The following is a 72,089-nucleotide window of genomic DNA, read 5'->3' as shown; positions in this document are numbered from 1 at the left end:
TGTTTTTTATACAGAACTTCCTATGTCAACAAAGTGAACGTCCTGACAAAAATATAAATTTGAGGTACAATGTACCGTGCACTACATTGTGTGCTGCATTGTTACAATTATTGTATCGCTGCAATTTTGCAATACATCACCCAAAACTAGAAATCAACAGTTCGCAAACCTGAAGATGGAGCTGCAAGTGCTCGCGGCAGAGAGCGATGTGAACTACATCGGACTGCTAGTGCTTTTAAGTGAGATCACCGAGTGAACTCCAGATCAAGTGCACCAACTGCCTAAAATAAACAAGTGTACCAGTGGCATTTTCCCCTCTCGTTTTTTACAGGTACGTGAACTCCCTTTCCCTTCTTTGCCCTAAAGAGAAGACCAAACTGAACTTCAGAAAAAGAAAAGAGTGAACTCCATCAGCCATACAGCAATAACAGCACAAAGCATAAAACATGCCCATAAATTTATAAATGAACTTCAGTTATGAATAGAGGGAACTACCGCGGGTCTGGTTGTGAGGTCGTTGGCGAGACCAAGTACCAGGAGCAACGGCTGCAGCTTTGTTTCTATATCTGAACTTCACATTTCTTCATTTGTGAGCTTCAAAATTCAGTTAACAAATAAAATCAAATTTGGAAAGACTAATTCACCTAGCAGGAATATCTAAACTAGCAGCCTATCACTTGCATCTAAAAAATGAATTCCCCGCACACACATTGTTAACTTGTGATAAAAAGTGAATTTATATGCAGGTTGTTCCCGCTGAAGACAACCTCTATTCTTACATTATAAAAAAATATTTCATCATCATAAGATAAAACTATTGTATATACAAGAATCATCCATTCCGCAGGCACAAACTTCACAAATATGCTATCTAGCAGGAATATATGAAATGAAAATAGCAGTAGATGTGATCTTCGCAAATTAAGAGAAGTGAGCTTCACAGATTAGGAGAAGTGAGCTTCACAGATTAGGAGAAATGAACTTATTAAACACCATATCTATCTTTAATCATGGACTTATAGAACTTCCCCGTAAATGAGTTCTATGTGCAGGAGGGGTGAATTTTGTGTTAAATAAGGTAGTATTTAACAAACAAAACAAACTTCTGTCTGGCAAGAGCCTCCAAACTGAACTTCAAGCACTCAAGATATGAACAATGCCAAGAAGTAAACTGAACTACACCTAGATACGTGCTAAAAAGATAAAACATGCTCAGCTGTTGATGTCAAGGGTCATCTGTGGTGGTAGCAAATTTAAGTATATATGTATTAAGTGCACTGCCTCTAATGAGCATGCTAACTTCCTATTCTGTGATTTTGTTGGCTGCTTGTTTTGACAAAAAACACAGAGAAGTAAACTTCACTTTTAGACCAACTCACTGTGATCCTTTAATTTGTTCCATAGGAGACTTTACTCACCTGCTTCACATCGCGGCACTGTCTTTAGCTGAGGACTCGACTGCCCGCCCGTATACTGCAGCTCTCCCGGCCATGAGCTTTTGTGCATAGCAAAGGACAAAAAAGTGCACACACCAGGTGCATCCAGATCAAGGCACTTAGACTCCATTGGATAGCCAAGGTCAGGCTTGTTATCTGTAATCCAAATGAAAACAGTCAGCTTTGCTGAAAATGCATAACCATAATTAAACTAATATAATCGCAAAGCACGATATTGTCAAACTCTTAAGCTACTCTAGCATACAAAAAAAATTCCATACAATTTCGTCTTGTAATTCTGAATGCTTCTGTGCAGTACTATGGCTGGACACATAGTAAACGTCTCGCAGTAGGTTGATTAAATTTAGAAAGAAAGAAAGAGGCATACTACTTACAGTTACAAAAGAACATATCGATCTGACATACTGGTGTGGTGCCATCCTTGCTCACGCATATCCCCAAGCCTTCAAAGGTTACAACAGACATATCCTCTGAACGGACGAAGGTAAACATGAATTCCTCAACAAAAAGGAGATGAACTTGCACATCAAACAAAGTGGACTTGCGCAGTCTACTTTTTGTAAATTAGGAGTGTCAACAGAGATATTCCTCTGGAAATTATTCATTTTAGGCATAAAAGCAAGTTTTTATGACAAGTGTACTTTCCTTTTCACAGTAAATTGTACTCCTTTTGAAAGTGAGGTCAAATTGTTTCTACCTAAAACCCGTTTACTCGAAAAAGATGAACTTACTTGTAATACGAAACTGAACTTTCAGATAGACAAATGTTCACAGAAACTGTGTACAAAATCCCAACATCAAACTGAACCACAGTGGAACAAATACAAAACACACCGAGATGATTGTTAACTATCACGTTGCAGTCAAGGAGGGGAGAAGTTAGACCATATAAAATACTCAAGTTCCAGCCCCAAACTCAACAAACTCGCTAAAATATAAAAGTGAACTCGCCAGGGTAATAAAGTGAACTTCTTAATTTATCTTATTGGCCACACATCAACAACGCATACATGACTATAATATGTTCCCAGATTTCTCTATTTTTTCATTTGAATGCACCAACAAGTGTACTTCTCCCAGTGCATAACAATGAACTTAGAAAATATTGAATATAAAGGACTAATCCATCCCACAGCCTCCAATATTAGAAATAAAATTCACGAATAATCCATCTACTATGAATAGTCTGAACTTAAATATCAGGGAGGTGTCAACTTCACGTATTCAAGAAGTGAACTTTCACGAATTGGAGAACTGAACTTTAAAAGAGAGAGATTTTGGGGAACTGTGGTCGGTGGAAAACTGAACTCACCTATTTTTGATCCTTCCAGTCAGAGCCGAGGGCTAGCTAGTTAGATAATCCAGCTGAACAAACAGTTGGTGCAGATTTAGAACAGGGAAAAACTCCTGGTAACAAGAATCTGATCATTTACATAGTCAAACAACGACAACGTGAACTCACAGAGAAAGATAGGTGAACTCAGTTCAGATGCATTGCAAAACTATTTTTTACAGTACTCCCTCTGTTCTTATAACTATAATTTTGTATTTAACTAAAAGCATCGCCAAGACGAAGCTAACTTTCCAGAAAATATAGACGTGAACCTTGATCCATGACAAAGCGAATTCTTTTCTTTTTTAGCAACCACACATCAACACATACATCCAGGACAGAAACATTATTTTCATAAAAAGTAACTACTGGAGCTTTTAAGAGTGAAGTACTGGAGCTAGCCATGTATGCATCATCCATGTACGCAAGATCCCAAATTGCAGATATCAAAATTACAGATTTTCTCATAGCATTGATAATATATGTTACCCATCATGTCATTTTAACACAACATTTTAGTACGTTGGAAGGAAGCAATAATAAAGGAATAAAAAGGAGGACTAGCACGTAGTTCAGTTGGATCTTCAGTAGCAGTTTAGAGGCAGCATTTAATAGCATCAAGTGAACTTTACCCGATAAAAAGGTGAACTTTTCAACACAAGATATGACACTGTTTTTAGGTAAGTTTTTACCAGAGCATTATCAGGTGGAAAGTTCCATACATAAGACGAAAGCTATGATGCTTTGCAGTATCAGGTGCAAAGTTTGTAGGCTCGCAGAACTGAACTGCAAGAAAATGTAAGTTGAACCTTCACCTTTTCATTATCCGAACTTCGTAGTATATCACAATCTCGACGGCACTAGCAAAGCAGAACTTCCAACGCGTTTAAACTGATGTCCGCACGGTTTAAGGTGAACTTCCACTTAATAGATGAACTGTTGAGCTTTAATCAGTGAACTTCCCTTTTTTAATCTACAAGGTGAATTTTCAGTTTATTTTCATAGATTAGTATGGAGTGAACTTCAGTAGTTCACTGAGTGAATTCCTTGTTTATTAGCAAATGAACTTTTGTGAAATTAAAATGTGAATTTTCCAGGAACGGATTGAACTTTTTTATAGACAAAAAACACAACCCCAACGTTGGACGAAATGAACTTTTCAAAAGAAATAACTGAACTTCGCAACCACCATGCTTTTCTATTTAGCTCCACATACATCTAGGAGAGAACCATTATTTTCATAAAAGGTAACAGCTGCAGCTTTTAAGAGTGAACTACTGGAGCTGGCCATCACAACCATGACAACTAACTGAGCTGTTTTTTGAAGTTCAGATATCATTGAAAAAGGATCAAATTTCTTTTCTAACCAGAAAAATACATACAAACTTTGTATTAGCTAAAGGACTAAGGGTAAGAAAAAACTAACAGTACCTGACTACTAAGTGCAGCGCTAGGTGAACTTCAGAGCCGGCCTGGGCAGAGTGTGCATTCCTGGTGAGTTCAGAGGTAGCCAGGGGAGAGTCCAGTGCAGCGCTAGGGGAATTCAGACAGGCTCCATGCCATCGCGGCCTAAAATCGCCCTCGTGTGTGCTCGGCATCAACAACGGGAGTTGGAGATGAGGCCTTACCGAAGGATTTGGCGGGCGCCGGCGACGCGTGCATGAGGAGGGGCCGCTGGTGATGCGCGCTGGAGGAGAAGGCCGCCCGCGAGTCGCGGAGGAGGAGGGGGCCGCCGGTGACGCGCGGAGGAGGAGGGGCCGCGGGCGACGCGCGCTGGAGGAGGGGGCCGCGGGCGATGCGCGCTGGAGGAGGGGACCGCGGGCGACAGCGGGCTGGAGGAGGGTGACGCCGCCTGGGTGGGAGGAGGTGGGCACCGCCGGGATTGGAGGAGGTGGGCGCCGCCGGGATTGGTGGAGGTGAGGCGCCGTCAGGGAGGGAGAAGGGGGCGCCGTCGGGTGGGAGGAGGTGGGCGGCGCCTGGGCGGGAGGAGGAGGGGCGACGCGGGCTGGAGGAGGACGCGGGGAGCCGCCAGGGAGGGAGGAGGTGGGGCGGTTGGTCGCCGGGATTGGAAGAGGTGGGGAGCCGTCGGGATTGGAGGAGGTGGGGCGGTTGGTCGCCGGGTAGGGAGGTATTTTCCTCAGGGGATTTCGCCGGACTCCGTCACCGGCTCCCTCGCGCCGGCTACCGCCGCCGCTCGCTCGCCGGCGCCGACAAGGTAGGAGGCGCGATCGGATTTGCGAGGCGCTGTCTCGCCTAGGGAATGGGCACGACGAGGGGGTGGGGGCGGTGCCGTGGCGGGGGGGGGGGGTTCGGTTCGGGGCTGTAGTTTTTTCGGTCGGGTCGGGTCGGGAGTAGAAGGTGGTTTGAGGGGGGTTCGAGAATAACTATTCTAGAACCACTCTTAAGGGGGGTTCGAGAATAGTTGGGCTCTATATATATATATATATATATATATATATATATATATAGAGCCGAACTATTCTCGAACCCCAGAATAGCTACTCTTGAACCCCTGCAAACAAACTGAACTATTCTTACCTAGCTATCCACCCGAACCGCCCCACCACACCCAGTGAACCGACCGAACCCCATCAGAACGACCTTCTTTGTCGTCGCTAGAAACAACCTCACGCCACGTTGCCTCCCACGGTCCCACCTCCACCGCGCGCTATAGGGAAGGCTCACCTCCTCCACCGCGTGCCACCGGCAGGCCCCCCGCCTACACCGCCCGCCGCCGGGAGGCCCCCTTCCTACACCACCCGCCGCCGGGAGGCCCCCCGCTATCGGGAAGGCTCCCATCTCCACCGCGTGCCACCGGCAGGCCCCCCGCCTACACCGCCTGTCGCCGGGAGGCCCCCCGCCTACACCGCCCGCCGCCGGGAGGCCCCCCGCCTACAACGCGTGCCACCGGGAGCCCCCCGCGCCTCCAACGCGTCCCGCCGGGAGGGCCCCCGCCTACACCGCGCACCGCCGGGAGGGCTCCCGCCTCCGACACGCTCCGCCGGGAAATCCTCTACCTCCGCGCCGCGCATCGGTGGTCCACCGCGTGCGCCGCCCCTAGAGCCCACATGTGTCGCGTCAAGAGTCCACCTGCGCTCACCTCGCTAACCTGGTAAATCGCGGTCGTCGCCTCTTCCTCCCCTCCCGCCTGGATCCCCGCGGCGCGCTACCCTGCTCACCGGAAAAACGCACCCTCAACTGTGGCCCTGCTCACTGGCCTTGGAAGCCACCGCCACTGATTTGCTGCTACTGGATATGTGTGTGTGAGATTTTTTTCACAGATTGTGTGTGTTTTGTTTGCAGAAAGGTTGGATGATCACAACACCAAAACAATACTTTCAGAAGTTTACTCTTTGAATTCGAGAAGTTGACTCATTGAATTTGGAGATGTAATCATCCAACCTCAGGAAATATAAATAGAAATTTCCATTGGGAATAACGTTAGCTGAATTTCGAAGTTCACAAATTAGAAAATGTGAAGTTCAGATATAGGCACAAAGATGCAACCATTGCTCCTAGTACATGGCCGCGGCAATGACCTCACAACCATGCCCTTGCCTCACTGCTGCTCTGAACTTCGGGCGGTGATGCTCGTAGTCGTAGATGATTTTGGCTAGTGGACCAAATCCAAGTTCCGTGATTCACTTTATTGCCTGTCATTCAATATATGAAGTTTCCAAATTTACTGTTATCAAAGTTCAGTTTGTACTAGTGCTAAGTTCACTATTTTCTTGGTAGAAAAATGTATTCTCTTGCAAGTTCGCTAGAGTTCTTTTGGTGCTTAACTTAGTAAGCGACAAAAAGTTCACTTCTGTTAATATTATCAGTTCATTATTCGTTGAATTTGTGCCTTACAAGTGTTTGCTTCCATGTGTACAAACATGAATTATGTTTCGAAAAATAATTTCCAGAAGAACTTGCTCCTAATTTACAATTATTTTGGCTTTGCAATAGCTAAGGATGTTCTCTCTTTGTTTTTAACCGTTTCACTACCTGGAAGTTCCTGTGTGGAAAAAGTATCCGTTATAAAAATTGCATCTATGGAGTTTGCACTTTGCTTCGATCTATAGTTGTCTGAAGTTCACTTCCTCCCTACCGCGGAGTTCGTTACAAGTACAGGGCAATTGCAGTTACTTATAAAGCACTGTGGGTCGTAGGTTCACTTTTTATTTGCTAAACGTTCACTTCCTCTATGAGGGGATTCTCACTTGTTTTTATCATGTGTTAAAACTCAAATATATCTTGTGAATCAACTTCTATAACAATGCTGTTATTCCATTGTTTTTGTAGGTCAATACAATGATGTTTGACTTTATTTTGCAGATTTGTTTGTTGTTTTCTTGTTGATGCAAAGAATTGAAAAACACAATAACTATTGGTTGTTTTTTTCATTACAGAATACTATTGTTGAGAGCTTCATCGAATTTTTTCCGGAATCTCAATTTGTATGTTAGGAGTTGCCTTTTTCTATCCAAAAAATTTCAATTAATCCTCATCCTATTTCTGTGAAGTTCAGGTCGTTCATTCATGGAAGTTTAGTCTTTCTTTTATGCTAACACTCCGGTGAGTTCAGTGTTGTTCATGGCAACAAGTTTGGCAGGCTGCTCCAGTCCTGCGGTGCAGCCACATCATTGCTGCCATGGAAGTTCACCTTTCTGGCTATTGTGATTCCTTGAAATGGCGCTTTCTCTCTTTTCTATTTCTCTTTTGTTTCATTACTGATGATTGTAAAATTGTGTAAAAAGTGTTGCAGTACATACTTGTATACGGGGCAGTATAGCAGATGCATACATGACTATCTAAAGTAGTTCACTCATACAAGCTGAAGTAGTTTCTTTTATGAAAAAAATCATTGCTAAATGCAACACTGGATCTTGTTGGGAAGATCATTTTGTTAGATTGGGAAGTTCTGCACAAAAGCCTGCTAGGTTTAGTTTAGAAAATCAGATAATTTGTCGCTCTTACGAAGCTCACTTTATTTATCTCAGGAAGTTCGTAGGGTCCCAAGCTCCTGGAGCATGTTGATGTCTCTGCTGTGGAGGATGGTCTGCGGAGCCTGTACAGCAACCACTGTTGTTTGGGAAAAACGCCGCTTTTTTTAATCAGGTAACTAGTTACAAATCAGTTCTTTAAGATTCTTAGTCAAGCTATAAATTCATACTTGAATAGAGTTGTAAACAACATCACTTGTACGCTCCTGTGAAAACAGAGAAATGAGTAGTTCACTCTTCCTACATTTGTGCTTCTTTGTACAAGAGTTAGAAGTTCAATCTGCTTATAAAAAAGGAATATGGACATTCTAGCTTTAAAAGAAAATATGGCAGGCAACAGGCGCGCAATGCACACCAAGCTCGTAAAGTTCGCCTCTATCCTGTTCTCAAGCGGGTTGTGAACTGCGCTGCACGTCGATATGAACTGCATTAGACACTGGTAATGAACTAATGCTATATGAATTTCCACTGTTTTGTTTTGGCAAAATCTTAGACAGTTGCAGCTCAGAACTCCACATTTCTGGTTTTGTTTTGAGTTAATTAAGTGCTGCATATAGTAGTTCTCAGAACAAGGAAAAAAAGAAGTTAACCTTTATAAAGTAGTGAAGTTGCGTTGTATAGAAGTCAGAAGACCAGTGATAAAAACTGCAATAACTATTCTAGAGGAAAAGAACACATGAGTGTGTTTTTCAGGTTACAGCAGTTCGCTATCTAATACGAAGCAGTCACATAAAGAACAGAAACTAACTATACAATTTGTAAAAAAATAAAAATAATCTGAAGTTCACTTTGGCTACATTTCAAGTTCACTCTAGAAATATTACTAAGTTCACTTTAATCCTTTTGGCAGTTAATTTTATATTCTACCCCAGAAGACCTCCAGGAGTTGAAGTTCGCTATCGGAAATTGGCAGTTCACTATCTCTATGGCGTTGAAGTTCAGTTTGACCGTGATAGAAATTCATCTAAAAAAGCTAGAAGAAGTTTACTCATTTTCGTATTTGAAGTGAGTACCTAGTTAATGTTTTATTTTGGGGAAGTTGGTGTCCATTGTGAACTACATGTCGGCGGCCATGCAGCTAATGCAGCGTTGTAGATTCCACCCGCACCAGCTCCCCAACAGTCTACTACGTGGGGTCAAGAAGTTCGTTGCGCCTCCACCGACAGTCCAGTGCGTGGTGCCGGACAGCCAAAGTGGGGAGTTAACATTGCCGGCACTGGGAGTCCAGCCCGTCAACCCTCATCGCCCTACTGGTACGGTAATTTCTCTAATTATGAATTCAGCGGCAGTTTGCACATATTGAATAAAAAAAATTGGTATCCTATTTGTGTGATAATGAACTCGTCCATGTATGTTTCTGAATTGTTGTTAGATGAGAAATAATGATGGTCAAAGCAGTTTGATTCATCTGTACACTGAGTTTTCATCTATAATTTATTTTTTGACACACTGTGTTGCTAAAATGTGCATTATTTTAAAATGGCTCGCATCATACTGGCAGTTCATTTCAGTAACAACTGCAGTTCGTTTGAGCATAATGAGTACCTCTCGTTTCTCTTTTTTCCTTCCACAAGTAAGATTCTAATTTTTTGAATTTCCTTGCTCCACTCTATTTTGTCAGTTAATTGTTTTGTCTTCTTTCAAGTTGGTGCCCTTTATTTGTTTATTTTATGATCATGAGAAGATAAATTAGTTATTCATAATTCCACTATGAGTGTAAAATAGCTGCGAGTAAATTATTTTTTACTAGATTATTGTTTGGAATGACTATGGGTTTCCTTGCACTCTATCTCCATTCACATGGAAGTAGTAGTAAGACATGGAAGTAGTAGTAAGACAGAAATGCACATGGAAGTAGTAGTAAGACAGAAATGCATATGCAGTAAGACATGGAAGTAGTAGTAAGACAGAAATGCATATGCATATCGAGTAATTCACCCTTAAAAAACTCCAGTAGTTACTTGTATACAAAAAAAATCAGTTCATGCAGATGTATGTGTTGATGCGTGGCTGATAAAAACAAATAGAATTCACTTTGTTATTGGAGCAAAAGTTCACCTGTATATTGTGTGGAGTTCACTGTCGTTGTGTCTCTGTTCAGGAGAAGCGAAGATAGTTATTTTTTGACAGAAGAAATAAGTTGTTTGTTGACAAGAAGAATTTTGTGTTAATTTCCGGAAGAAAAACTCCTGTGAACTTTTGGAGATTTTATCATTGTATTTCTCGATGTAGTTGGTCAACTTCTTGAAATATTATATCATGTTCATTTTGTATTCACAATAAGACACACGTAGAGCACTGGACAGTTTTTATGCGACGTTGGATGCATAATATGAATCTATGGACTGCTAATCAACTATGTTCATTATAATCCAAAATATTTCAAGTGTTTTATTTACCTAGTTCTATCAGTTTGGTGTCAGGTAAATGAGAAGTCCACTCGAATTATCCGAGCATTACGTGCATATACAACAAGGACTCCTTGAGCGCCACCACCCTGACGAGGTGATGCCACATAAGACGAGGACAAAAACGTGGTGCCATCTCTGCACTACTTCCTGGTGGTGAACGCGGCTTGCCGGTCACTCCCTGTCCATGGCATCGTCAAGCCCAACTGTTGCGCCGCGGGGGCGTCCGTTGCAAGAGCATCGCGGCACGATGTAGGCTGACTGAAGTTTACTGATACTAATTCGTGAAGTTCATGTCTCCTGATACTTCATATTAGACTATTTATGCTGCTTGGATTTTATTTCAATCTGCTAGATGAATTATTCGTGATGTTCACTTCTGATGTTTGTGCTGTGGGGTGGATGATTTTTGTACATTAACTGTGTGAAGTTCACTCTTATGCATCTAGGGGAGCCGTACATTTCTTTGTGAAAAAGATGTTCAGTTACCATATAAACTTTTTGTATAAATTCACTTGTCTTCGTCAGTACACCTGGGCATGTGTAGTGCTTTGGCAAAAAAAAAGAAGCAAGCATATACAACTTTGATACTAGAAGGTTCACTCGTTTGGCTTTGGCATTAAACAAATAAATTTCATTTTTCATAGGGAAGTTCACAACAGCGGCGAAAAAAATAGTTGATACTGGAAGTTTTATTTTATTTGCCAGGCAGTTTGATTTGTTTGTATGCACCTGATTCATAGAAATAACTAGTAGCACACATTATTAAAAGGGGCATTTTACTCTATTTCGTGAGGGTTTGTTTAGTCTGTCCGAGAAGTTTATTCTTTCCTGTGAGAAAGTTATGTTCGTATATATGAAAAAAAATTCACTAAAACACACATGATGCCCTATAGTCATCCAGTAAACTTTTTAGTTTAACAATCTCAAAATTCCACTTTGAAAGACTATGCAAAAAACACATAGGAGTTTGAAAAATACATAGTTTCGTGTATATCATAATTCGCGACAGGAAGTTCACTAAAAGTGTCCGTGTAGTTCACGGGCATGTAGGATGACGTTCACATACTTTATTTTTACAGGCGGAAATCCTACGTACTAAATCCATCCATACGAGCTCTGATTAGCCAAATCGAGCTCCTCCTTGAGTAGTTGACACCAATATGACCTAATTTCACTCTAACATGTCGGTCCACTTCAACCGACTACTGAAGGCGTGTAAATTTCAAACCGTTGGCGTGCCGGCGACCATCACTAATTTTAGTATATATAAAATTACTTTCAAACTGTTAATAATTTGGAAAAGTGTTCACTGTGAAAAATTTGAGCAATCTCCACACGTTTCTAACGGTATATCACACACTCCAATCCGACTAATGGTTTGAAAATAGCGCAAAAAACAGCACCAACTTGGAGAAGTTCGCGAAAACGGATTTGAGTATTTTCAAATCTGCTCTTAAACCGTGAAAATTTTGGGAGAACAATCTGAACGAAAAAGATGCGCATTTTTCATACCTATGCAACGGTATAGTGCATGCATCCATCCGACAAACACTTCGAAAAAAGAAGTCAAAAAACAGTACGACAACCGTTAATTCCGCGAAATAGAGTTTTAGTATATTGGAATTTTTTCAAACCGTGAAGAATTTGGAAACAAAATATTAACGAGAAAGTTTCGAAATTTCCATATCTTTACAACGGTATATCATATGCATCATTTAGATAAACGGTTCACAAATCAGCCTCGAAACATTATCCAATGAAACATAGAATTCCAGTGTTCCGCCGAGAAGTTCACTTCTGTGTAGCGGGAAGTTCAGAAAGGGTATTCTCGAACCGGTTTGAGAATTTCGAGAATAGCAAACCTTACAACATTGAGGTCCGTCTGGAAGTTCAGATGCAGATAAGGGGAAGTTCAGATATGTGTCCAGGGAAGTTCAGATGCGATGAAAGTTCACTATATTTTCTGAAGTTCACTTCAAACTAGACTAAAGTTTCGGAAGTTCGCCATGTACAATATTGAAGTCCGTTGAGACGTTCAGATTCAGGGAAGAAGAAGTTCACATCCATGTACCAGGAAGTTCAGAAAGGGTTCCGGTTCGAGAATAGCAGATATATATATATATATATAGGATAAATACTTCCTACTCCTGGGTGTAACTACACCCATCTCTCGTATACGATCATACAAAAGTATATATGATACTTTATCAATTTGAGTATGTTCGTATGTTGTATCTAAGATACTCCATACCACCTTTGGTGAAAAAAAATTAAATACACCCATAGTTTGCACTATAAATACAAAATACATGTAAATTTTTACGTAAATAAATAGTGTACGTAAAAAGTGTACATACTACCTACAAAGTAGTATATATACTACCAAAATATTCTTATATACTTCATACTACATGTATATAATCTTCGGTATGATAGATACTACCTAGATTGTGTGAAACACACGTGGGAGTAACTACACCCGGGTGTAGCATGAATATGTCCTATATAGTTACTCCCACGTGTGTTTCACACAATCTTGGTAGTATCTATCATACCAAAGAGTATATACATGTAGTATGAAGTATATAAGAATATTTTAGTAGTATATATACTAATTTGTTGGTAGTATGTACATTTTTTTACGTACACTATTTATTTACGTATAAATATGCATGTATTTTGTATATATAGTGCAAACTATGGGTGTATTTAATTTTTTTTCACCAAAGTTGGTATGGAGTATCTTAGATATAATGTACGAACATACTCAAATCAATAAAGTATGTTATATACTTTCGTATGGTAGTATATGAGACGTGGGTGTAGTTACATCCAGGAGTAGATACTTCTTACCCCTGGGCGTAGTTACACCCATATCTAACATACTACCATACAGAAGTATATACGATACTTTATCGGTTTGAGTATGTTCGTATACTATATATAAGATACTCCAAACCAAGTTTGGTGAAAAAAATGCAAGTGAACCCATAATTTGCACTACATATCCAAAATACATGCATATGTATACATAAAAATGAGTCTACGTAAAAAAATGTACATACTACCTACAAAGTAGTATATATACTTCCAAAATAGTTTTATATACTCCATACTACATGTACATACTCTTCGGTATGATAGATACTCTCTAGATTATGAGAAACACGAGTGGGTGTAACTACACCCGGGTGTAGTATGAATATGATATATATATATATATATATATATATATATATATATAGGATAAATACTTCCTACCCCTGGGTGTAGTTACACCCATGTCTAATATACTACCATACAGAAGTATATACGATACTTTATCGGTTTGAGTATGTTGGTATACTATATCTAAGATACTCCAATCCAAGTTTGGTGAAAAAAATGCAAGTGAACCCATAGTTTGTAGTATATATCTGAAATAAATGCATATATATACTTAAAAAATGAGTCTACATAAAAAAATATACATACTGCATACAAAGTAGTATATATACTTCCAAAATAGTTTTATATACTTCATACTACATGTACATACTATCCGGCATCATAGATACTCTCTAGATTATGAGAAACACGCATGGGTGTAACTACACCCGGGTGTAGTATGAATATGTCCTATATATATATATATACCAGCACTATTCTGCAACTGGTTGCAGAATAATATTCTGAGCACCGACTTGTACTTTTCTGGATACAAGGTTGTACTTTCCGGATAACAAGTGTCAACTTTTTGTCGAACTTACCTGAACTTCCCGTTTTCTTCAGATGTACTAATTATACCTCAAGTTTCTCAACCATTTGTCGGAACTATGCAAATGATATACCGTTGGATAGATAATGAAAAACCGCAACTTTTTCATGTTCACACTTTTCACAGATTTTGTACAATTTAAATTTAATTTTGAAAATACAAAAACGCTTCTATATGGCCAGAGAACGAATTTTAGTTCGATTTTCGAATCCCTTATCGAAACTGTGCAAATGATATACCGTTGGAAAGAATTAAATTGCGCAACTTTTTCATGTTTTATGTTTTTTCGAAATCCTCACAGTTTTTTAATTATTTTAAAAATACCGAAATTCGGACGTACTCAAAAAACGAGCAGACAGTAATTTGGATGATTTTTTTCAACCGTATGTCGGAATGATACAAATGATATGGCGTTGGAAAGCTATGGACTAGGCGCAACTTTCTTATTCCAATTGTTTTCTCTAATTACTTACAGTTTAAGAGAATAACTCGATTTACTGTCCACACGTTTTATATGACGAGCACCGAATGATTTTCCCCGCGATTTCCATGCAGTATATTTAAACAATGCAAATGATATACTGTTGGAAAGGTGTCAAAATGGCACATCTTTTTCGTATTTACCATTTTTGCCAAATCCGAACGGTTTAAAAGTAATTTTAGAAGTTTTGAAATCATGTTTTTGGTATATTTTGTGGGATAACGATTTAAATTTGATGGATTAGATCCACTTATTTGTTGTAAAATATTCTAGGTAATGAAATTAGACATATACTCTACCATATAAAGCTTCTAGTGACAATGATTAAAGTGGTTGGTGATCAAATCGATGAGATTTGAACAATAGATTTCCGCTCCGTAAAAACAGCGCATTGAACTTCTCTCGACACGAACTTGCACTTCTAGGGAAATGCGGTTGTACTTCTCGGCGCTGTTTCACGAAAGTGTTCAGTAAAATCACTATAAGTTTCTCATACGATGTTCGTTTGAGTTCCATGGCCACACAAAATGCTCAGCACAACCACGCGCATCTGAACTTCCCACGACATGTCCTTGTACTGCTTGGCCTTCGTGGTTGTACTTCCTGGAAATGTTTTGATACTAGTGTGTTTTACAAAAACTAGCATGTGTGCTTCAAAATGATAATGTTAGATTGTCCCTATATTCTATTTTAAGAGATTCTGCACTTCCCGGATCTTAATATTTGAACTTCACAATGTTGCTATGTGAACTTATGTGGGGGTATTTTCTTCATGTAATTACTGCTTGTACTTACTGTTGTCTCCACCTGTACTTCTCAGAATCACTGATCGTACTTCCTTGCGGATTACGGGATTATCTTGTTTTTTCTACGTTTGGACTTTGTCGGGTTTCTTATACTTCCTATATTAAGTGGGTGTATTGCTCGTGTTGAATGGTTATACTTCTCATTGTCAAGTATATGAACTTCTTTACGGGTGATGGGACTATTATTGTTTTTTCCTATGTGAACTTAGGTGGGAGTATTTTTCTTTGAACACTTTTAATTCATGTAATTACCGCTTGTACTTCATGTTTGTCTCCGCCTGTACTTCTCGGAATCACTGCACGTACTTCCTCGCTGATGACGGGATTATTTTGTTTTTTCCTACATTTGGACTTTGTCGGGTTTCTTGTACTTTTCAATATTAAGTGGTTGTACTGCTCGTGCCGAATGGTTGTGCTTCTCGTTTTCAAGTACTGCTCGTGCCGACGGGATTATTTATTAAGTTATTTTTGTTTTTTGTACATTTGGATTTTGTTGGTTTTCTTGTACTTCCTATATTAAGCGGGTGTACTGCTCGTGTTGAATGGTTGCACTTCTCCGCATCAACTATTTGAACTTCCTCACGGATGACATGATTTTTTTATGTTTTTTCTAGATTTGGATTTTATTGGTTTTCTTTTACTTCCTATAATAACTACTTGTACTGCTCGGGTTAAATGGTTGTACTTATCTGTGTCTAGCATTTGAACTTCCTCGCGGATGACCGGATTATATTTTTTTTGTACATTTGGATTTTCTCGATTTTCTTGTACTTCATATATTAAGCAGGTGTACTGCTCGGGTCGAATACTTGTACTTCTCAGCGTCAAGTAGTTGAACTTCCTCGTGGATAACAAGATTATTTTGTTTTTTCTACATTGGTTTTCTAGTACTTCCAATATGAAGTAGGTGCACTGCTCGCGCCAAATAGTTGTACTTCTCAACCACAAGTATTTGACCTTCACATTCAGAACTGTCGATACTGCCCCTACATACTTCCTTGATAAAAATTGTACTTACCTAATAATTGTAGTGCCTGTTTCTACCCATTTGTATTGACAATGCACTTTTGATGAATATTTTTATTTATATTTTGTATTTGATGAGACGGCACATTCAGAAATCTAACATGCGCACTTGTAGGTGAATTTGATTTTTGAACTAGGAAATGGATGGTTTTTACAAGCTGCACATATACACATACATCAGCATTAACGTTGAAATCTCGTTGAGCTGTTTCCACGACACATTTCACTACCCGAGTATGTCTTTGTCCGTATCTTCTGAACAACAACTCCTTCTGCCACTTCCTTTTTCTTCATTCTTTATTCTCCGTTCCTCATTATCTATAGAAAAGATTTGTCACTGGAAACAAGACGAAGAGTACTTCAATTCACGCCATTGATCAAACTTGTACTTCCGAGAACAAAAACAGTATAATGTGCTAATAGAGCACCTGCACTTCCGAATGCATTTTTCTGCCTCTCCCGAAATGCATTTTCAGGCAGGAGACCGCGTGCGCACGCATGGGAACAGAGGGAGGTCGCCGCCGGCAGCTGTGGGGCGCAGGGGCCAGGTCGTGCAGGCGGCAGAGGGGGCTTGGGGGAGGTCGATTTCCCGCCGGCGGCAGGTAGTACCCTCGGGGAGGTCGAGATCCGGGCGGCTGGTGGGCGCATGGAGCTTGAAAGGGAGCCTGGGCGCCGGAGCTCGATGGTGGCGTGGGGATCCTCCAGGCGGCATGTCGGAGGCCCAAGCGGCCGCTGCTCGTGGGGAGGCTAGGCGGCCGCACAGGCCAGACCGCGGCGGCGCGTGGGGCTCCGGTTCGGTGGCAGTCGGGGCAGCGGTGGCGGCGATACGAGGTCGGCGGGAGGCAGGGAACGAGGCGGTGGCCGGTCGTGGTACAGGGGGCTTGGATCCTGGCCGGAGGAAGCGGAGCTGGAGGCCGACCGGATTCGACGGGATTCGACGGGATTCATGTTTAATAAAAAGGAAAAAAAATTGTAACCTCATCTGCAGTACAAGCATCGGCAGATACACGACAAATTCAGAGATAAATTTTTTTAAGAATTCCCAACGAGAGAGACGGTATCAAGTATAGGTAGCCATCCACCAAAACCAACCATGGTTCCAGAGAGAAAGCACTTCACATTCGTATTGCGCTTATCAATAGCGTGCACTGCCGACCATGATGCATTTGACTCGCTAATTTATTACTTTCACAGAAAGTATCTCCGAGCCAAAAATGTGATAGTTTTAGTCTTGTGGCAATTTAGTCAAGTAGATTCCAGTATATCTCATAAATGCTAGTAGTAATTAACATTACAATAATTATCCTGGTGAGTGGCCTTCACAACTCTGCCCAAATTTCATCCGTTGACACTATCACCACTAGAACGTGGAAGTGCGTACTCTTTCTCACATGAATCAGTTTATCAGCCTGTAATCCTAGGGCAGGTCGCCGGCAGCAATGAATAGACATACACAGCCTAAAACAAACCTGAACTGAAGAGTGCTCGAGCGGCACATTAGCAGGTTCAGTGATCCCTTCCCCTGGACAACCCACGCACGCGCGTGCTGAAGCGGATGAACTGAAGAGTGTAGCGCCGAACGGGAGGAGTCCAAACCGATCCTTATTCATTGTCTATCACAGGGAAGTACAAACCGATGCTTATCGAAAGTTTGGGACGGTGCTAAATAAAAGTTCAGGTAAAAGAAAAATGAAACGGACACACCAACAAGAGACCAGCGTCGCAGAACAGGAGAAGTGCGGCCGCGCGATACGAAATCGGATGACTCGGCGGCTGATGGCTAAAAGGACATGCTGGTGGCGCAGACGATGGCGGCGAGCTGCCGGCGAGAGTGCCTGGTCTAGTCTTGACATGGCCAGCGTCGCGGAACCTATAGCACGCATCAGCTGCTTCAGAGTTCAGACCCTGGACGGCAGCGCGAATCACCGTCCAGGAAGTGCAAGCGAACAGTGGAGAACTCAAGCTCTTGTGCCGGTAGGGGAGAACCTGGAGCTGCGCCATGTGCGTGCGGTACCACGACGTGATCGTGCTGCAACATCCACAAGGCCGACATGATCAGGAGAGGCAGGGGATTCGGGAGCTTAGCCGTCTTCGTCGGCGTCAGTGCATCAGTACCCGTGAGGTCGAGGTGGTCTTTGGCGGCGCGGAGGCGCGTGACGCGCGTCGACAGGGAGATGCGCGGGAGGGGGCGGGGCAGAGACCATGGCGGAGCGGGGCTGAGGCCTGAGGGTCGTCGGTGGTCGGGGGCTGGGCAACTGCGCTCGGCCCGGCCGACGGCGTGGGAGCATGGCCGGCGTTGGGGGAGCCAGGAACGCGGCGACGATGGAGGTTGGGGAGGCCCGCCGTGGGCCGTGCGGGAGGTTGGGGAGGGCCGGCGTTGGGGGCCTGGCCGGCGGCGGGGGAACTACGGATACGATCTGTACGTGGGGATTGGAGGTCATGACTACGACCCGCGCCGGGCTTTTGCCCAGTTTTTTTCTCCATCGCTCTTATATAGGGGTAAGTGGTGCTCAAAATAATATTTTGAACACTGGTTTTAGAATAGTGTATCCCTATATATATATATACTCGCCCGGCGAGCATAGCCATTTCTAGTCTCGCTAAGTACGTGCCGGAGTTCGTTCCTTGGTACTTACTCTCGCCTTTTCTTTTTCTCTTCTGTTTCCTCCCTCTTGTCGGCAACCGATGGCCCGACTTCGACAGGTACAAGTTGGCGACGTTAGCAAGGTTACCCTTCCGGCTTGGTCTGGGCAGGGTTATGGACGCCACTGGTTATCTTCAGGACTCTTAGTCCAATTTGTATCTTGTCCGTACTCGGACGTATTCGATCTTCTGTATGATTTGGATCTTTGTATTGTATATTTGTATCTTGACTCGTCGGAGTCTTTGTTGTAATATATGTTTCTTGTGGGCTCTATTGTAATCCTGTTGTAATGTTACCGCTCGTGTTAATTCCTCTGGCATCACGTGTGTGATTCGTCGCGCACGTCATGTCGGAGGGCGTCTCTGGATCGATATCGTGCGGATTTCGGTGGGCTCGCTGGGGTCCTCATGGTACCGGTTCCGGGGCGTTACACTCGCCCAACTCAACCTTTCTCCAGGCTAACCCTAGTATCTTGCGGAAATCACGCCCATCAACCTGGTTGCCGACCCTAGCCTGATGTGATCGAATCACGGTGGTGGCAGCTGAAGGGGTTTGTACCCTTGCATGGTTACGACGGACAAACGGCCCCCAACGAGTGATACGTCTCCAACGTATCTATAATTTCTTATGTTCCATGCTAGTTTTATGACAATACTTACATGTTTTATTCACACTTTATAATGTTTTTATGCATTTTCTGGGACTAACCTATTAACAAGATGCCACAGTGCCAGTTTCTATTTATTATGTCTGTTTATTGCAGAAAAGGCCCAAAAACCAAAGTGCTTGGAAAATCCAGAAAAATTACAGAACTTTTATTTCGCCAGAAGACCCACGGAGCCAGAAGGGCTAGGCCAGAGGAGGCCCACGGCCTCCTCCCCATCCACTGGTGCGGCCAGGAGGGGGGCGGCGCCGCCCTATGGGGTGGGCCCCTCGGGCACCCCCTCACGCCGCCCTTTCGCCTATATTAAGCTCCTGCCCTGAAAACCCTAAAGGGATCGACGATTTCTCCAGAAGAGTTCCGTAGCTCCGCCGCCACCTGATAGCGTGTATACACACGTCCGTTGGGAACCCCAAGAGGAAGGTGTGATGCGTACAGCAGCAAGTTTTCCCTCAGTAAGAAAACAAGATTTATCGAACCAGTAGGAGCCAAGAAGCACGTTGAAGGTTGATGGCGGCGAGATGTAGTGCGGCGCAACACCAGGGATTCCGGCGCCAACGTGGAACCTGCACAACACAACCAAAGTACTTTGCCCCAACGAAACAGTGAGGTTGTCAATCTCACCGGCTTGCTGTAACAAAGGATTAGATGTATAGTGTGGATGATGATTGTTTGCAGAAAACAATAGAACAAGTATTGCAGTAGATTGTATTCGATGTAAAAGAATGGACCGGGGTCCACAGTTCACTTGAGGTGTCTCTCCCATAAGATAAATAGCATGTTGGGTGAACAAATTACAGTTGGGCAATTGATAAATAAAGAGAGCATGACAATGCACATACATGATATGATGAATATTGTGAGATTCAATTGGGCATTACGACAAAGTACATAGACCGCTATCCAGCATGCATCTATGCCTAAAAAGTCCACCTTCGGGTTATCATCCGAACCCCTTCCAGTATTAAGTTGCAAACAACAGACAATTGCATTAAGTATGGTGCGTAATGTAATCAATAACTACATCCTCGGACATAGCATCAATGTTTTATCCCTAGTGGCAACAGCACATCCACAACCTTAGAACTTTCTGTCATCGTCCTGCATTTAATGGAGGCATGAACCCACTATCGAGCATAAATACTCCCTCTTGGAGTTAAGAGTAAAAACTTGGCCAGAGCCTCTACTAATAACGGAGAGCATGCAAGATCATAAACAACACATAGGTAATAGATTGATAATCAACATAACATAGTATTCTCTATCCATCGGATCCCAACAAACGCACATGTAGCTTTACAGATAGATGATCTTGATCATGATAGGCAGCTCACAAGATCCGACAATGAAGCACAATGAGGAGAAGACAACCATCTAGCTACTGCTATGGACCCATAGTCCAGGGGTGAACTACTCACTCATCAATCCGGAGGCGACCATGGCGGTGAAGAGTCCTCCGGGAGATGATTCCCCTCTCCGGCAGGGTGCCGGAGGCGATCTCCTGAATCCCCCGAGATGGGATTGGCGGCGGCGGCGTCTCTGGAAGGTTTTCCGCATCGTGGCTCTCGGTACTGGGGGTTTCGCGACGAAGGCTTTAAGTAGGCGGAAGGGCAACGCGGGGGGCCACACGAGGGCCCCACATGCTAGGCCGGCGCGGCCAAGGGCCAGGCCGCGCCGCCCTGTTGTGTCGGCGCCTCGTGGCCCCACTTCCTTTCCCCCTCGGTCTTCTGGAAGCTTCGTGTGAAAATAGGCCCCTAGGCGTTGATTTCGTCCAATTCCGAGAATATTTCCTTACTAGGATTTCTGAAACCAAAAACAGCAGAAACAAAGAATCGGCTCTTCGGCATCTCGTTAATAGGTTAGTGCCGGAAAATGCATAATAATGACATATAATGTGTATAAAACATGTGAGTATCATCATAAAAGTAGCATGGAACATAAGAAATTATAGATACGTTTGAGACGTATCAAGCATCCCCAAGCTTAGTTCCTACTCGTCCCGAGTAGGTAAACGATAACAAAGATAATTTCTTAGTGACAATGCTACCAACATAATCTTGATCAATACTATTGTAAGCACATGTAATGAATGCAGCGATTTGAAACAATGGTAAATGACATGAGTAAACAATTGAATCATAAAGCAAAGACTTTTCATGAATAGTACTTCAAGACAAGCATCAATAAGTCTTGCATAAGAGTTAACTCATAAAGCAATAATTCAAAGCAAAGGTATTGAAGCAACACAAAGGAAGATGAAGTTTCAGCGGTTGCTTTCAACTTGTAACATGTATATCTCATGGATATTGTCAATGTAAAGTAATATAACAAGTGCAATATGCAAGTATGTAGGAATCAATGCACAGTTCACACAAGTGTTTGCTTCTTGAGGTGGAGAGAGATAGGTGAACTGACTCAACATAAAAGTAAAAGAAAGGTCCTTCGCAGAGGGAAGCATTGATTGCTATATTTGTGCTAGAGCTTTGGTTTTGAAAACAAGAAACAATTTTGTCAACGGTAGTAATAAAGCATATGAGTTATGTAAATTATATCCTACAAGTTGCAAGCCTCATGCATAGTATACTAATAGTGCCCGCACCTTGTCCTAATTAGCTTGGATTACCGGGATTATCATCGCAATACACATGTTTTAACCAAGTGTCACAAAGGGGTACCTCTATGCCGCCTGTACAAAGGTCTAAGGAGAAAGTTCGCATTGGATTTCTCGCTTTTGATTATTCTCAACTTAGACATCCATACCGGGACAACATAGACAATAGATAATGGACTCCTCTTTTATGCATAAGCATGTAGCAACAATTAATGTTCTCATATGAGATTGAGGATATATGTCCAAAACTGAAACTTCCACCATGATTCATGGCTTTAGTTAGCGGCCCAATGTTCTTCTCTAACATTATGCATGCTCTAACCATTAAATGAGTGGTAAATCTCCCTTACTTCAGACAAGACGGACATGCATAGCAACTCACATGATATTCAATAAAGATTAGTTGATGGCGTCCCCAGAAACATTGTTATCGCACAACAAGCAACTTAATAAGAGATAAAGTGCATAAGTACATATTCAATACCACGATAGTTTTTAAGTTATTTGTCCCATGAGCTATATATTGTAAAGGTAAAGAATGGAAATTTTAAAGGTAGCACTCAAGCAATTTACTTTGGAATGGCGGAGAAATACCATGTAGTAGGTAGGTATGGTGGACACAAATGGCATAGTGGTTGGTGATACGTCTCCGACGTATCGATAATTTCTTATGTTCCATGCCACATTATTGATGTTATCTACATGTTTTATGCACACTTTATGTCATATTCGTGCATTTTCTGGAACTAACCTATTAACAAGATGCCGAAGTGCCAGTTCCTGTTTTCTGCTGTTTTTGGTTTCAGAAATCCTAGTAACGAAATATTCTCGGAATCGGACGAAATCAACGCCCAAGTTTCTATTTTCACCGAAAGCATCCAGAACACCCGGGAAGGACCAGAGGGGGGGCACTGGGCCCCCAGACCATAGGCCGGCGCGGCCCAGGCCCTGGCCGCGCCACCCTATGATGTGGGCACCCCTTCGACCCTCTGGCGCCGCCTCTTCGCCTATTTAAAGCCTCCGTCGCGAAAACCCTGATGCGTTCGACGAAACCCACAGAAACCTTCCAGAGCCGCCGCCATCGCGAGGCCAAGATCTGGGGGACAGGAGTCTCTGTTCCGGCACGCTGCCGGAGCGGGGAAGTGCCCCCGGAAGGCTTCTCCATCGACACCGCTGCCATCTCCACCGCCATCTTCATCACCGCTGCTGCTCCCATGAGGAGGGAGTAGTTCTCCATCGAGGCTCGGGGCTGTACCGGTAGCTATGTGGTTCATCTCTCTTCCATGTACCTCAATACAATAATCTCATGAGCTGCTTTACATGATTGAGATTCATATGAGTTTTGTATCACTACTATCTATGTGCTACTCTAGCAATGTTATTAAAGTAGTCCTATTCCTCCTGCACGTGTGTAAAGGTAACAGTGTGTGCACCGTGTTAGTACTTGGTTTATGCTATGATCATGATCTCTTGTAGATTGCGAAGTTAACTATTGCTATGATAATATTGATGTGATCTATTCCTCCTACATATGCATGAAGGTGACAGTGTGCATGCTATGCTAGTACTTGGTTTAGTCTTTTGATCTATCTTACACTAAAGGTTACTAAAATATGAGCATTATTGTGGAGCTTGTTAACTCCGGCATTGAGGGTTCGTGTAATCCTACGCAATGTGTTCATCATCCAACAAGAGTGTAGAGTATGCATTTATCTATTCTGTTATGTGATCAATGTTGAGAGTGTCCACTAGTGAAAGTGTAATCCCTAGGCCTTGTTCCTAAATACTGCTATCGCTACTTGTTTACTGTTTTACTGCGTTACTACTGCTGCAATACTACCACCATCAACTACACGCCAGCAAGCACTTTTCTGGCGCCGTTGCTACTGCTCATATATATTCATACCACCTGTATTTCACTATCTCTTCGCCGAACTAGTGCACCTATTAGGTGTGTTGGGGACACAAGAGACTTCTTGCTTTGTGGTTGCAGGGTTGCATGAGAGGGATATCTTTGACCTCTTCCTCCCTGAGTTCGATAAACCTTGGGTGATCCACTTAAGGGAAAACTTGCTGCTGTTCTACAAACCTCTGCTCTTGGAGGCCCAACACTGTCCACAGGAAAAGGAGGGGGAAGTAGACATCAAGCTATTTTCTGGCGCCGTTGCCGGGGAGGAAAGGTAAAAGGCACTCATACTTCGGTCCCAGGTTAAGTACTTTTCTGGCGCCATTGTGTTTGTGCTCGAAGCTATTTCCTTTAGATCCTGCAATTGCATCTTTTGTTTCTTGTTTTACACTAGTAAGGCATAATGGAAAACATCTGTGAGCTTTTTATTCTATTTCCTGAGTCAAGACATGAATGGTTTAATGCGAAAATTAAAAAACCTATGGAATCTTATTTGCATGCTAGTAGCAATGATATTAGTATGAACGCTTTGAACACCATTGTTGATAATGATATAGAAAGTTCTAAGCTTGGGGAAGCTGGTTTTCATGATCTTTTTAGTCCCCCAAGCATTGAGGAGAAAATTTTCTTTGATGATACTTTGCCTCCCATATATGATGATTATAATGATAGTGGTCTTTTGTTGCCACCTACTATGGAGAGTAATTTTTATGATGATTATACGATGCCTCCAACACTTGATGAGAATAATAATGATAGCTACTTTGTTGAATTTGCTCCCACTACAACTAATAAAATTGATTATGCCTATGTGGAGAGTAATAACTTTATGCATGAGACTCATGATAAGAATGCTTTATGTGATAGTTATATTGTTGAGTTTGCTCATGATACTACTGAAAGTTATTATGAGAGAGGAAAATATGGTTGTAGAAATTTTCATGTTACTAAAATACCTCTCTATGTGCTGAAATTTTTGAAGCTACACTTGTTTTATCTTCCTATGCTTGTTACTTTGCTCTTCATGAACTTGTTTATTTACAAGATTCCTATGCATAGGAAGCATGTTAGACTTAAATGTGTTTTGAATTTGCCTCTTGATGCTCTCTTTTGCTTCAACTACTATTTCTTGCGAGTGCATCATTAAAACTGCTGAGCCCATCTTAATGGCTATAAACAAAGAACTTCTTGGGAGATAACCCATGTGTTATTTTGCTACAGTACTTTGTTTTATATTTGTGTCTTGGAAGTTGTTTACTACTGTAGCAACCTCTCCTTATCTTAGTTTTGTGTTTTGTTGTGCCAAGTAAAGTCTTTGATAGTAAAGTCAATACTAGATTTGGATTACTGCGCAGAAACTGTTTTCTTGCTGTCACGAATATGGGCCTAATTCTCTGTAGGTAACTCAGAAAATTATGCCAATTTACGTGAGTGATCCTCAGATATGTACGCAACTTTCATTCAATTTGAGCATTTTCATCTGAGCAATTCTGGTGCCATTTTAAAATTCGTCTTTACGGACTGTTCTGTTTTGACAGATTCTGCCTTTTATTTCGCATTGCTTCTTTCGCTGTGTTGGGTGGATTTCTTTGTTCCATTACCTTCCAGTAGCTTTGAGCAATGTCCAGAAGTGTTAAGAATGATTGTGTCACCTCTGAACATGTGAGTTTTTGATTATGCACTAACCCTCTAATGAGTTTGTTTCGAGTTTGGTGTGAAGGAAGTTTTCAAGGGTCAAGAGAGGAGGATGATATACTATGATCAAGAAGAGTGAAAGCTCTAAGCTTGGGGATGCCCCCGTGGTTCACCCCTGCATATATCAAGAAGACTCAAGCGTCTAAGCTTGGGGATGCCCAAGGCATCCCCTTCTTCATCGACAACATTATCAGGTTCCTCCCTTGAAACTATATTTTTATTCAGTCACATCTTATGTACTTTACTTGGAGCGTCTGTTTGTTTTTGTTTTTGTTTGTGTTTGAATAAATTGGATTACATCATGCTTGTGTGGGAGAGAGACACGCTCCGCTGTAGCATATGGACAAGTATGTCCTTAGGCTCTACTCATATTATTCATGGCGAAGTTTCTTCTTCGTTAAATTGTTATATGGTTGGAATTGGAAAATGATACATGTAGTAATTGCTATAAATGTCTTGGGTAATGTGATACTTGGCAATTGTTGTGCTCATGTTTAAGCTCTTGCATCATATGCTTTGCACCCATTAATGAAGAAATACATAGAGCATGCTAAAATTTGGTTTGCATATTTGGTTTCTCTAAGGTCTAGATAATTTCTAGTATTGAGTTTGAACAACAAGGAAGACGATGTAGATTCTTATAATGTTTGTAATATGTCTTTTATGTGAGTTTTGCTGCACCGGTTCATCCTTGTGTTTGTTTCAAATAACCTTGCTAGCCTAAACCTTGTATCGAGAGGGAATACTTCTCATGCATCCAAAATACTTGAGCCAACCACTATGCCATTTGTGTCCACCATACCTACCTACTACATGGTATTTTCCGCCATTCCAAAGTAAATTGCTTGAGTGCTACCTTTAAAATTCCATCATTCACCTTTGCAATATATAGCTCATGGGACAAATAGCTTAAAAACTATTGTGGTATTGAATATGTAATTATGCACTTTATCTCTTATTAAGCTGCTTGTTGTGCGATAACCATGTTTCTGGGGACGCCATCAACTATTCTTTGTTGAATATCATGTGAGTTGCTATGCATGTCCGTCTTGTTTGAAGTAAGAGCGATCTACCACCTTATGGTTAAGCATGCATATTGTTAGAGAAGAACATTGGGCCGCTAACTAAAGCCATGATCCATGGTGGAAGTTTCAGTTTTGGACATATATCCTCAATCTCAAATGAGAAAATTATTAATTGTTGTTACATGCTTATGCATAAAAGAGGAGTCCATTATCTGTTGTCTATGTTGTCCCGGTATGGATGTCTAAGTTGAGAATAATCAATAGAGAAATCCAATGCGAGCTTTCTCCTTAGACCTTTGTACAGGCGGCATAGAGGTACCCCTTTGTGACACTTGGTTAAAACATGTGCATTGTGATGATCCGGTAGTCCAAGCTAATTAGGACAAGGTGCGGGCACTATTAGTATACTATGCATGAGGCTTGCAACTTGTAAGATATAATTTACATGATACATATGCTTTATTACTACCGTTGACAAAATTGTTTCATGTTTTCAAAATCAAAGCTCTAGCACAAATATAGCAATCGATGCTTTTCCTCTATGAGGACCATTCTTTTACTTTCATTGTTGAGTCAGTTCACCTATTTCTCTCTACCTCAAGAAGCAAACACTTGTGTGAACTGTGCATTGATTCCTACATATTTGCATATTGCACTTGTTATATTACTCTATGTTGACAATTATCCATGAGATATACATGTTACAAGTTGAAAGCAACCGCTGAAACTTCATCTTCCTTTGTGTTGCTTCAATGTCTTTACTTTGAATTATTGCTTTATGAGTTAACTCTTATGCAAGACTTATTGATGCTTGTCTTGAAGTGCTATTCATGAAAAGTCTTTGCTTTATGATTCACTTGTTTACTCATGTCATATGCATTGTTTTGATCGCTGCATTCACTACATATGCTTTACAAATAGTATGATCAAGGTTATGATGGCATGTCACTCCAGAAATTATCTGTGTTATCGTTTTACCTGCTCGGGACGAGCAGAACTAAGCTTGGGGATGCTGATACGTCTCCGACGTATCGATAATTTCTTATGTTCCATGCCACATTATTGATGTTATCTACATGTTTTATGCACACTTTATGTCATATTCGTGCATTTTCTAGAACTAACCTATTAACAAGATGCCGAAGTGCCGTTCTGTTTCTGCTGTTTTTGGTTTCAGAAATCCTAGTAACGAAATATTCTCGGAATCGGACGAAATCAACGCCCAAGTTCCTATTTTCACCGGAAGCATCCAGAACACCCGGGAAGGACCAGAGGGGGGGCACTGGGCCCCCAGACCATAGGCCGGCGCGGCCCAGGCCCTGGCCGCGCCACCCTATGGTGTGGGCACCCCTTCGACCCTCTGGCGCCGCCTCTTCGCCTATTTAAAGCCTCCGTCGCGAAAACCCTGATGCGTTCGACGAAACCCACAGAAACCTTCCAGAGCCGCCGCCATCGCGAGGCCAAGATCTGGGGGACAGGAGTCTCTGTTCTGGCACGCTGCCGGAGCGGGGAAGTGCCCCCGGAAGGCTTCTCCATCGACACCGCTGCCATCTCCACCGCCATCTTCATCACCGCTGCTGCTCCCATGAGGAGGGAGTAGTTCTCCATCGAGGCTCGGGGCTGTACCGGTAGCTATGTGGTTCATCTCTCTTCCATGTACCTCAATACAATAATCTCATGAGCTGCTTTACATGATTGAGATTCATATGAGTTTTGTATCACTACTATCTATGTGCTACTCTAGCAATGTTATTAAAGTAGTCCTATTCCTCCTGCACGTGTGTAAAGGTGACAGTGTGTGCACCGTGTTAGTACTTGGTTTATGCTATGATCATGATCTCTTGTAGATTGCGAAGTTAACTATTGCTATGATAATATTGATGTGATCTATTCCTCCTACATATGCATGAAGGTGACAGTGTGCATGCTATGCTAGTACTTGGTTTAGTCTTTTGATCTATCTTACACTAAAGGTTACTAAAATATGAGCATTATTGTGGAGCTTGTTAACTCCGGCATTGAGGGTTCGTGTAATCCTACGCAATGTGTTCATCATCCAACAAGAGTGTAGAGTATGCATTTATCTATTCTGTTATGTGATCAATGTTGAGAGTGTCCACTAGTGAAAGTGTAATCCCTAGGCCTTGTTCCTAAATACTGCTATCGCTGCTTGTTTACTGTTTTACTGCGTTACTACTGCTGCAATACTACCACCATCAACTACACGCCAGCAAGCACTTTTCTGGCGCCGTTGCTACTGCTCATATATATTCATACCACCTGTATTTCACTATCTCTTCGCCGAACTAGTGCACCTATTAGGTGTGTTGGGGACACAAGAGACTTCTTGCTTTGTGGTTGCAGGGTTGCATGAGAGGGATATCTTTGACCTCTTCCTCCCTGAGTTCGATAAACCTTGGGTGATCCACTTAAGGGAAAACTTGCTGCTGTTCTACAAACCTCTGCTCTTGGAGGCCCAACACTGTCCACAGGAAAAGGAGGGGGAAGTAGACATCAGTTGGCTCAACGATTATGGATGCATGAGAAGTATTCCCTCTCGATACAAGGTTTAGGCTAGCAAGGTTATTTGAAACAAACACAAGGATGAAGGGGTGCAGCAAAACTCACATAAAAGACATATTGTAAACATTATAAGATTCTACACCATCTTCCTTGTTGTTCAAACTCAATACTAGAAATTATCTAGACCTTAGAGAGACCAATTATGCAAACCAAATTTTAGCAAGCTCTATGTATTTCTTCATTAATAGGTGCAAAGTATATGATGCAAGAGCTTAAACATGAGCACAACAATTGCCAAGTATCACATTATCCAAGATATTATACCAATTACCACATATATCATTTTCCAATTCCAACCATATAACAATTTAACGAAGAAGATTCAACCTTCGCCATGAATACTATGAGTAAAGCCTAAGGACATATTTGTCCATATGCAACAGCGGAGCGTGTCTCTCTCCCACACAATGAATGCTAGGATCCATTTTATTCAAATAAAACAAAAACAAAAACAAACAGATGCTCCAAGCAAAGTACATAAGATGTGATGGAATAAAAATATAGTTTCAGGGGAGGAACCTGATAATGTTGTCGATGAAGAAGGGGATGCCTTGGGCATCCCCAAGCTTAGACGCTTGAGTCTTCTTGATATATGCAGGGGTGAACCACCGGGGCATCCCCAAGCTTAGAGCTTTCACTCTCCTTGATCATAGTGTATATCATCCTCCTCTCTTGATCCTTGAAAACTTCCTCCACACCAAACTCAAAACAAACTCATTAGAGGGTTAGTGCATAATCAAAATTCACATATTCAGAGGTGACACAATCATTCTTTATACTTCTGGACATTGCACAAAGCTACTGAAAGTCAATGGAATCGAAAAATCCATCAAGCATGACAAAACAGGCAATGCAAAATAAAAGGTAGAATCTGTCAAAACAGAACAGTTCGTAAAGACGTATTTTTAACAGGCACCAGACTTGCTCAGATGAGAAAACTTAAAACTAATGAAAGTTGCGTACATATCTGAGGATCACTCACGTAAATTGGCATAATTTTCTGAGTTACCTACAGAGAATTTTACCCAGATTCGTGACAGCAAAGAAAACTGTTTCTGCGCAGTAATCCAAATCTAGTATCATACTTCTATTAGAGACTTTACTTGGTACAACAATGCAATAAAACTAAGATAAGGAGAGGTTGCTACAGTAGTAAACAACTTCCAAGACTGAAATATAAAACAAAAATACTGTAGTAAAAACATGGGTTGTCTCCCATAAGCGCTTTTCTTTAACGCCTTTCAGCTAGGCGCAGAAAGTGTGTATCAAGTATTATCGAAAGATGGAGCATCTACAGCGGGGTGTGGAGTTTTCTCAACCATGCATAGTATTTTGGATACATAGGTTTCAGCGGCTCCCTTTTCATTAGTCTTGGGCTTGCTACTCTCATCAAACAAATTTTCAGGAACAAGCCAAGCATAATTATCATCTAGAGCTTCATGCATCGCTAGGAGCTTACATGGTATTGGTGCTTTAATCTCCCCACCATCATTAACATTATTAGTGTACTTAATTCTATCCATATCCATCTTTTCAAGTGTTCTTTTAAAATCGGTGATCATACCAAGCCTATCATGCTTACTAAAAACTTTTCTAGCTTCTTTGGCTACATCCTCAAATTCTTGCACTAGGACTTTTAAAACAAAATCTCTCTTCTCTCCCCTCTCCATATCAGAAAGTGTAAGAAACATGTGTTGTATCATGGGGTTGAGACTAATAAATCTAGTTTCCATCATGCGTACCAAACAAACAGAGGCATCTTCATAGGTAGGGACAGCTCTTGCAAGGGGTATATCTTTAAGATCTTCATGCATACTAACATGGGTGAAAAATTCTTCTATATTATCTCTCCCAATTATAGACCCTTGTCCTACCGGTATATCTTTTTCAGTAAAATTAAAAGGAAACATGATGAAATAAGTAAAGCAGATGCAAGTAACTAATTTTTTTTTTTGTGTTTTTAATATAGCAAACAAGATAGTAAATAAAGTAAAACTAGCAACTAATTTTTTTGTGTTTTGATTTAGTGCAGCAAACAAAGTAGTAAATAAAATAAAGCAAGACAAAAACAAAGTAAAGAGATTGCGATGTGAAGACTCCCCTTGCAGCGTGTCTTGATCTCCCCGGCAACAGCGCCAGAAAATATGCTGCTGGCGCGTAGTTGACGTGGGAGTTAGAAATCTTTGTGGTGTAGCTTTTCTTCAGTTCCCCGGCAACGGCGCCAGAAAATATGCTTGATAGCGTGTATACACACGTCCGTTGGGAACCCCAAGAGGAAGGTGTGATGCGTACAGCAGCAAGTTTTCCCTCAGTAAGAAACCAAGGTTTATCGAACCAGTAGGAGCCAAGAAGCACGTTGAAGGTTGATGGCGGCGAGATGTAGTGCAGCGCATGATGTCTACGGGAGCTTCTATTCTTGTAGACAGTGTTGGGCCTCCAAGAGCAGAGGTTTGTAGAACAGCAGCAAGTTTCCCTTAAGTGGATCACCCAAGGTTTATCGAACTCAGGGAGGAAGAGGTCAAAGATATCCCTCTCATGCAACCCTGCAACCACAAAGCAAGAAGTCTCTTGTGTCCCCAACACACCTAATAGGTGCACTAGTTCGGCGAAGAGATAGTGAAATACAGGTGGTATGAATATATATGAGCAGTAGTAACAGTGCCAGAAAAGTGTTTGCTGGCGTGTAGTAAGTAAAGATGCAGCAGAACAGTAAACAAGCAGCGATAGCAGTATTGGAAACAAGGCCTAGGGATCGTACTTTCACTAGTGGACACTCTCAACATGGATCACATAATAAAACCACTCTACACTCTCTTGTTGGATGATGAACACCGCTATTTGTGTAGTGCTACAAGAGCACCTCAATGCCGGAGTTAACAAGCTCCACAACATTCGATATTCATGTTTAAATAACCTTAGAGTGCATGATAGATCAACACAACTATACCAAGTACTAACATAGCATGCACACTGTCACCTTCATACTATGAGAGGAGGAATAGATCACATTAATACCATCATAGTAATAGTTAACTTCATAATCTACAAGAGATCATAATCATAAACTACGCCAAGTACTACATGATGCACACACTGTCACCATTACATCATGGAGGAGGAATAGAGTACTTTAATAACTTCACTAGAGTAGCACATAGATGAATAGTGATACAAAACACATTGCAATCATAAAGGGGTATAAATAAGCACTTCACTATGCCATTCATAACAGTGAATAAGTATTCTGTGAAATATACCCTAAGAGACCCACACGGTGCACGCAATGTCACCTTTACACACGTGGGACAAGGAGTCTCCGGAGATCACATAAGTAAAATTCACTTGACTAGCATAACGACATCTAGATTACAATCATCATCATATGGATCTCAATCATGTAAGGCAGCTCATGAGATCATTGTATTGAAGTACATAGGGAGAGAGATTAACCACATAGCTACCGGTACAGCCTTTAGCCTTGATGGAGAACTACTCCCTCCTCATGGGAGACAGTAGCGTTGATGAAGATGGCGGTGGAGATGGCAGCGGTGTCGATGGAGAAGCCTTCCGGGGGCACTTCCCCGTCCCGACGGCGTGCCGGAACAGAGACTCCTGTCCCCCAGATCTTGGCTTCGCGATGGCGGCGGCTCTGGAAGGTTTTTGCGGGTTTCGTCAATCGTGATAGGGTTTTCACGACGGAGGCTTTAAGTAGGCGGAAGGGCAAGGTCGGTGGAGTCACAGAGGGCCCACACAGTAGGGGGGCGCGCCCCCCCTGGTGGCCGCGCCGCCTTGTGGGGTGGGGCCCCCCTGGCCCCCCTCTGACCCTCCTTCGGTGCTCTGGAAGCTTCCGGGAAAATTAGGGTTCTGGGCGTTGATTTCGTCCGATTCCGAGAATATTTCCTTACTAGGATTTCTGAAACCAAAAACAGCAGAAAACAGCAACTGGCCCTTCGGCATCTCGTCAATAGGTTAGTTTCGGAAAACGCATAAAAATGACATAAAGTATGCATAAAACATGTAGGTATCATCAATAATGTGGCATGGAACATAAGAAATTATCGATACGTCGGAGACGTATCAGCATCCCCAAGCTTAGTTTCTGCTCGTCCCGAGCAGGTAAACGATAACAAAGATAATTTCTGGAGTGACATGCCATCATAACCTTGATCATACTATTGTAAGCACATGTAATGAATGCAGCGATCCAAACAATGGTAAATGACATGAGTAAACAAATGAATCATAAAACAAAGACTTTTCATGAATAGTACTTCAAGACAAGCATCAATAAGTCTTGCACAAGAGTTAACTCATAAAGCAATAATTCAAAGTAAAGGTATTGAAGCAACACAAAGGAAGATGAAGCTTTAGCGGTTGCTTTCAACTTGTAACATGTATATCTCATGGATAGTTGTCAATGTAAAGTAATATAACAAGTGCAATATGCAAGTATGTAGGAATCAATGCACAGTTCACACAAGTGTTTGCTTCTTGAGGTGGAGAGAGATAGGTGAACTGACTCAACATAAAAGTAAAAGAAAGGTCCTTCAAAGAGGAAAGCATCGATTGCTATATTTGTGCTAGAGCTTTGGTTTTGAAAACAAGAAACAATTTTGTCAACGGTAGTAATAAAGCATATGTGTTATGTAAATTATATCCTAGAAGTTGCAAGCCTCATGCATAGTATACTAATAGTGCCCGCACCTTGTCCTAATTAGCTCGGATTACCTGGATTATCATCGCAATGCACATGTTTTAACCAAGTGTCACAAAGGGGTACCTCTATGCCGCCTGTACAAAGGTCTAAGGAGAAAGCTCGCATTGGATTTCTCGCTTTTGATTATTCTCAACTTAGACATCCATACCGGGACAACATAGACAACAGATAATGGACTCCTCTTTTATGCATAAGCATGTAACAACAATTAGTGTTCTCATATGAGATTGAGGATATTTGTCCAAAACTGAAACTTCCACCATGGATCATGGCTTTAGTTAGCGGCCCAATGTTCTTCTCTAACAGTATGCATGCTCTAACCATTAAATGAGTGGTAAATTGCCCTTACTTCAGACAAGACGAACATGCATAGCAACTCACATGATATTTAACAAAGAAATAGTTGATGGCGTCCCCAGGAACATGGTTATCGCACAACAAGCAACTTAATAAGAGATAAAGTGCATAAGTACATATTCAATACCACAATAGTTTTTAAGCTATTTGTCCCATGAGCTATATATTGTAAAGGTAAATAATGGAAATTTTAAAGGTAGCACGCAAGCAATTTACTTTGGAATGGCGGAGAAATACCATGTGGTAGGTAGGTATGGTGGACACAAATGGCATAGTGGTTGGCTCAAGGATTTTGGATGCATGAGAAGTATTCCCTCTCAATACAAGGTTTAGGATAGCAAGGTTATTTGAAGCAAACACAAGGCTGAAGCGGTGCAGCAAAACTCACATAAAGACATATTGTAAACATTATAAGACTCTATACCGTCTTCCTTGTTGTTCAAACTCAATACTAGAAATTATCTAGACCTTAGAGAAACCAAACATGCAAACCAAATTTTAGCATGCTCTATGTATTTCTTCATTAATAGGTGCAAAGTATATGATGCAAGAACTTAAATATGAGCACAACAATTGCCAAGTATCACATTATTCAAGATATTATACCAATTACCACATATATCATTTTCTGATTCCAACCATATAACAATTTAACGAAGAAGAAACTTTCGCCATGAATACTATGAGTAAAGCCTAAGGACATATTTGTCCATATGCAACAGCGGAGCGTGTCTCTCTCCCACACAATGAATGCTAGGATCCATTTTATTCAAACAAAACAAAAACAAAAACAAACCGACGCTCCAAGCAAAGTACATAAGATGTGATGGAATAAAAATATAGTTTCAAGAGAAGGAACCTGATAATTTGTCGATGAAGAAGGGGATGCCTTGGGCATCCCCAAGCTTAGATGCTTGAGTCTTGTTGAAATATGCAGGGATGAACCACCGGGGCATCCCCAAGCTTAGAGCTTTCACTCTCCTTGATCATATTGTATCATCCTCCTCTCTTGATCCTTGAAAACTTCCTCCACACCAAACTCAAAACAACTCATTAGAGGGTTAGTGCATAATCAAAATTCACTTGTTTAGAGGTGACACAATCATTCTTAACACTTTTGGACATTGCCCAAAGCTACTGGAAGTCAACGGAATAAAGAAATCCATCCAACATAGCAAAAGAGGCAATGTGAAATAAAAGGCAGAATCTGTCAAAACAGAACAGTTCGTAAAGACGAATTTTATTGAGGCACCAGACTTGCTCAAATGAAAATGCTCAAATTGAATGAAAGTTGCGTACATATCTGAGGATCACTCACGTAAATTGGCATAATTTTATGAGTTACCTACAGAGAATTAGGCCCAGATTCGTGACAGCAAGAAATCTGTTTCTGCGCAGTAATCTAAATCTAGTATGAACCTTACTATCAAAGACTTTACTTGGCACAACAATGCAACAAAACTAAGATAAGGAGAGGTTTCTACAGTAGTAACAACTTCCAAGACACAAATATAAAACAAAATTACTGTAGCAAAATAAACACATGGGTTATCTCCCAAGAAGTTCTTTCTTTATAGCCATTAAGATGGGCTCAGCAGTTTTAATGATGCACTCGCAAGAAATAGTAGTTGAAGCAAAAGAGAGCATCAAGAGGCATATTCAAAACACATTTAAGTCTAACATGCTTCCTATGCATAGGAATTTTGTAAATAAACAAGTTCATGAAGAGCAAAGTAACAAGCATAGGAAGATAAAACAAGTGTAGCTTCAAAAATTTCAGCACATAGAGAGGTGTTTTAGTAACATGAAAATTTCTACAACCATATTTTCCTCTCTCATAATAACTTTCAGTAGTATCATGAGCAAACTCAATAATATAACTATCACATAAAGCATTCTTATCATGAGTCTCATGCATAAAATTATTACTCTCCACATAAGCATAATCAATTTTATTAGTTGTAGTGGGAGCAAATTCAACAAAGAAGCTATCATTATTATTCTCATCATCAAATATATGAGGCATATTGTAATCAAAATCAAATTTATCCTCCATAACAGGCGGTACCAAAAGACTACTATCATTATAATCATCATAAATAGGAGGTAAAGTATCATCAAAGTAAATTTTCTCCTCAATGCCCGGGGGACTAAAAAGATCATGCTCATCAAAACCAGCTTCCCCAAGCTTAGAATTTTCCATAGCATTAGCAACAATAGTGTTCAATGTGTTCATGCTAATATGTTCCATGGGTTTTTTAATTTTCGGATCAAACCATCCATGTCTTAAATCAGGAAATAGAATAAGAAGCTCATTGTTGTCCATTATGCCTTACTAGTGTAAACAAGAAACAAAAAGATGCAATTGCAGGATCTAAAGGAAATAGCTTCGAGCACAAACACAACGGCGCCAGAAAAGTACTTATTACCTGGGACCGGAGTATGAGTGCCTTTTACCTTTCCTCCCCGACAACGGCGCTAGAAAAGTGCTTGATGTCTACGGGAGCTTCTATTCTTGTAGACAGTGTTGGGCCTCCAAGAGCAGAGGTTTGTAGAACAGCAGCAAGTTTCCCTTAAGTGGATCACCCAAGGTTTATCGAACTCAGGGAGTAAGAGGTCAAAGATATCCCTCTCATGCAACCCTGCAACCACAAAGCAAGAAGTCTCTTGTGTCCCCAACACACCTAATAGGTGCACTAGTTCGGCGAAGAGATAGTGAAATACAGGTGGTATGAATATATATGAGCAGTAGTAACAGTGCCAGAAAAGTGTTTGCTGGCGTGTAGTAAGTAAAGATGCAGCAGAACAGTAAACAAGCAGCGATAGCAGTATTGGAAACAAGGCCTAGGGATCGTACTTTCACTAGTGGACACTCTCAACATGGATCACATAATAAAACCACTCTACACTCTCTTGTTGGATGATGAACACCGCTATTTGTGTAGTGCTACAAGAGCACCTCAATGCCGGAGTTAACAAGCTCCACAACATTCGATATTCATGTTTAAATAACCTTAGAGTGCATGATAGATCAACACAACTATACCAAGTACTAACATAGCATGCACACTGTCACCTTCATACTATGAGAGGAGGAATAGATCACATTAATACCATCATAGTAATAGTTAACTTCATAATCTACAAGAGATCATAATCATAAACTACGCCAAGTACTACATGATGCACACACTGTCACCATTACATCATGGAGGAGGAATAGAGTACTTTAATAACTTCACTAGAGTAGCACATAGATGAATAGTGATACAAAACACATTGCAATCATAAAGGGATATAAATAAGCACTTCACTATGCCATTCATAACAGTGAATAAGTATTCTGTGAAATATAGCCTAAGAGACCCACACGGTGCACGCACTGTCACCTTTACACACGTGGGACAAGGAGTCTCCGGAGATCACATAAGTAAAATTCACTTGACTAGCATAACGACATCTAGATTACAATCATCATCATATGGATCTCAATCATGTAAGGCAGCTCATGAGATCATTGTATTGAAGTACATAGGGAGAGAGATTAACCACATAGCTACCGGTACAGCCTTTAGCCTTGATGGAGAACTACTCCCTCCTCATGGGAGACAGTAGCGTTGATGAAGATGGCGGTGGAGATGGCAGCGGTGTCGATGGAGAAGCCTTCCGGGGGCACTTCCCCGTCCCGGCGGCGTGCCGGAACAGAGACTCCTGTCCCCCAGATCTTGGCTTCGCGATGGCGGCGGCTCTGGAAGGTTTTTGCGGGTTTCGTCAATCGTGATAGGGTTTTCACGACGGAGGCTTTAAGTAGGCGGAAGGGCAAGGTCGGTGGAGTCACAGGGGGCCCACACAGTAGGGGGCGCCCCCCTGGTGGCCGCGCCGCTTTGTGGGGTGGGGCCCCCCTGGCCCCCCTCTGACCCTCCTTCGGTGCTCTGGAAGCTTCCGGGAAAAATAGGGTTCTGGGCGTTGATTTCGTCCGATTCCGAGAATATTTCCTTACTAGGATTTCTGAAACCAAAAATAGCAGAAAACAGCAACTGGCCCTTCGGCATCTCGTCAATAGGTTAGTTCCGGAAAATGCATAAAAATGACATAAAGTATGCATAAAACATGTAGGTATCATCAATAATGTGGCATGGAACATAAGAAATTATCGATACGTCGGAGACGTATCAGCGCAACACCAGGGATTCCGGCGCCAACGTGGAACCTGCACAACACAACCAAAGTACTTTGCTCCAACGAAACAGTGAGGTTGTCAATCTCACCGGCTTGCTGTAACAAAGGATTAGATGTATAGTGTGGATGATGATTGTTTGCAGAAAACAGTAGAACAAGTATTGCAGTAGATTGTATTCGATGTAAAAGAATGGACCGGGGTCCACAGTTCACTAGAGGTGTCTCTCCCATAAGATAAATAGCATGTTGGGTGAACAAATTACAGTTGGGCAATTGACAAATAAAGAGAGCATGACAATGCACATACATGATATGATGAATATTGTGAGATTCAATTGGGCATTACGACAAAGTACATAGACCGCTATCCAGCATGCATCTATGCCTAAAAAGTCCACCTTCAGGTTATCATCCGAACCCCTTCCAGTATTAAGTTGCAAACAACAGACAATTGCATTAAGTATGGTGCGTAATGTAATCAATAACTACATCCTCGGACATAGCATCAATGTTTTATCCCTAGTGGCAACAACACATCCACAACCTTAGAACTTTCATCACACTTGTCCCAGATTTAATGGAGGCATGAACCCACTATCGAGCATAAATACTCCCTCTTGGAGTTAAGAGTAAAAACTTGGCCAGAGCCTCTACTAATAACGGAGAGCATGCAAGATCATAAACAACACATAGGTAATAGATTGATAATCAACATAACATAGTATTCTCTATCCATCGGATCCCAACAAACGCACATGTAGCTTTACAGATAGATGATCTTGATCATGATAGGTAGCTCACAAGATCCGACAATGAAGCACAATGAGGAGAAGACAACCATCTAGCTACTGCTATGGACCCATAGTCCAGGGGTGAACTACTCACTCATCAATCCGGAGGCGACCATGGCGGTGAAGAGTCCTCCGGGAGATGATTCCCCTCTCCGGCAGGGTGCCGGAGGCGATCTCCTGAATCCCCCGAGATGGGATTGGCGGCGGCGGCGTCTCTGGAAGGTTTTCCGTATCGTGGCTCTCGGTACTGGGGGTTTCGCGACGAAGGCTTTAAGTAGGCGGAAGGGCAACGCGGGGGGCCACACGAGGGCCCCACACGCTAGGCCGGCGCGGCCAAGGGCCAGGCCGCGCCGCCCTGTTGTGTCGGCGCCTCGTGGCCCCAATTCCTTTCCCCCTCGGTCTTCTGGAAGCTTCGTGTGAAAATAGGCCCCTGGGCGTTGATTTCGTCCAATTCCGAGAATATTTCCTTACTAGGATTTCTGAAACCAAAAACAGCAGAAAACAGCAACTGGCTCTTCGGCATCTCGTTAATAGGTTAGTGCCAGAAAATGCATAATAATGACATATAATGTGTATAAAACATGTGAGTATCATCATAAAAGTAGCATGGAACATAAGAAATTATAGATACGTTTGAGACATATCACCACCAAAAACCCTAATTCGGGGGACAGAAGTCTCTGTTTCTGCACCCTGCCGGGACGGAGAATTGCTCCCGGAGCCATCTCCATCGACTCCATCGCCATCTTCATCGCCGTTTCTGTCTCCCATGATGAGGAGGGAGTAGTTCTCCCCCGAGGCTAAGTGCTCTACCGGTAGCTATGTGGTTCATCTCTCTCCCATGGTGTGATCTTTATGTGATCATGAGCTTTGTAATCTAGTTGAATATGTAGATGTTACTTTTGTCTATTATCCACTCTAGAGCTTACTTTAATATGAATTCCGGAGTCACTCTCCACGGTGTGATGGTGACAGTGTGCGCATCGTGTGTGATTCCTTTATGACGTTGTGGAGTTTGTTTACTCCGGCTTGAGGTGTGCTTTTGCAGCCCTACACAATGAATGGTGTTTGTTATCCAAACAAGAGAGTGTTTGAGAGTAGCATTTATTTATTCAATTATGTGATCATTTTTGAGAGTGTCCACTAGTGAAAGTATGATCCCTAGGTCTTGTTTCTAAGCATTGAAAACCGTTTCCAACAAGTTCTGCTACATGTTCGCTTGCTGCCATTTTTATTTCAGATTGCAATTACTACTTATAATCATCCATATTACTTGTATTTCACTATCTGTTCGCCGAACTAGTGCACCTATACATCTGACAAGTGTATTAGGTGTGTTGGGGACACAAGAGACTTCTTGTATCTTTGCAGGGTTGCTTGAGAGGGATATCTTTGACCTCTACCTCCCTGAGTTCGATAAACCTTGGGTGATTCACTTAAGGGAAACTTGCTGCTATTCTACAAACCTCTGCTCTTGGAGGCCCAACACTGTCTACAGGAATAGAAGCGTGCGTAGACATCAAGCTATTTTCTGGCGCCGTTGCCGGGGAGGTAAGGTAAAAGGTATTCACATCCTCCGACTACTAAGCTATTTCCTAGCACTGTTGTCGGTGTGTGAGTGCTCGAAGCTATTTCCTTTAGATTCTACAATTATATCTTTTTGTTTCTTGTTTTTATTCCACTATTTAGGCTTAATGGAAAACAACAAAAAAATTAGAGATCTTTATGAAATTTATATTGAATTAGGACATGATGCTTTTGAAGAGAAAATTAAAAAACCTATGGGAAGTTTGTCTACATAATAGTGGTAGTAATGTTATTAGTATAAATTTTTTGGACACCATTATTTTTAATGCTATGGAAAAACCCAAGCTTGGGGAAGGTAGTTTATATAAAAATAATCTTCTTTGCTCCTCGGCTTTGGATGAAGTATTTTGCCTTGATAATGCTTTGTCTCCAATATGTGGTAATTCGAATGATGCTTGTGATATTTTCAGTCCATCTACTATTAAGGATAAAATTCATTATGATTATTCTATGCCTCCAATTTATGATGATTATAATGATGGATGTGATAGTTTTACTCCCAATATTACTAATAAAATTGATTGTGCTTGTGTGGAGAGTAATGATACTTTTATGCTTGTGGATCATGATAAGAATGCTTTATGTGATAGCTATATTGTTGAGTTTATCAATGATACCACTGAAAATTATTATGAGAGAGGGAGACATGGTTTTATATATCTCAATAATATTAAGTCACCTCTCTTTTTGTTGAAAATTTTGAAGTTGCACTTGCTTTGTCTTTCTATGATAGTAGCTTCATGCTTCAATAATTTGTTTTCTTACAAGATTCGTTTGTATAGAAAGTGGGTTAGACTTAAATGTGTTTGGTATTTGCTTTTTGATGCTCTCTTATATTCAACTCTCATCTTTATAAGAGCATCATGAAAATTATCATGCCTAGCTAAAAGGCTTTAAAGAAAAGCGCTCTTAGGAGACAACCCATTGTTTTATTTCTGCAATTTTTGTTTTATTTTTGAGTCAAGGTACTGCCTACTACTGTAGCAATATCTTTGTATCTTTATTTTCTTGCATTGTTGTGCCAAGTAAAGTCTTTGATAGAAAGTTGATACTAGATTTGGATTTCTGCGTAGAAACAAATTTTTAGCTGTCACGAATTTGAGCTTTCTCTCTGTATAAAAATCTGAAAATTCTAAACAAAATTCATGAGTAATCCTCAGATATGTACACAACTTTCATTCAACTAGAGCTTTTCCATCTGAGCATGTTAAGTGCCTCGAAAAAATTCGTCTTCACGGACTGTTCTTTTTTGACAGATTCTGTCTCTTATTTCGCATTGCCTCTTTTACTGTTTTTGAGTGGATTTCTTTGCTCCATTAAATTTCAGTAGCCTTGGGTAATGTCCAGAAGTGCTGGGGATGATTGTGTCCTTGCTGAACATGTGATTTTTTTGTATTATGTAGTAACCCTCTAATGAGATTGCTTTGAGTTTGGTGTGAAGGAAGTTTTCAAGGATCAAGAGAGGAGGATCATACAATATGATCAAGAAGAGTGAAAAGCCTAAGCTTGGGGATGCCCCCGTGGGTCATCCCCATATATTTCAAGAAGACTCAAGCGTCTAAGCTTGGGGATGTCCAAGGCATCCCCTTCTTCATCGACAATTTATCAGGTCATCTCTAGTGAAACTATATTTTAATTCTGTCACATCTTATGCACTTTACTTGGAGCGTCTGTGTGCTTTTATTTTCGTTTTGTTATTTTCATTCTCTGAATAAATCGGATCCTAGCATGCTTGTGTGGGAGAGAGACACGCTCCGCTTTTTCATTTGAACACTTGTGTTCTTCGTTTTACTTTAATATTCATGGCGAAAGCTGAAAGCCTCATCATTTATTTTTCATGTTTATGGCGAAAGCTGAAAGCCTCAGCATTGATTGTTATTTGGTTGGAAACAGAAAATGATTCATGTGGTAGTTGGTATATTGTCTTGAATAATTTTATGCTTGGCAATTGTTTTGAGCTCTCAAGTAGATCATGTTTAAGCTTTTGCATCATGTAGTTTAAGCCTATTAGTGGAGAACTACCATAGAGATGGCTGAAATTTGGTTTGCATGATTGGTCTCTCTAATGTCTAGATATTTTCTGGTAAAAGTGTTTGAGTAACAAGGAAGACAGTGTAGAGTCTTATAATGCTTGCAATATGTTCTTATGTAAGTTTTGTTGTACCGGTTTATACTTGTGTTTGCTTTAAACAACCTTGCTAGCCAAAACCTTGTACTGAGAGGGAATACTTCTCATGCATCCAAAACCTTGAGCCAAAACCTATGCCATTTGTGTCCACCATAACTACCTACTATGTGGTATTTTTCTGCCATTCCAAGTAAATACTACATGTGCTACCTTTAAACAATTCAAAACTTTATTGCTCCTTATTTGTGTCAATGTTTTATAGCTCATGAGGAAGTATGTGGTGTTTTATCTTTCAATCTTGTTGGGCAGACTTTCACCAATGGACTAGTGGCATATACATCCGCTTATCCAATAATTTTGCAAAAAGAGCTGGCAACGGGGTGCCCAGCCCCAATTAATTAACTTTCGTTACTAATTCTCTTCACATGTTTTGCCCTGATTTATCAGTAAGGAACTTAATTTTGCAATAGACACTCCTCCATGGTATGTGAAATGTTGGAAGGCACCCGAGGATTCGGTTAGCCATGGCTTGTGAAAGCAAAAGGTTGGGAGGAGTGTCATCTATAAATAAAACTAAAATACATGTGTAAACAAAAGAGAAGAGGGATGATCTATAATTTCTTATGTTCCAACGTATCTATAATTTCTTATGTTCCATGCTAGTTTTATGACAATACTTACATATTTTATTCACACTTTATAATGTTTTTATGCATTTTCTGGGACTAACCTATTAACAAGATGCCACAATGCCAGTTTCTGTTTATTATGCCTGTTTATTGCAGAAAAGGCCCAAAAACCAAAGTGCTCGGAAAAATCCAGAAAAATTACAGAAATTCTATTTCGCCAGAAGACCCACGGAGCCAGAAGGGCTAGGCCAGAGGAGGCCTACGGCCTCCTCCCCATCCACTAGCGCGACCAGGAGGGGGCGGCGCCGCCCTATGGGGTGGGCCCCTCGGGCACCCCCTCGCGCCGCCCTTTCGCCTATATTAAGCTCCTGCCCTGAAAACCCTAAAGGGATTGACGATTTCTCGAGAAGAGTTCCGTAGCTCCGCCGCCACCAAAAACCCTAATTCGGGGGACAGAAGTCTCTGTTTCGGCACCCTGCCGGGATGGGGAATTGCCCCCGGAGCCATCTCCATCGACTCCATCGCCATCTTCATCGCCGTTGCTGTCTCCCATGATGAGGAGGGAGTAGTTCTCCCCGAGGCTGAGGGTTCTACCGGTAGCTATGTGGTTCATCTCTCTCTCCCATGGTGTGATCTTTACGTGATCATGAGCTTTGTAATCTAGTTGAATATGTAGATGTTACTTTTGTCTATTATGCACTCTAGAGGTTACTTTAATATGAATTCCGGAGTCACTCTCCACGGTGTGATGGTGACAGTGTGCGCATCGTGTGTGATTCCTTTATGACGTTGTGGAGCTTGTTTACTCCGGCTTGAGGTGTGCTTTTGCAGCCCTACACAATGAATGGTGTTTGTTATCCAACAAGAGAGTGTTTGAGAGTAGCATTTATTTATTCAATTATGTGATCATTGTTGAGAGTGTCCACTAGTGAAAGTATGATCCCTAGGCCTTGTTTCTAAGCATTGAAACACCATTTCCAACAAGTTCTGCTACATGTTCGCTTGCTGCCATTTTTATTTCAGATTGCAATTACTACTTATAATCATCCATATTACTTGTATTTCACTATCTCTTCGCCGAACTAGTGCACCTATACATCTGACAAGTGTATTAGGTGTGTTGGAGACACAAGAGACTTCTTGTATCTTAATTGCAGGGTTGCTTGAGAGGGATATCTTTGACCTCTACCTACCCGAGTTCGATAAACCTTGGGTGATTCACTTAAGGGAAACTTGCTGCTGTTCTACAAACCTCTGCTATTGGAGGCCCAACACTGTCTACAGGAATAGAATCGTGCGTAGACATCAATGAGCCCTGTCCAAATATTCCCAGCCCGTTGCCCAAATGGCTGATTTTTGAAATGTCCACTTTTTTCGGATCATGTGCATTGTTGATGATCACCGGCGGCCAACGCTGCCGGCGAACAACCGTCCAGCCATCCAAGTTGTCATCCGTGAAAATTCAAGGTTCCAACACCGGCAGAGATTTGATCTTGGTCTTATGCACTGACATGCCCAACGGCATCAGAGATGGAGACATCATACCTGTGGACGCCGAAAGCTCGATCGCCGCCATGGCCGCCTCCCTCTGGTTCTTCCGTCACTCAATCCTCTTGCGAGCCCTTCTCGCCAGTTCCGTCATGTCTTCCGACAAGTCTCGATCGCCAGCTGAGGTCGGAGTACGACAGAGATATCGGAAAGACTCGCTTCCGTCGATCTCCACGACCTCCTCCGAACCTCCATCTTCCTCATCATCTGAACTCCTGAATCGCCCAGAAACGTCCTCCAGGAAGGATCTCCGGGGATACCTCACCTTCCCTTAGCTTCCACCGAGACAAACCCGTCGCCGGCGGTGGAGCAGCGGAGTTGCCCGTCGAATCGCCTATGCCCTCCCTAACGGTCATATTAATTAGCGGAGTCCGCAATATGTACTTGCACTATTGCAATGCCATATATTTTCCATCGTACGAGATGGTTTTGATCGTGGTGGAGGAAATTGTCAGTCCAGTGAGATTCGAAAGGATCTTTCAAGGTATTGTCTAGAAGAGTCACCAAAGTGATTATTGGAGAGCTTAATGATAAACAATTCACCTAATGGCGGAAATGTTGAGGTTACCAATTTAGAATTGTTTCTCCAAGTTCATCGTAGAGAAGCATTGTCGTCTTACTGAAATCTATAGTGCAGATTTCTCTAATCCTCCTCGTACAATATTAAGGGATCAACTTGACATGTTGTTCGAAATCACGTTGCATTTTCTACTTGCAATGATATTGAAAGTTTGGCTGCAAAAATGGTTGGAACGGAGGAAATATTGGTATTTCTATTAGTTTACAAGCCCATTGAGTTGGCTTTGTTATTGTCGGTGTCAATGACATATGTTGAGAGAGATTTTTTGGCCAATAAAAATTGAGTTGGCTTTGTTATTGTCGGTGTCAACGACATATGTTGAGAGAGATTTTTGGCCAATAAAAATTATTACGCAAGAGGATAAAATGATTGGTTTAATCACTTGATGATATACTACACTGAGCGTGAGACATTTAGATCACTTGATGATGTAGCTATTATTCGACAGTCTCGAGCCTTCAAGAACCGTAAAGGTATTCTGCCAAAGCGTCATTAGTATTTGAAGGGTATGTGGGATGCATTGGAGTGTGAAAAACTCCTTACAACGCTCTCACAGTTTATTAGGCGTGCGCGTACCTCTAGGTCGTAAATTTGATCAAATTAGCATTAGTTATATGTTATAAAAATTATATTATTAAAAAGTTTAGATGTTCTATTTTCTAATAATATAATTTTTGCATTATATAATTTAAATTACATAGATCAAATTGGCGACCTAGAGATATGGGGAAGACTAGTAAACTGGGACAGAGGGAGTACTTCTTACTCTCCTTTTTAATCTCATACTTCCATTTTGCGTATTTGATAGAGCAGTTGGATATCTAGAATATTATTTGTGACTCATATATTGTCTAGTGAAAACTAATTATCATATGTAATTTCAGTTTTTTTGTTTCCAAACTATTAGCAATGTAGGGTACTTAATTTAGTACTTATATTTTGATTATACATATCCAAGCATTTCATTGCGGTTCTCGCCTCTTTTTTCTTAGCTTACGGTTAGTCCAGCCCCCTATTTTTCTAGGCTCCGGTACAGATTTGAGAGGAGCAGCATTTTGCGGTTTTGCCCGAACTGCGGGATCTGCTCGGATCATATTTTGTTGTTGCCAAAATAGCATAATAGATGCGCAAAACCGTATCAACAGCACTGTAGATACATGCGCGTACAAGGTACAATAGCTCTCAAGTTTCGAGTAATAGATCACAACGGTAGAGCCATGGAAGGTAGCACTCGTCTTCAAGGAGCACGAGCACTCGGCACCCAGATGGCTTGATCATATCATGGAGACCACGGCTTAGCAACCAGGCACAGGTTGGCCTTGAGACGCACGGACAGCCCATACAGCTCGCTCATGTCCAGCTTCGACACCCCGGCCGCCCCCGGCTGCTCCCAGTCAAAATGATACAGCAGGCTCGCGAGGGCCAGCTCCATCGTCGGCGTGGCGAACCCAACCCCAGGACACCCTCTCCTCCCGCCGCCGAACGGCACCGAGCTGAAGTCGTCATGCCTCACCCCGTACTCTACCGGGCCACCCACGAACCGCTCCGGCACGAACTCCTCAGCGCGCTCCCACGTCTCCGGGTCGCGGCCAATGGCCCACGCGTTGATCACCACGCGCGTCCTCGCCGGCACACGGTAGCCTAGCAGCTCGGTATCCTCGAGCGTCTCCCTGGGCAAGAGGAGCGGGAGAGGCGAGTGCAGCCGGAGTGTCTCCTTGATAACCGGCCTGAGGTATTGCAGCTTGGCGAGGTGGTCCTCGTTCACATGGCTGCCGCCGCCATTGTTGACGACGGCCGCTCGGATCTCGTCCTGGAGCTTGCGCATTTCGGCTGGCTGGTTGATGAGCTCCGCCATGGCCCAGACCAGAGTCGTGTAGGTCGTGTTGGTCGCAGCGGCGAACATGTCCTGCCATCATGACACGTATGAAGACATGAACTTAATTACAGGATTCTAGAAAAGAAGTCATGAAATTAACGGACTAGTGATGTAGTTTGTTCGGCTAGTTTGTTCTTTTATTACTGGAGTACGTAGAAGTGCGAAGCGTAGTCGCTGAACTTATCTCTCTTTTATGTTTTGACCAATAATTTGACTTTACTGATCAGCACAGAGATATACACCATATGAATTAGAATGATAACGAACAAGAAAGGCTATTTAAAATGTTGGGAGTTATATATATGTACATTAAAGTCAAGTTAACTTGTCATCTCTATTTTCATCATTCCCATCTTCGTAGCCTCCTATGAAGAAGTCATACCAGAGAAGAAATGCACAAAGCTTTCGGACTATAGAAGGGCAATACATAATTTTAATACGAACTTTGGTTCGATATATGGACTTGTACATATATGTTTTTTATTTGCTTTGCTTGTTAGAAAATCTCAGGCCGTGGCCCATTTGTCCACCCCGAGTCCAGCCACTGACTGTTTGTGCATATTATTCTCTCTTGTGGATTCTTCCCCATTGAAGAGTCACATTCACATAGTTTCAAAAAAAAAAAAAAAAAAAAGAGTCACATTCACATCATAAGGGCTCCCCTATACGTACGACGCCCGTGGGCCGTGGCGTCTACGGCGCTGACGTCCGCGTGCACGCTACTGTTAGGCCACCCAGGTAAGGGATTTCTTCTTTCAGTCTCTTTTTTTTTCCTTTGAAAAAATCAACTTTTTAAAATGTTCAGATTTAAAAATAATAGGTTTGAAAAACCGTTGAGGATTGAGAAATATTTAGATTTTAACCAAAATTCTAGAACAAAAAATATTTGGAAAATGTTATGATTTTAAAAATATTAAAACTTCAAAGTGTTAAAAAATTATGAAAACAAAGGGAAAAACAGAAAAACAATAAAAAGGGAAGCATGGCTAGAGGGTACAGCCACCTCGTCGAATGTAAAGGAGGTGGAGAAGCAGTGGACAAAGTTATGGCACATCCAGGTGCCTTCCAAGGTAAAGATTTTCTTGTGGAGGCTGGCCAAGCAATCTTTGCCGACCAACGATGTCCGTCACCATAGACGGATGGCCGACAGTGATCAGTGCAGGCTGTGTGGGGCAGCGGACTCATGGCGACATGCGTTGCTTGATTGCACCATGGCACGCTGTGTATGGGCTCTTGTCGATGAGGACATTACAGAACATTTGTGTCGATCGGAGGAGGGTGATGCTCGCAAGTGGCTGGCAAATCTCATCGAGACTCTCAAATCGGAGGATCAGACTCGAATTTTTGTAACTCTTTGGGCGATTTGGCATGCAAGGAGGAAGGCAATGTTCGAGGAAAATTACCAAAGCCCACTCTCGACGTATGCTTTCGTTGAGTCTTTCATCAACGATCTCTCGCTTGGCAAGGTGGAGCCGAGGAGGCGGAGTACGGTGGAGGCCCCGACAAGCCAGCCGCAGTGGCTTCCGCCGCCACGGGGTTTCGTCAAGATAAACGTGGACGCGGCTGTGTCCAAACGGACGGGGAAGGGGACGACTGCTGCAGTTGCACGGTCGGAGGAAGGCGAGTTCTTAGGTGCATCGGCTGTGGTGTTGCCTGGGAGAACGGATCCGGAAATCCTGGAGGCCCTGGCTTGTAGAGAGGGTATTGCTCTTGCATGTGATATCAATGCAGCCAAGGTGCATATTGCAAGTGACTGCCAGATGGTTATCCGCAATCTGGAAGAAGGATCGATGGGGGTCTACGGACACATTGTACGTGAGATCGTCGAGTCCAAAGGAGGTTTCCAGGAACTCACGTTTGGGCATGAACGTAGGAGCTCGAATAAGGAGGCGCATAGCTTGGCCAGAAGCGTTATTCGAGATGATGGGGGTCGCCGCGTGTGGCTTATTGCTCCGCCTCCTGGCCTTTGTATACCTTCTGTTATTGAACTTGAATAAATGAAGGTTTCCCCCCCTCAAAAAAAAAAAAAAAAAGGTAAGGGATTTCTTCTTTCAGTCTCTTTTTTTTTCCTTTGAAAAAATCAACTTTTTAAAATGTTCAGATTTAAAAATAATAGGTTTGAAAAACCGTTGAGGATTGAGAAATATTTAGATTTTAACCAAAATTCTAGAACAAAAAATATTTGGAAAATTATGATTTTAAAAATATTAAAACTTCAAAGTGTTAAAAAATTATGAAAACAAAGGGAAAAACAGAAAAACAATAAAAAGAGACGGAAATAGAAATAGAAAAAATATAAAGGAAAACTATAAAAACTAGAGGATTAGAAACCAAAACCGAAAAGACTAGAGGAAAACATATCAAAAGATTCTAGAACCCTCCTAAAACGCGACGAATGTGTGACAACCAAAAAAGGTATCCGCCCAAATTATACCTAGCCATGTGTCGGGCCGGGCCAGGCCTCGGTCCGGGGCGAGCAAAGCCCGATGGTAAAAATCAGGCCCAAGCTCGGCCTGGCCTGACCAAATACCCATGAAGCCCATCGAACCGTCAGGCTGTGGGCCGAGCCGTGATGCTGAATGCAGTTTTCGGGCTACCCATGCCCAGCCCAGCCCGGCTATCAGGCAAACTTTTCCAGGCCCAAGTTTTTCGGGCTGGGCCTCAGGCCGGGCTGCCCCTGGCCAGGCATGGCCCAAATATAAGAATTCCCGCTGCTCGGGGCAAGAAAACTCTATCTAAATCTCGAATGCATGGTAAATAAAAATGGAAACTGCTAAGCATGCACTAATTAGCGTTCTGCTTTTGTAGTTAGCCATCATGATGGCATACTCTATCGCGGCACAAACATAAGTGTTATGTTTGTTTGGGCCTACTCCCCCCCTTCGTACACGAAAGAGTGTACTTCCAACTTTTTGGAAAGTCGCTTTTTCAAGCTCAGTACAAAAACACAGGCACAACCATTTATGCCATCAAACTAATATCATTAGATTGTAATAAAGTATATTTTCATTGTATAGCTATTTATCTTGAATATGTAGGAGTATATTTTTGTGCAAACTTTGTCAAAAGTTTACAAAAAAATGGACTCTTTAATGTTGTTTGTGAAAGGAGCGAGTAAGTTAGCAGACTGTCAAACGATTAGTAGTGTCGAGAACATGATGCTTCTGGCAATCATTATGGATATAATCAATGTTGTTTGTATCCTTGATACATATCATTGTATCTTACATTTTCACGATATATATACTAATTTTGCCAACCGACATGTATCATGATGGTTCAGTAGAATCTACTTTCATGCAGGAACAAAAGCCACGTAAACACACAACAACATCGAGAAGTGAAAAGCGTGGTTTCAAGGTCCTTGTTGATCTAATTATCTACTCCCTCCGTTAATAAATAGATGTCTTATATTTATCTAAATTCGGATGTAGACATTTATTTATGGACATATGTAGTAAATTGCATGAGTTCCGCTACTCTAGGTGATGGGAATAAAAATAAAAATTATGCTTTAAAAACTGAATCACCTATCCATTTCTATATACTAGCATGTGTGCCTCAAACTTTTGTTTTATGGGTTCAAAATTGGTTATGGCATTTGAGTATTCTCTTTAATATGTCTATAGATAAATCGTGATACTGATCATTCTACGGTTCCGTACTACTGATAAGAAAGGGACACTAACACTGGATATAGTCACTCTCTTGTTCCATCTAGTTTCATTGACCGTGAAGGATTGGCACTTGTTCCATCTACTTGTTCCATTGACCGTGAAGGATCGGCATATACCAGCAAAACAGCAAAAAAAAAAAAGTCTTGTGTGACGTGACGTACCATGGCAATGGCTTTGATGGCAATCGCGTCGAACTCGACATCTCCGGTGTCCTCTAGCGCCTCGCTCACATCCAATAGCACGTCCACGAAGTCTCGGTGATCGTCCTGCTCGCCGTCGCCAACAAGCCGACCACCGCCGAGACGCCGCTGGCGGTGGTCCGCGATGACCCGCTCGAGCAACTCGTCCAGCACCTTGCTCGTCCGAGCCGCCTTGGCGTCTATCCCCATCAGCGTGTCCACCCAAGCCAGCCAGGGCACAAACTGGCCAACCGTGACCGTCCCCAGTAGCTCCTCGAGGTCGGCGAACACCTCCGACAGGCCGTCGCCGATGCCGTAACCCCCGTCATCGCCAAACGTGGCCCGCGAGATGATGGTGTTGGTGTAGGATATGAGCTCGCGGGTCAGGTCCACCACGGCGCCACCATCGGGCCGCGAAGCGCATGCGACACGTCGGACGCGGTCCAGCAGTGCGGCGGCCTCCTGTTCACGGACGCGGCGGAATGAGGCGACACGGCGAGCGCTGAGGAGGTGGTGCACGCACACGCGGCGCGCCTGGCGCCAGTACTCCCCGTAGGGGGCGAAGGCCATGTCGCGGCCGTAGAAGAGGAGCTCCGCCATGCGCACCGGGGCGCGGCTCGCGAAGGCAAGGTCGCGGGTCTTCAAGACCTCCTGCGCTGCGGCCGCCGAGGTAACCACCACGGCGGGCACGCCGCCGAGGCGAATGAGCATGACTGGACCGTGCGCCTGCGCCAGAGACCGCAGCTTCCTATGCGGTAGGGATCCAAGAAGTGGGAGGTGGCCGAGGATCGGAAGACCCCACGGTGACGGGGGAAGCCGCCTGCCGCCATTGCTGCTTAATGGACGAGACTTCTTGGTAAAGAGGAGGAGGAAGGAGAAGAGAGAGAGGAACAGGCTGACGACGAGGACGAGGAGGGGTGACTGCAAGGATGAAAAAGGCGACGTCATGTCCATTGTGTGCATAGCAATAATGCAGGTGCTGCGTACAGGTGCACTCTGCCTATGTTTATATACTAGTATGTACTTGACGATGATACGTGTGCCTGTGCTAGAGCGAATCTTGATGGTTTTGCCACGTGATGTGCGTGTTTTTAGCTTCTTTTGAACTTACGTGACGTGCGTGTATTTTAATGAGTACTAGGTTGCTACTTCGGTAGCCAGCCGCTCTTTCATTTGTCCTTGTCCATCTAACCTTATCGCCTCAAATGACTGGACGCGTCAAGATGTAAATCCGCACGTATTATACATCTTCATCAGCCGGACATAGACATCTCGACCGGCCTGATGCAAAACGGACACGAAAAGTGACCGTGCGGGTTCGTTTACCTCTTGTCATAGACACGAAATTGGCTGAAAAGTACATATGCTAACCGTTTGTTTGTGTTTGGGATGCCCAGCGACCCACGCATTTGTTTTTGCCACTTTTTATTGATGAAACAATTTGCATTGTGTGAAACAAACATAAAAATATAAAAAAGCCATGGCTTGCTAAAACCTAGCCTACGCCTCGTCATGCCGGCAGGTGCTAAGGTGGAGGTGGCGGAGCAAATGGCGGTGCTGCCCACAGGTACTGCGGCGAAGGCGGTGGAGGAGGGGGCACCGAGGCCTACAATGCCAGACTGAAGGCATGTTCCTCTGACAGGCATGGTGGCATGCGGTTGACGACGTACTGCGGCAGCGGCAACGTCTGTGGCAGCTCCGATATGAGGATGACTAGCCTCGTCGCCTCCTCGTCGGTTAGTTCTTTTGGAAGCTCGATTTCTCTGCCCTCCTCATGTGCCATCCGGATGGCGTGGAAGATGCTAACGATGTCGTCGGAGTCGTCCCGCATCTCCCTGCACAGGTTGTCGGTGGGGGAGGAGGAGGCAGCGGTGGCGGTGTACGTGGCAACGGCAGACAAGTCTGTGGCGGCGGACCGAAGCAGTAGTCCCGGTCACCAAGGAACCCCTCCTTCCGCCCCTTGTTCAGTAATGTGCCCCGGTGGTGGTAGTTGTCCCACATGGGGGATTTGATGGCATAGTCGGAGTCGCGGAGATCCAACGGGAGAATGTCACGCCTGCGCTGGATCTCTTGGAGCCGCTCTGGGCCGGAATGTGGCACCGGCAGGATGGGCACCCACGCGCTCGATATTTTAAACTTTACCTTTTTACATATGGTTAACACAAAACGGAAATGACAGTATCTAATTGTCGTCGCGTGCCCTATAATTGCCAGGGCTACTCGTAGTCATGCACCCTACATGCTGCCGGTATGACCGGATGGTCTGGCACCTTCAGGGGCTCGAGGCGAACCCAAATCTCGCGCTCCCTCTCGTCTAGGCGATGCTCGGCCTTGGACATGGACATGAACTCCACCCTTTCGATCTCACGACGGTCAGCACGTCATCCGCCTTCCGACGTGTCTACGCCTTCGGGCCACCTCCTTGTTGGCATCATGGCAAGACTTGTCCCTCTCCCTCGCCTCCTCCTCCTCCACCATCGGTCGCTGCCACCTCCTCCATCTCCCGGTCCATGTTTGCCTGCTGGCACCACCTTGCGTGCACCATCGTCTCGCGGGGCGCCCTCGAGAAGACCTGGACGATCGCTCGGTTGTCCACTAGGGGATACTGCTCGGTAGCCATGAGCTGCCAAGAGTCTAGTCGCGTTGGACGGTCTCGAACGATGCAAGCAGAGCCCTCTGATCGTCGGCAATCTACGAGACATCATCACCGGTGTCGAGCTTGTCGCATCCATCATTGTCGTATGCACTTGAGCTAGCGCAGCCTAAGCCCCTCTAGCCCTGTCTGGGCCTCTGCTAGTGCCTCTAGCCATGCGCTTGAGCGAGTGCTGCCTAACCCCTCTAGCCATGCCTGGGCCTCTGCCAGCGCCGCCGGTGCCTTTTCTTTCTCCTCTCTCGTCTCTTCTGCATGTATCACGACCAAGGTCTCGCGCGTTGTGGCCTCCGCCATCTCCCTTACCCCCTCAACGTGCAGGTCGTACACCTTCCTCGCGGGCATTGTCGACGGCATACGCGGTGGTCTCCTCTACCTCAAACGCCTATACCTCATGCTGATTGTTGCAGTGTCAGCGTTGTCTGAGAAGCAGGTGGCCGCCATCTGCAGATACGGGTCCAGATAGCGTTATGCTCTGATACGTCCCAAACGTATCTATAATTTCTTTTGTTCCATGTCACTTTTATGATGATACTCACATGTTTTATATACATTATATGTCGTTATTACGCATTTTCCGGCACTAACCTATTGACGAGATGCCGAAGAGCCAGTTGCTGTTTTCTGCTGTTTTTGGTTTCAGAAATCCTAGTAAGGAAATATTCTCGGAATTGGACGAAATCAACGCCCAGGGGCCTATTTTTCCACGAAGCTTCCAGAAGACCGAAGAGGATAAGAAGTGGGGCCACGAGGCGCCGCCACAATAGGGCGGCGCGGCCAGCAAGGCGCCCGCGCGGCCCTGTTGTGTGGGGCCCTCGTGACGCCCCCTGACCTACCCTTCCGCCTACTTAAAGCCTTCGTCGCGAAACCCCCAGTACCGAGAGCCACGATACGGAAAACCTTCCAGAGACGCAGCCGCCGCCAATCCCATCTCGGGGGATTCAGGAGATCGCCTCCGGCACCTTGCCGGAGAGGGGAATCATCTCCCGGAGGTCTCTTCATCGCCATGATCGCCTCCGGATTGATGTGTGAGTAGTTCACCCCTGGACCATGGGTCCATAGCAGTAGCTAGATGGTCGTCTTCTCCTAATTGTGCTATCATGCTCGATCTTGTGAGCTGCCTATCATGATCAAGATCGTTTCTTTGTAATCCTACATGTTGTGTTTGTTGGGATCCGATGGATATTGAATACTATGTCAAGTTGATTATCAATCTATCATATATGTTGTTTATGTTCTTGCATGCTCTCCGTTGCTAGTAGAGGCTCTGGCCAAGTTGATACTTGTGACTCCAAGAGGGAGTATTTATGCTCGATAGTGGGTTCATGCCTCCATTAAATCTGGGACAGTGACAGAAAGTTCTAAGGTTGTGGATGTGCTGTTGCCACTAGGGATAAAACATCGATGCTTTGTCTAAGGATATTTGTGTTGATTACATTACGCACCATACTTAATGCAATTGTCTGTTGCTTGCAACTTAATACCGGAAGGGGTTCGGATGATAACCTGAAAGTGGACTTTTTAGGCATAGATGCATGCTGGATGGCGGTCTATGTACTTTGTCGTAATGCCCTGATTAAATCTCATAGTACTCATCATGATATATGTATGTGCATTGTTATGCCTTCTTTATTTGTCAATTGCCCAACTGTAATTTGTTCACCCAACATGCTATTTATCTTATGGGAGAGACACCGCTAGTGAACTGTGGACCCCGGTCCTATTCTTTACATCTGAAATACAATCTACTGCAATACTTGTTCTTTACTGTTCTTCGCAAACAATCATCTTCCACACAATACGGTTAATCCTTTGTTCACAGCAAGCCGGTGAGATTGACAACCTCACTGTTACGTTGGGGAAAAGTACTTTGGTTGTGTTGTGCAGGTTCCACGTTGGCGCCGGAATCCCTGGTGTTGCGCCGCACTACATTCCGCCACCATCAACCTTCAACGTGCTTCTTGGCTCCTCCTGGTTCGATAAACCTTGGTTTCTTTCTGAGGGAAAACTTGCTACTGTCTGCATCACACCTTCCTCTTGGGGTTCCCAACGGACGTGTGTTAACTGCACGCATCAAGCTCTTTTTCTGGCGCCGTTGCCGGGGATCTGAAGAAAAGTTACACCCCAGGGATTTCCAACTCCCACGGCAACAGCTCTTTTTCTGGCGCCGTTGCCGGGGAGATCAAGACACGCTGCAAGGGGAGTCTCCACTTCCAATCTCTTTACTTTGTTTTTGTCTTGCTTTACTTTATTTCTATTTTGTTTGCTGCATTAAAACAAAACACAAAAAAAATTAGTTGCTAGCTTTACTTTATTTACTGTCTTGTTCTCTATATCAAAAACACAAAAAAATTAGTTACTTGCATTTACTTTATCTAGTTTGCTTTATTTACTGTTGCTAAAATGAATACTCCTGAAAACACTAAGTTGTGTGACTTCACAAACACAAATAATAATAATTTCCTATGCACACCTATTGCTCCACCTGCTACTACAGCAGAATTCTTTGAAATTAAACCTGCTTTACTGAATCTTGTTATGAGAGAGCAATTTTCTGGTATTAGTTCTGATGATGCTGCTGCCCATCTTAATAATTTTGTTGAACTATGTGAAATGCAAAAGTATAAGGATGTAGATGGTGATATTATAAAATTAAAATTGTTTCCTTTCTCCTTAAGAGGAAGAGCTAAAGATTGGTTGCTATCTCTGCCTAGAAATAGTATTGATTCATGGACTAAATGTAAGGATGCTTTTATTGGTAGATATTATCCTCCCGCTAAAATTATATCTTTGAGAAGTAGCATAATGAATTTCAAGCAATTAGATAATGAACATGTTGCTCAAGCATGGGAGAGAATGAAATCTTTGGTAAAGAATTGCCCAACCCATGGACTGACTACTTGGATGATCATCCAAACCTTCTATGCAGGATTGAATTTTTCTTCGCGGAACCTATTGGATTCAGCTGCTGGAGGTACCTTTATGTCCATTACTTGATGATATGATGATAAATTACTCTGAATGGCACACGGAAAGAGCTCCACAAGGTAAGAAGGTAAATTATGTCGAAGAAACCTCCTCCTTGAGTGATAAGATTGATGTGATTATGTCTATGCTTGTGAATGGTAGATCTAATGTTGATCCAAATAATGTTCCTTTAGCTTCATTGGTTGCTCAAGAATAAAATGTTGATGTGAACTTCATTAAAAGTAATAATTTCAACAACAATGCTTATAGGAATAATTCTGGTAACAACTATAGGCCATATCCTTCTGCTAATGGTAATGGTTATGGTAATTCTTATGGGAATTCTTACAACAATAATAGGAGTGTACCCCCTGGTCTTGAAGCCATGCTTAAAGAATTTATTAGTACACAAACTGCTTTTAACAAATCTGTTGAGGAAAAGTTTGATAAAATTGATATTCTTGCTTCTAAGGTTGATAGACTTGCCTCTGATGTTGATCTTTTAAAATTGAAAGTTATGCCTAATAAGGACATTGATAATAAGATTGCTACTACAGCAAATGCCATCCAAGTTAGAATTAATGAGAATATAAGATTAATGGCTGAATTGCGTGCTAGGTGGGATAGAGAAGAAAATGAAAAACTAGCTAAAGAGAATAATGTAGCTAAAGTTTGGACTATTACCACCACTAGTAATGTTAATGATTCACATGTTGCTACACCTTCTACTATCAATGGTAAAATAATTGGTGTTGGCAATGTTTCTACTCCTAGTGCAAAGCGTGCAAAATTACCTGAAATTGCTAAAACTGCTAAAACTGCTTGTGATAAAACTGCTGAAATTCTTTCCAACATTGGGGACAATGATCCCATTGCTATAGCTCATAATGGTTTAGATTTTGATGATTGTAACATCTCTGAAGTTATAAAGTTCTTACAAAAACTTGCTAGAAGTCCTAATGCTAGTGCTATAAATTTGGCCTTTACAAAACATATTACAAATGCTCTCATAAAAGCTAGAGAGGATAAACTAAAACTTGAAACTTCTATTCCTAGGAAGTTAGAAGATGGTTGGGAGCCCATCATTAAGATGAGGGTCAATGATTTTGATTGTAATGCTTTATGTGATCTTGGTGCAAGTATTTCTGTTATGCCTAAGAAAGTCTATGATATGCTTGACTTGCCACCATTGAAAAATTGTTATTTGGATGTTAATCTTGCTGATAATGCTACAAAGAAATCTATGGGGAGGATTGATAATGTTCGTATTATGGTTAACAATAACCTTGTCCCCGTTGATTTTGTTGTCTTGGATATTGAATGCAATGCATCTTGTCCCATTATATTGGGAAGACCTTTTCTTCGAACCGTTGGTGCTACTATTGATATGAAGGAAGGTAATATTAAATATCAATTTCCTCTCAAGAAAGGTATGGAACACTTCCCTAGAAAGAGAATGAAGTTACCTTATGATTCTATTATTAGAACAAGTTATGCTATTGATGCTTCGTCTCTTGATGTTACTTGATTCACACTTTCTGCGCCTAGCTGAAAGGCGTTAAAGAAAAGCGCTTATGGGAGACAACCCATGTTTTTACTACAGTACTTTGTTTTATATTTGAGTCTTGGAAGTTGTTACTACTGTAGCAACCTCTCCTTATCTTTATTTTATTGCATTGTTGTGCCAAGTAAAGTTTTTGATAGTAAAGTCAATACTAGATTTGGATTACTGCGCAGAAACAGATTTCTTGCTGTCACGAATCTGGGCAGAATGCTCTGTAGGTAACTCATAAAAATCTGCCAATTTACGTGCGTGATCCTCAGATATGTGCGCAACTTTCATTCAATTTGGGCATTTTCATCTGAGCAAGTCTGGTGCTATTTTAAAATTCATCTTTACGGACTGTTCTGTTTTGACAGATTCTGCCTTTTATTTCGCATTGCCTGTTTTGCTATGTTTGATGGATTTCTTTGTTCCATTAACTTTCAGTAGCTTTGTGCAATGTCCAGAAGTATTAAGAATGATTATGTCACCTCTGAATATATGAATTATGCACTGACCCTCTAATGAGTTTGTTTCGAGTTTGGTGTAGAGGAAGTTTTCAAGGGTCAAAAGAGGAGGATGATACAATATGATCAAGAAGAGTGAAAAGTCTAAGCTTGGGGATGCCCCCGTGGTTCATCCCTGCATATTTCAAGAAGACTCAAGTGTCTAAGCTTGGGGATGCCCAAGGCATCCCCTTCTTCATCGACAACATTATCAGGTTCCTCTAGTGAAACTATATTTTTATTCAGTCACATCTTATGTGCTTTACTTGGAGCGTCTGTTTGTTTTTGTTTTTGTTTTGTTTGAATAAAATTGGACCCCACAATCCTTTATATTGGAGATATTACGCTCCGCTATTTCGTATGAACACATATGTTCTTAGCTTTATCTTTTATGTTCATTGCGAAAGTTGAACTACCTCATTCATTGATATATGGTTGGAAACGGAAAATGCCGCATGTGGTAATGGGTTAATGTCTTGAATAATGTGATACTTGGCAATTGTTGTGCTCATATAGATCATGTTTAAGCTCTTGCATCATGTACCTTGCACCTATTAATGAATAACTACATAGAGCTTGTTAAAATTTGGTTTGCATGATTGGTCTCTCTAAGTCTAGATATTTTCTGGTTGAGGTGTTTGAACAACAAGGAGACGATGTAAAGTCTTATAATGCTTACAATATGTTTATATGTGAGTCTTGCTGCACCATTTTATACTTGAGTTTGCTTCAAACAACCTTGCTAGCCTAACCTTGTATTGAGAGGGATTCTTCTCGTGCATCCAAATCCTTGAGCCAAAATCCATGCCATTTGTGTCCACCATACCTACCTACCACATGGTATTTCTCCGCCATTCCAAAGTACATTACTTGAGTGCTACCTTTAAAATTTATATTCTTTACCTTTGCAATATATAGCTCATGGGACAAAATAGCCTTAAAAACTATTGTGGTGAAGAATATGTACTTATGTGTCTTATTTCTTAGTAAGTTGCTTGTTGAGCGGTAACCATGTTTCTGGGGACGCCATCAACTCTTTTACCTTTGTTGAATATCATGTGAGTTGCTATGCATGTTCGTCTTGTCTGAAGTAAGGGCGGTTTTCACAATCAAATGGTTTGAGTATGCATATTGTTAGAGAAGAACATTGGGCCGCTAACTAAAGCCATGATTCATGGTGGAAGTTTCAGTGTGGACATAAAACCTCAATCTCTTATGAGAATATTAACTGTTGTTGAATGCTTAAGCATTAAAAGAGGAGTCCATTATCTGTTGTCTATGTTGTCCCGGTATGGGTGTCTAAGTTGAGAATGATCAAAAGTGAGAAATCCAATGCGAACCTTCTCCTTAGACCCTTGTACAGGCGGCATAGAGGTACCCCTTTGTGACACTTGGTTGAAACATATGTTATGCAATGATAATCCGTGTTAACCCAAGCTAATTAGGACAAGGTGCGAGCACTATTAGTATACTATGCATGAGGCTTGCAACTTATAAGATGTCTTATACATAACTCATATGCTTTATTACTAACGTTGACAAAATTGTTTCTTGTTTTCAAAATAAAAGCTCTAGCACAAAAATAGTAATCCATGCTTCCCTCTGCGAAGGGCCTATCTTTTACTTTATTGTTGAGTCAGTTTACCTATTCTTTCTATCTTAGAAGCAAACACTTGTATAAACTGTGTGCATTGATTTTTACATGTTTACCTATTGCACTTGTTATATTACTTTGTGTTGACAATTATCCATGAGATATATATGTTGAAGTTGAAAGCAACCGCTGAAACTTATATCTTCCTTTGTGTTGCTTCAATGCCTTTACTTAGAATTTATTGCTTTATGAGTTAACTCTTATGCAAGACTTATTGATGCTTGTCTTGAAAGTACTATTCATGAAAAGTCTTTGCTATATGATTTATTTGTTTACTCATTATCTTCATCATTGCTTCGAATCGCTGCATTCATCTCATGTGCTTTACAATAGTATGATCAAGATTATGATAGCATGTCACTTCAGAAATTATCTTTGTTATCGTTTACCTACTCGAGGGCGAGTAGGAACTAAGCTTGGGGATGCTTGATACGTCCCAAACGTATCTATAATTTCCTATGTTCCATGCTACTTTTATGATGATACTCACATGTTTTATATACATTATATGTCGTTATTACGCATTTTCCGGCACTAACCTATTGACGAGATGCCGAAGAGCCAGTTGCTGTTTTCTGCTGTTTTTGGTTTCAGAAATCCTAGTAAGGAAATATTCTCGGAATTGGACGAAATCAACGCCCAGGGGCCTATTTTTCCACGAAGCTTCCAGAAGACCGAAGAGGATAAGAAGTGGGGCCACGAGGCGCCACCACAATAGGGCGGCGTGGCCAGCAAGGGGCCCGCATGGCCCTGTTGTGTGGGGCCCTCGTGACGCCCCCTGAGCTACCCTTCCGCCTACTTAAAGCCTTCGTCGTGAAACCCCCAGTACCGAGAGCCACGATACGGAAAACCTTCCAGAGACGCAGCCGCCACCAATCCCATCTCGGGGGATTCAGGAGATCGCCTCCGGCACCCTGCCGGAGAGGGGAATCATCTCCCGGAGGTCTCTTCATCACCATGATCGCCTCCGGATTGATGTGTGAGTAGTTCACCCCTGGACCATGGGTCCATAGCAGTAGCTAGATGGTCGTCTTCTCCTAATTGTGCTATCATGCTCGATCTTGTGAGCTGCCTATCATGATCAAGATCGTTTCTTTGTAATCCTACATGTTGTGTTTGTTGGGATCCGATGGATATTGAATACTATGTCAAGTTGATTATCAATCTATCATATATGTTGTTTATGTTCTTGCATGCTCTCCGTTGCTAGTAGAGGCTCTGGCCAAGTTGATACTTGTGACTCCAAGAGGGAGTATTTATGCTCGATAGTGGGTTCATGCATCCATTAAATCTGGGACAGTGACAGAAAGTTCTAAGGTTGTGGATGTGGTGTTGCCACTAGGGATAAAACATCGATGCTTGGCCATATAGATGCACCATACTTAATGCAATTGTCTGTTGCTTGCAACTTAATACCGGAAGGGGTTCGGATGATAACCTGAAAGTGGACTTTTTAGGCATAGATGCATGCTGGATGGCGGTCTATGTACTTTGTCGTAATGCCCTGATTAAATCTCATAGTACTCATCATGATATATGTATGTGCATTGTTATGCCTTCTTTATTTGTCAATTGCCCAACTGTAATTTGTTCACCCAACATGCTATTTATCTTATGGGAGAGACACCGCTAGTGAACTGTGGACCCCGGTCCTATTCTTTACATCTGAAATACAATCTACTGCAATACTTGTTCTTTACTGTTCTTCGCAAACAATCATCTTCCACACAATACGGTTAATCCTTTGTTCACAGCAAGCCGGTGAGATTGACAACCTCACTGTTACGTTGGGGCAAAGTACTTTGGTTGTGTTGTGCAGGTTCCACGTTGGCGCCAGAATCCCTGGTGTTGCACCGCACTACATTCCGCCACCATCAACCTTCAACGTGCTTCTTGGCTCCTCCTGGTTCGATAAACCTTGGTTTCTTTCTGAGGGAAAACTTGCTACTGTTTGCATCACACCTTCCTCTTGGGGTTCCCAACGGACGTGTGTTAACTGCACGCATCATGCTCTTTCATGGGTATTGTTGTAGTCTACTAGGTTTTTCCCGCCCACCCCGGTGGCCAGAGCCCTCTTATAGGCGTGCCCAGGGCAGGACTGGAAACGACATGGGGCGCAGGAAAAAAACGACAGGTTACGCGCGGGGAAGCGAGAATCGAGCGACCACGTAGGAAACAATGGGCGCTCGCAGGGACCCGACGGGGCGGTTAATCAACGGGTCGAGCGGGAATTAACTATTGTGGTGTCCATGACGTTGGGAAAAAGGAAATGCGTCAATCCGTTGGGTTTCCCCCGCCTTAAACGTACAATGGGGAAGTTACAACTAAGTTTATGTTTGCAACCCGACCCAAATGGGTCAAAAGGACACATTTGGTGTCCTAAATGGGTCGGGCAGCTGGAGATGTCATTAAACTTACCTAGAATGTCATTGTCTTAGTATTTTTCCTTAGTAAGTTTTTGTTTTACGGGGCATGCGTTCAACGGACTTAATGGTAGCTCTTGGCCGAGGGTCTAGACAGGTTCGGGCTCCAGTAATAGGCCTACTTCCTGCTCCTGGTGGTTTGATTATCTCGGATGTGCTCAGGCAAACTCAATGGAGGATGTCTACAATGGTGGATCCAACATGTGTTAGGATTTAGGAACCGACACTCAACTTATTGTGGCTGATGCCGGTGATTGTGGACCTCACAGAAGACGACATCAAAGACTAGTAAAACTTTATCCATTTATTATCTATGTAAAAAATATCTTCCCTATCAATGAAAATGAATGAAAAATTGCCCCAAGCCACTGGGGCAGGTCATGGCCCAAATTGAAAGGAGGCGCGGCGCTAATGATTTTGTGTCTCGGCCTGACTCAAACGAACCAAAACAGACAGATTTTGGATCTAAAATGCGTCGGGCCGCTGGAGGTGTCCTTAGACCATCTCCAACGGGCCACCGCAAATGAACATATCGTGTCCTGCACTGAACGTGTGGTTGATGTCTACAAGATCACAGATCGCGTGTAGCTAGCTTTCAAATGTAAGAGTATCAAATCCATGGTGGAGCTGATTGGTACTGGTTTAATTTTTTCGCTATCTTGTCTAAAGTGTACTCAAGAGCTATTCTTAATTCTAAAAAAGGTAAATGAGAGTTATTGTAAGGTAGCAACATAATAGTAAATAAATTTGTAAAGGGAAACGAGACAGTGCTAGTGATATGAAGTACTTGAAACTCAATGGGGTGAAGTGTTCTCAGGGAGTTGCGGATTTACCACTAGCATGTTATTAAGTTGACAAGGATTTAATATGTTTTTGCTGCATATGTGAAGTGAGGAGAGGCCCGAATGAATGTTCCCACAGAAGCACTACCCCACACCACTCATAACCACTATCTTTCCCCTCGCATGTTGCCGATGTTCTAGTAGTTGAGGGTCTTCCCATGGCAATTGTCTTTATTTCACTTCTTTTTCATTCTCTTGTTTGATAATCAACCTCGTGGTTTATCTCATGGAATTAATCACCCTACACATGTTCAAACAGATTCATGGGTGTGGAAGATCCTAAAACCATTATGTGCATATGAATGAAGTAGTACTCAACTTAATTCATAAATCCAATCAAATGATCACAAGCTGAATTCTTCATTTACAATATTTTCTCACGGTTCAAAGGATAAACATCGTTCCCTCTTCAAAGAGATGGTCATGATGTAAATCCCTAATGTAACATACTTACACCAAAATAAATTTTGTTATAAAGATAAATATGTTGGATGGATTACAAAGACTTAGAAATCATTCTAGATTGAAACGAAACGAGTGATGATCATACAATTCCTTACTTGTGCCTAGTTTTCCTTAGGCAGGCTTCCATTCTCAACATATAACTTACCTCCAAACTGCAAGCATGAGAAATACAGGCAAAATGAGAAGATATTTCTATGATTTTGGCATGCTGCTTCTGCAAAATATGCAATATTTCTTTCTTTTCTACTGCCATCTCAATAACAACTTTAGTGAGGGTGTTCATCCTACCATTGATTTCATTGATGTTATTTTCAAGATCTTTGCTCATCATCGAGTAGGCATCAACCCCTTCTCCAATAGTATTAACCCAAGCTTTAGAGGTTTCCTCAAGTTTGTTGTTCTTCTCCTTAACCTTATCCAGTAGCACACCCCAAATTTGAGGTGGTCCCGAAGAATGTTTCGAGGAAGATCTTTAAAGATTATACATGTATGGATTTTGTGAGTGCCCCTTCTTTTCTTCAATACTGATGTGCCTCAACATCTCGAGGCTTTGCGGCAGCAAGTCTTCCCAATTAGGCAATGAGTTCACCTTGATTTGGCTTGATGGTTCCTCTTCATTGATCTTCATGGTCTTGATGTCTTCTGTTGACTCGTCATTCTTCTTCAACCAAACCTTCTTGATGTGGAAGGGTTGCAACATTGTGATTGGATTTGATGGAGAAACAAAAAGAGGCCTTTGGAGAGGCTAGGTTATATCGCCAACCCCTGGTCCCATGAGTTTAGATTGGAGGAAAACCAAATTAGGAAAATGGCAAAGAAAACGGGTTTAAAAGAGGCGATATGCATCGGTAACACCATTTGTACGGAAGGGTGCGTCCATACCACGCCCCCGTACTATAGTAGTTACCGACTTAATCGGCCTAAATTTTAATCGAAACTTGTCGATAGGTTTAACGAGATGTGGTACGGACATGGTCACCATACCATGCACCCATACCAAAACAAATAACAATAACTCAATAAAACAGATAGAGAAGCACTAGGTTTGATGGGCTATGGTACGGTCAAGGCCACCATACCATACACCCGTACTGAAACTCGTAAAAATGACTCGAGAAACAAATGAAGAGGCATTAGGTTTAGCAAGTTGTGGTATGGTCATGGTCACCGTACCATGCACCCGTACCAAAACTCGTAAAAATAATTCGAGAAATCAGATGAAGAGGCAGTAGGTTTTAACGACCCATGGTACATGTGTGTAGCCGTACGTTCCGCCCAAACCACCAGTCGAGAAACCTGCCAATTTTATCGTAATAAAACAAGGAGGAAGAAAATGAAGCTGAAATGAAACATATAGGTGGAGTTGAAAATGAAGAAAAGTATTTTAGATGCTCTAGTGAACACCATATCTTTACCTTATTTCTTCCTGGGGTGAGGTGATGAGGATTTCCTCAATGGACTTTTGTTCTTTAGCCAGGTAGTGTTTTAAACGTTGTCCATTGACAATCCAAGGAATACCTTTTACAACTCCTGAGTTATAAGCTTCTTTGAACTTTGAATGATCCTTCCAATTTTGACTAAAGGTTCCCTGAAAACAACATTAAACGGGAGTTGTACAACAAAACTTTATTCCCTTCTTTGAATTCCCATTTCTTAATCCTTCTATCATGCCACACGTTAACTTTCTATTTGAAAAGTCCAGGGTTTTCATAATCTTTATTTCTAAGTTACCCTAAAGCATGAATATCCAGTAGGTGTTTTCCCGTTGGAGTTTTATAGTCATAGTTCAAATACTTTATAGACTAGTAAGCTTTGTGTTCTAGTTCTATGGGCAAATGACAAATATTACCATAGACCATTTTGTATGGTGTCATCCCTATAGGATTTTTGAAGGCGATTCGATATGCCCATACAACATAGTTTAACTTAGTTGACCAATCCTTGCTTGGTTCGGCAATTGACTTCTCCAAAATTCCCTTATCTCCCTGTTAGAAACTCCACTTGTCCACTTGTTTGTGGATGATATGGTAAGGAGGCTCGGTGCGTGACTCCGTACTTGTGTAGAATTTTCCTAAAAATTCCTTCCAAACAGTGAGATTTGCCATCGGTTATAAGGAATCTAGGAACCCGAAACCTGGGGAAAATGATGTCATTGATCATCCTGATCGACGTAGCTTCATCTACATGAGAAGTTGTTGGGGCTTCTACCCATTTAGTAACATAATCAACAACTACAAATTTATGAGTATTTCCACATGGTACGAATGGCCCCATACAATCCATTCCCCAAACATCAGACGGTTCAATAACCAAATTGTATTTCATATGCATTTCTTGTCTCTTACCAATGTTACCCATTCATTGACATGGATCACAATGTTTTAACCAAATTATTAGAGTCTTTAAATAAAGTTGGCCAATAAAATCTTGATTGCTAAATTTTATATGGTGTTTGATCACCAGCATGATGCCCTCCATACGGAATATTATTACAAGCCAGTAGGATAGATTCAATCTCGTGATCAGGTACATATTTCCTAATGATTCCATCAACACAGTGGTGGTATAAATAAGGATCATCCCAAAATTTATATTTCAAATCATTAAAGAACTTCTTTCTTTTCAAGCGGTCGTAATTTTGAGGTAAAACTGACTACCAAGAAAATTAGCAAAATCTGCATACAAGGGTTCCTTATTCCCAATGGAAAGAACATACTCTCCTGGAAAAGATTCATCGTTTGGTATTGGATCATCCATTATTCCATCCATGAATGAAAGATGGTCAGCGACGGGATTATCTTCTCCTTTTTTGTTAAAAATTTGTAAGTCGTACTCTTGGAGTAATAAGACCCACCTCATCAATCGAGGCGTTGCATCCTTCTAAGAATGAAGGTATCTTTTTTTTTTTTTTTGAATTTGGGTTTATAAAAATTAAGCTGCAATGTACTGATTACAATCACACAACACACTCTCCATCACGCAGGATGGAACACTTCCCAGCATAACATTCTCAGTCAAAACACTACGCCCTAGCTTAGCCAAATTATGAGCCACTACATTACAAGATCTATGAATTTTAGTAACCACTACAGCAGGGAATAACCGAAGTAAGTTTTTGATCTCCATAGTGAAACTAGCAATCGCAGACTTGCTTGTACCCGCCGTGTTCACTTCAGCAATCAGAGTAGCATAGTCGTTTTCAATGTGTAAAGGACCAGAAAAGTTTGATATGACTGCCTTAATAGCAGAAAGGCTAGCCACAGCTTCAGCTGCTTCAGCATTTTTACACATAGGAATATGTCCCCATGCCGACAGAATTACTCCTCCATAGCTATCTCGGAGAATAGCCCCCCAAGAACCAGAGCTAGAGACATCATTAAAACCTGCATCAAAGTTAAGTTTAGCCCAGCCATCTGGAGGTTTTGTCCAACATTCAGTCATCTTGGTATTCTTTAGAACTTCAGCTTTGCTATGATCCAACAGAGGTAATTTTCCTTTCGGGTCAATTACAGTCTCAATGTCCCTTGTATCCTGCATAGTTTGAAGATAGGCCTGAAGAAAAATAGCAGATTGTTCAATCCCACACTTACCATCTCCAAAGATAATATTATTCCTCAAGTGCCATGTTCTCCACCACAAGAACAGAATTTTAGCTCTCATTTGCTCATTGACCTGACTTAGGCTAATTATAGCCCAATCTGGCCCTGTGTTATTGAAGAATTGGTCATCAGGAAGGTCCCAATCGTCCCTAAGCCTGTTTCTTAATGCAACTGCCTTTGAGCATTTAATCATCGCATGATAAATTGTTTCAGCCTCCATACCACATATTTGACAAGTAGGAATAAAATCCATGTGTCTCTGGCATCTCAAGTCCTAAACACCAAGCGCATTGTTGACAAGTTTCCAACCAAACACTCTCACCTTAGGAGGGACTCTAGCTTTCCATATAATGTCCCACATAGCTCTTTCACCAGCCGGTTTGGAGCTAATTCCAGGGGCATGTTCATTTAACTTTAGATCAAGGCCCAATCTATATGCACTTCTCACAGAGAATACCCCATTCTTCTCATAATTCCAAGCAATGAAGTCATCACCATTCAGGGAAGGAATATTAATTTGAAGAACCTCATCAGCATCAGGCTTATAGAAAATCTCTCTGACAATATCCTCTTTCCACGTCTTAGTAGTTGGGTCAATTAGATCAGACACCCATCTATATCTAGACCGAGAAGCATTCGCAATTATTTTCAAATTTCCTCTAGGCACCCAATTATCACGCCAAATCCTTATTTTGTTTCCCGAGACAACCCTCCAAATAACTCCCTTTTTTAATAAATCAAGGCCATGCATGATACCTTGCCAACATGGAGAGGAATTCTGGATAAACGCTGTATCAATAAGATTACCTGACGGAAAGTATTTGGCTTTCAATAATCTAGCACAGAGGCTACCGGGGTTGTCAATAAGACGCCAAGCCTGCTTTGCAAGAAGAGCTTGGTTGAAAATCCTCAGATCTCTAAACCCCATTCCACCATGAGACTTTGGTTGCGTCATCTTATCCCAACCGATCCAATGTGTCTTCCTACTATCAGTGTCATCTCCCCACCAAAAATTCCTGATAATTTGAGAAAGGTCATCACATAGGCCAGCAGAGAACTTGAAAACACTCATAGCATAAGTAAATATAGATTGAGCTACAGATTTAATCAAGACTTCTTTCGCTGCTCCAGATGTGTATTTCTCACACCAATCAGAACACTTTCTTCCCAGCCTCTCTTTTGAAGGTTGAAACTTGTCATCTTTCATTCTTCCCTCTGGCACCGGCAGCCCCAGATATTTATCTTCAAAAGAAGTTGTTTGAACATTTAAAATAGCTGCAACCTGATCTCCGTCCTCCACCAAACAGTTCTGGCCAAGCATCAAAGAACATTTAGCAGGGCTAAGTAATTGTCCTGTCCCTTTCTCATAGTTACGAAGGACACTATTGATCTTAGTAGCTTGATCCCTATTTGCTTGAAAAAACAGGAGACAATCATCCGCAAAAAGAAGGTGGGATATACCCGGGCTTCTTCGACAAATAAAAAGTTCCTGAATGTTGCCAAGATCAATTTGATGTTTTAGAAGCTTTGATAGACCCTCCGCCACAAAGAGAAACAGATATGGCGATAAAGGGTCTCCTTGTCTGAGGCCTCTCGAAGGAGAAAATCTTTTCAACAGCTTACCATTAAATCTGACTGAGTATCGTACAGTCCTGACACAAGTCATAATCCAGTGGATCCACTTGTCCGCAAAGCCAATTTTCTTTAAAGCTTTCTCCAGAAAATCCCAGTCAACTCTGTCATACGCTTTCATGAGATCAAGCTTGTAAGCACAAAATTTTCCAGCATTATTCGAACCTTTTTGCAGAGCATGAATACATTCAAAGGCAATGATAGCATTATCAGTGATCATGCGTCCAGGGATGAATGCACTTTGTGATTCAGAGATAAGGTCATGTAAAAGGGGCCTCATACGGTTTACTAGACATTTCACAACCACTTTGTATAGCACATTACAAAGGCTTATGGGTCTATAATCCTTTAGAGTGATGGGGTTCTTAATCTTTGGTATTAGAACAATAGCCGTATCATTGATACCCTCAGGCATATCACCGTCTCTAAAGAATTTCTTGACAGCAGCTATGATATCCTCTTTAAGAGTACTCCAATTCCTCTGATAGAAGCAAGCTGGAAACCCGTCAGGACCAGGTGCTTTAGTTGGACCAATTTGAAAAAGAGCAAAACTTATCTCCTCATCAGTAAATTCAGCACATAAGGATTCATTCATATTGGCATCAATCTTCTCTTCAAAAAGATCAGTAATTATATTCGGCTGAACAGAAATATCCGCAGAATACAATTCCTGGAAGTACTCAGTAGTCATATTCTGCATTTTCTCAATCTCAGTAATCTCAGTACCATTACCAGACTGGAGTTTCTCAATCTTGTTTTTTTTCGCACGCCATGTGGCCTTCCTATGAAAATACTGTGTATTCCTGTCGCCAGCTCTCAACCAGTTTATACGAGATCTTTGTCTCCAGCGAATCTCTTCCTTTTCAAGTAATTCATCAATCTCAATATTAATCTGCCTGATCTTCTTTCTGCTTTTGTCATCAGATTTCATACTTATCTTTTCCAACAAAGTTCTCTTTCTTTCAATCTCTTTTGGAATGCATCCTATAGTTCTTCTACTCCAAGCATGCAGCGAGTCCATAACTCCACTCAAATTATTGGCAACATCACCCAGATCCGCGGGCTTTTTGTACCTAGCCCAAGCCTGCTCAATTTCGTCACCAAGACTTGTTTCACGCTCCCAATACACTTCATACCTGCGCATAGGTTTATCTCTGGTCACAGCACCATAATTGTCCAAGAACAATAAAATAGGACAATGGTCAGAGCGAGAAGAAGTGAGATGCACAACCTGGTTATTAGGGAAAAGGTTGGACCAATCCGGGCTTGCCACAGCACGATCAAGCCGGACCTTAACATTTTTGCTGCCATCTTGATTGTTATCATAAGTCCAGGGTCTTCCTTTATATCCAAGATCATGCAAATCACAAAAGGAAAGAGCTTCTCTAAAATCCCTCATTTGCTTTTCACCTCTACGGGAAGTTGAGAAATGTTCCTGTTGCCACATACACTCATTGAAATCCCCTAACATGAGCCAAGGACCATTGAGCAAAGGTTTTATTCTTTTTATTAAATTCCACATATTGTGTCTTTCATGCGTGCGAGGTTCCCCATAAACAAAAGTGCATCTCCATTTTATTCCAACAGAAACATCATGAATCATTACATCAATGAGGCGACGATCCACTTTGAATAGCCTAACATCCACACTCTCATCCCAGAAGACAGCTAGGCCACCTCCTTTCCCTTTTTCACAGAAGGTGACCACATTTTTTAGACCAAGTCTCCACCTCAATCCCTCTACCACATTTTTATTCTGCCTAGTTTCAGAAAGAAATAAAATTTTCGGTTGGTGTACCTTCATAAGCCTCATGAGTTCTTGAACTGTCTCGAGTCGGCCCAAACCCCGACAGTTCCAGCATAGGATTTTCATGGCTCCTGACGGGCGACCACACTCGCGCCCGTCAGTTTCCCGGCAGCCCCAAGGCCGGTTGCTTCCTTGTCTTCCTCCACCTGAGTCTTGTCTTCTCCAGCAGACTCCTCCACCCTCTCTATGATCTAACTTATCATGAGAGTTTATTATATATGATCTAAACTTATCACCAACAAAAAATGATTGCTAGAGATTATTTTTCAGTAATACCAAAGTTTCTTTGTTCATTAGTAATAGCCAATAGGCGATAGCTCCTGTAGAAAAATCACTAGCATCACAAATTATTTCAAAGTGTTTCTC

The 72,089-nt window shown here is 42.1% G+C and overlaps 1 protein-coding gene and 1 long non-coding RNA gene across 2 annotated transcripts in view; both read right to left on the bottom strand.

Annotated features, from left to right (window-relative positions):
- LOC127341982 (uncharacterized) overlaps positions 1-435 on the bottom strand; it is a 2,292-nt gene extending 1,857 nt beyond the window's left edge. Inside the window, exon 1 of the long non-coding RNA XR_007876074.2 lies at positions 170-435. This is a non-coding gene — a long non-coding RNA (uncharacterized lncRNA). The remainder of the gene's footprint in view (positions 1-169) is intronic.
- Positions 436-46,956: 46,521 nt separating this feature from the next.
- On the bottom strand, positions 46,957-52,612 carry LOC127341981 ((+)-menthofuran synthase). The gene is made up of 2 exons (XM_051367925.2): positions 51,618-52,612; positions 46,957-47,809 (listed from the first exon to the last, which is right to left on the bottom strand). The coding sequence occupies exons 1-2, from the start codon at positions 52,596-52,598 to the stop codon at positions 47,183-47,185; spliced, it is 1,608 nt and encodes a 535-aa protein (XP_051223885.1). The 5' UTR covers positions 52,599-52,612; the 3' UTR covers positions 46,957-47,182.
- Between the last annotated feature and the right edge of the window lie 19,477 nt (positions 52,613-72,089).

Source organism: Lolium perenne, chromosome 3 (assembly GCF_019359855.2).
Source record: "Lolium perenne isolate Kyuss_39 chromosome 3, Kyuss_2.0, whole genome shotgun sequence".
In the NCBI taxonomy this organism is placed as follows: Eukaryota; Viridiplantae; Streptophyta; class Magnoliopsida; order Poales; family Poaceae; genus Lolium; species Lolium perenne.
The sequence above is the reverse complement of the archived record's forward strand: the minus strand, read 5'-3'. Positions and strand labels throughout refer to the sequence as shown.

What these genes read in the sequence shown, in the direction of transcription:
- LOC127341981 (XM_051367925.2), bottom strand. Translation starts at nt 52,598, where the DNA reads ATGCACACAATGGACATGACGTCGCCTTTTTCATCCTTGCAGTCACCC. An exon ending in CCATCAAAGCCATTGCCATG is followed by an intron (nt 47,810 to 51,617) that starts GTACGTCACGTC and finishes TCATGATGGCAG; the next exon opens with GACATGTTCGCCGCTGCGAC.